General features: G+C 38.1%; 1 protein-coding gene and 2 pseudogenes across 4 annotated transcripts; 1 reads left to right on the forward strand and 2 right to left on the reverse strand.

Moving 5' to 3' along the window:
* The first annotated feature begins 609 nt into the window (after window positions 1-609).
* CFAP206 (cilia and flagella associated protein 206) lies at window positions 610-55,673 on the forward strand. Of its 4 annotated transcripts, none has more exons than XM_050788058.1 (13): window positions 610-728; window positions 2,416-2,528; window positions 3,173-3,256; window positions 6,390-6,480; window positions 8,624-8,812; window positions 9,618-9,776; window positions 11,179-11,387; window positions 19,138-19,257; window positions 20,398-20,596; window positions 22,803-22,943; window positions 26,564-26,757; window positions 52,230-52,373; window positions 55,239-55,673. In XM_050788058.1, exons 2-13 carry the CDS (start codon window positions 2,421-2,423, stop codon window positions 55,467-55,469), a joined length of 1,869 nt encoding a protein of 622 aa, XP_050644015.1. In that variant the 5' UTR covers window positions 610-728; window positions 2,416-2,420; the 3' UTR covers window positions 55,470-55,673. The 4 variants fall into 4 exon arrangements, with proteins under 4 accessions (XP_050644015.1, XP_050644014.1, XP_050644016.1 ...); XM_050788057.1 differs by having other exon boundaries at window positions 616-728; window positions 2,420-2,528; XM_050788059.1 differs by having other exon boundaries at window positions 697-765.
* Window positions 32,983-34,164, reverse strand: LOC126952234 (S-adenosylmethionine decarboxylase proenzyme-like; annotated as a pseudogene).
* Window positions 36,370-37,175, reverse strand: LOC126952929 (hsc70-interacting protein-like; annotated as a pseudogene).
* Window positions 55,674-56,464: the final 791 nt, after the last annotated feature.

Here is a 56,464-nt window from a genome sequence, read left to right on the forward strand (position 1 = left end):
ATATTCTGCATGTTTGTTTGCAGTTTGAGAAAAGTTACTGTTTAAAAATAAAACCTTGTTGTTTGATGCTCTCCTTCTAATGCGTATTTAATCCTTTTTCACACTTTCAGGTCTGAAGGTGGGCCTAACGACATTATCGTTAAGGGATAAAACTTCATTATTTTGACTCGGACACTAATGTGTTCTTATCATGTGCTTCTTGAATGAGTTTTCTCTTCGGGCATTTTGGAGCGTTCTGTTGCAGACTTCCTTTGAACAACGGGACATGAAATAAAACCTCGATACTTTTTACTTTTGTTTTTTAAATCTAGATACTTTTACAAGAACTCTATTTGTCCAGGATACAGCCCTTCCGTTTTCCCAGCCTCTCCAACTGGCTCCTCCCTCTCCCCGACCCCGCTTTCAAAGCCGCCCCATCGTTCCCACGCTAGCGAGTTAATGTCCTTATTTACGAGAACTTGTGTTTCACAGTCTTAACCACGGAGGTTAAGATGTCTCTGCCTGGAATTTCTTTGTTTTTAAAGTTTTTCCAGCCCATCTTTCGCGGAAAAGACCTCAAAGTGGGACCCAGCCCCGCCCCCACCTGGCCCCACCCCCTCTGGTCCGGAGCCTTCCATCTCCATGGTTACGCGGCGGTTGCTGCGAGAGCCCAACTGCCCCGACGGTCGCGGTGAGGGCCCCAGGACAGAAGCAGACAGACACGGCTCCTGCTGTCGATTCCGATCCAGGTCAGCCTACTCGGGGCTCCGCGCCCTTGACCCGGAGGTGTGTCCCGCCAGGCGGCGAGCGTGGGGCAGCTGGCGGAGCCCGGGCGGCTGGAGGACCGCGTCCTGCCTAGTCGAGACTTAGCTCTCAGTCTCGATCCTTTAGGCTGCGCCGCCGCTGAGCTGGAACAGCGGTCCATTCCCGCCGGAGGCGCCCAGGGCTGCAGGGCGGCCCTCTAGCCACTGCGCGGGCGCCTGAGGCCTTCCGCCTCTGTTCCACTCCACTGGCTACCCTAGAAGCCTGACCTCGGGAGACTTAGTAATTGGTGGGTGGATGCGGGGAAGGTGCTGAGCCGCGTCCCTAGCGACCCGGCACCGTTGCGCATGCGCACACAGACCCGGAGCGGGATAGACTCTCCCACAGACTGACACTCGCGCATGCGCTGCTTGCGATCCTGGAGTACTGATTCAAAGCTGTTTTAAGCGATTCCCTAATGCCGCAAACTGTTGTAACCACACAACAGATAGGACTAATTTAGTCCTCACGCCTCTGGAAAGAAGTGAAACAAGTGCCCAAGATCTCACAGCTAGACAGTGGTCGGGTCACGATGGAATCCAAGCAATCTGGTTTCACTGGACAAAATGCCTCGTGCTTCCGTACCCATCCATCGGAAAGCTAATAATGCTGAGGAGTTGGCTTTATCTACCTGATATTGCCTTTGTTATACTCTACATGCCAAGTTCCATTGTGCTCAGTTACTAATATTCAGGAAAATCAGAAAACTCGGTCAAAACCTGCCACTTTTTCCTTAGAGTAAATGGAATTAATAACCAGGAGTTCATTTTTTTTCCATGATGCATAACTCTTACGTTTTGGTTTTTGCTTTTGTGTTTTTTATCGAGAGTCTGAACTCCATTTTAGATGTGCGGAAAAGATTATTTTAATGATCTGAGCAAGAATTGTTTTCCAAGATTCTAGTACCATTACGAAAGATTATTTAGTGAATGTGGTTGAATAAGCATTTCCTCTTTCAAGCTGTACTCTTGGGTTTCTCATTAATTTTACCTTCTTCCCCTACAAATACTGCTTACCTTTTTTTTTTTTTTTTTTTGAGACGCAGTTTCGCTCTTGTTGCCCAGGCTGGAGTGCAATGGCGTGATCTCGGCTCACCGCAACCTCCGCCTCCCGGGTTCAAGCGATTCTCCTGCCTCAGCCTCCGGAGTAGCTGGGACTACAGGCGCCCGCCACCACGCCCGGCTAATTTTGTATTTTTAGTAGAGACGGGGTTTCTCCGTGTTGGTCAGGCTGGTCTCGAACTCCCGACCTCAGCTGATCCGCCTGCCTCGGCCTCCCAAAATGCTGGGATTACAGGCGTGAGCCATCGCGCCCAGCCTGCTTAGCCTTTTTTTTTTTTTTTTTAAATTAAGAATATCATGATAGGAATATATGTTAAGTGACCATAATTTAAATAATTGAAAATGTTAATTATCAGATGTTTCAATTATTTGAAATCCCAATCATTGTCTGTCTTCAATAAAGTCCTTCATTTTTAAAAATAATGAAAAACAGGAGAGGCCTAGATACTAATAAAAATACTAATAAGCTAATAGATGATATTATGACTCTTTACAAATACAATATTGGAGAAATCAGAAGAGAAAAAAATTTGCATAAACCCACGTTTTTAAAAACAATTGTTGTTTTATTTAGCCAGAATGCCTCCAACTCAGGCCGAAAGTGTTATAAGGAGTATTATACGAGAAATAGGACAAGAATGTGCAGCCCATGGAGAGATTGTTTCTGAAACTCTGATTGCTTTTATGGTAAGAAGAAATCTTTTTGTGATTATTACTTTATTAAGAGCTTTTTTAAGATGTGATGTCCATTTTCCCCTTTAAATTCTGTGAAGCTTTCATAGATGTTTTTCAGCTTAAACATAATGAGATCATCGGACAAGTTAGTGAAAACATTTTAAAAACGTTTATAGAGCATGTGAGTTGTAGATTTATAGAGACTGATTTAGAAGACCTTGATGAGTTTGGAAAACATAAATAATGTTCTCCTGTGTGGGAATTTTTTGGTGTGTATTTTTGTTTGCCGTTGTTAAAAATTACTCATTGCTATAGTTTCTCTGTTCTTGCTTTTGGTTAAGATAACAATACACAATAAAAATACAATAAAATATACCATAGTTTCCCAACTGAAAACCTAGCCATTGCTTTCAACTTATTTCCCCATATAACTTTTCTAGCACCCCATTCAAATTTGATGTTTGTCGCTTCTTTTCTTCAGCCTCTAACAAGGGTACTGATGAGTTCAGTAGTAAGAAAAATAGTTGAAAAACCAACCCCACTGTAATCAGGAGGTAGTTGTTTAAAAAATGGAAACACATTAAACTAATAATATGAAATAAAATTGCTTAATGGATTCTTTCCTACTTAATGGGCTTGTTCCTACTTTTTTCCAGGTGAAAGCTGTTGTCCTGGATCCAAGTAATGGCTTTAACATGGATAGAACCCTCATGAAAAGTGATGTGCAGAATCTTGTTAAGGTGATTACCCAACAGTCCTCAAATTTGCAATTACTTATTCTCAGTTGTAAACACAGTATTTGTGTTAGTCATTATTGCCTTCAGCTAAATGAAACAAAAGCCCACAAAATAGTACTACACATGAGGTATTTTTCTCATAACACAAAGTGTGGAGAGACATAGACCCTTCTTCCTGGCTTCCTGGGGCATGCCATCCTTGCAATATGGTCATCTGATGGTCAAAAGATAGCTACCCTACCTCTAGGTAGAAAGAAGGGGGGAAGGCAAAGGGCAAAATATGTGTGCCAGTTAGGTCTATCACCTTCTCTCCGGAAAATAATAATTTTCCCAGAATCCCTTCCATCTACTTACATTTATTGACCAGAATGATACTGTAAGTGACCTAGGGACATTCACTTCTTTTTTATTTTTTAGATGAATAAATCCCTGCCCCAACCCAAATTGAGGCTCTGTTAGTAAGGAAGGAAGGGCAGGGAAATTGGGCAGGTAGCAGCATCTGCTACAATATTTTAGTGAAACCTTGTTATTAATCTCTTACATTGCAAATATTAACTGGTTTGTCATGCACTGTGAAGTTAAATAGAACTAAATTAATTTGCATTTCTCTAATGCTGAGTGATGTTGAGCATTTTTTTCATGCTTGTTGGCCATTTGTATGTCTTCTTTTGAAAAATGTCTATTCATGGCCTTTGCCCACTTTATAATGGGGTTATTTGTTGTTGTCGAGTTGTTTGAGTTCCTCGTAGATCCTGAATATTAGTCCTTTGTCAGATGCATAGTTTGTACATATTTTCTCCCATTCTGCAGGTTTTCTTTTCACTCTGTTGATTATTCATTTTGATGTGTAGAAGCTTTTTAGTTTATTTAAATCCAATTTGTCTATTTCTGTTGCATTTGCTTTTAAGTAATGAATTCTTTGCATAGGCCAATGTCCAGCCCTAGGTTTTTTTCTGGTATTTTTATAGTTTCAGGTCTTACATTTAAGTCTTTAATCAATCTTGAGTTGTTAATTTTTGTATATGGTGAGACATTGGGATCGGTTTCATTCTTCTACATATGGTAATCCAATTTTCCCAGCACCATTTATTGAATAGGATGTCATTTCTCCAGTGTATGTTTCTGTTGACTTTGTCAAAGATCACCTGACTGCAGATATGTGGCTTTATGTCTGGATTTTCTATTCTGACAATGAGATACAATCTTACACCAGTTAGAATGTCTTTAAAAAGTCAAAACGTAACAGATAATTGGGGAGGATGCAGAGAAAAGATGGTATAAAACTTGTTCTTAGCAATAAGGGAAGTGATTATGACAGTCAGAAATGTTATTGGAAAGCTGTGGAAGAGAATCAAGGAAGGGCAGAAAATAAGTTGTTCTCCTTGTCAGGACCCAGGAAGACTTCTCCATTCCCCTCAAGCTCCAACTCAACTACGTTGGAAAGAATCAAGCCAATATACTTTTAATATGACAGGTACATAAACTAACAACGTATAATTCAAGTGACAATATTTTTCTCAACTAAAAATCATGTGGATGAGCTATTTTTTTAAAGTGTGCATTTTAAAACAGTACTTCTCTATGTGGAAGGATCCAGGTGCACAGGCTTCTGCAAAGACACAGTGTCCAGTCCTCAGTCTTGCATTCTCCCCTCCCTCCTCCCAGGAAAGCAGGGCTGGTGCTCAGGGAGACAGGTTGAGAGTGAGCTGCCAAGTGCCTGCCAGCTGCAGTATATTCAGCCTACAGGGTGAGCAGTGAAGGAAGTGGGGGAGGGAGGTGATGAGTAGAGATGAGAGAAGGAAAGAAAAACTGAGGTTGATATTCAATCTAAAGAGGCAAGGCAGAGAAGGGAAATGAGCCATCCATGTGGGGGCTCATGGGAGAAAACAGACCAGGAGAAGAAATAGCAAGGGTAGAACTAGTGAAATTTTGTGAAGAGAGGGGTGGTAGTTACAGCAGCTTTTAAATTTAAATTTAATTTAATTTAATTTTTTGAGATGGAGTCTCACTCTGTCTCCCAAGCTGGAGTGCAGTGGCATGATCTCGCCTCATTGCCATGTCCACCTCCCAGGTTCTCAGGCAATTCTCCTGTCTCAGCCTCCCGAGTAGCTGGGACTACAGGTGTGCGCCACCATGCCCAGCTAATTTTTGTATTTTTAGTAGAGACGGGGTTTCATCATGTTAACCAGGCTGGTCTCGAACTCCCGACCTCAGGTGATCTGCCCACCTCAGCCTCCCAAAGTGCTGGGATTACAGGTGTGAGCCACCGTGCTGGCTGCAGCAGCTTTTTATAAAATAAACTTAGCAGTGTTGTTCAAGGCACAAATAAATAGTAAGGAGGAAATCTAGAAGAGTTTTAGACTGGAATATAAGCTTTGTGGAACATTTACCCACATTTAGACTGCCCAAACTAACCAAAACATCAGGTTTCTTGCCTTCAACTAGACTACTAGCCACCTGGGCATGATAATTATTGGTTAACTCAAGGGAAATGACTTATTGCTTAACAAATGTTATTGGTAGTAAAGATATGGAATCAACCTAAGTGTCCATCAACAGATGATTGGATAAAGAAAATGTATATACACATACACACAATGGAATACTATGAGCCATAAAAAATGATGAAATCATGTCTTGTGGCAACATGGATGGAACTGGAGGCTACTATCTTAAGTGAAATAACTTAGAAACAGAAAGTAAAATACCACATGTTCTCACTTACAAGTGGGAGCTAAATAATACGTACACAGGGACATAGAGAGTGAAGCAGTAGACATTGGAGACTTGGGAGGGTGAGAGGGGAGTGAGGGATGAGAAATCACTTAATGGGTACAATGTCCACTATTCAGGTGTTAGCTACCCTAAAAGCCCAGGCTTCACCACTACACACAATATATCCATGTAACAAAATGACACTTGTACCCCCTAAATCTATAAAAATAAAAAAAGTTATTGGTTAAATAAACTATAAAGCCTGAAGTCTTCAAGGAGAAAAAATAATAATAAAAGGGGTTATTGGTGAATAAATATCAGGAACCACTGCTTTTCCCTTTATTTTTGAAAATAACTTTAGGAAATACTTACTTGTCTCAGAAACTATAACTAGAAGTATTCATGGGCTATTCTTTTCTAGCTTTGTATGACTCGGCTATTGGATACTAAAAATCCATCCCTGGACACTATTAAGATGCAAGTCTACTTTGATATGAATTATACAAATCGAGGTAACATATACTACCTATTTTTATACTTAAATTTCATATTGTATTTCAGCTAAGAAGGGCTTCATTTGGCTGACAATGAATTTAATTGTTTAATCAATTTAACAATTTAATTTTTGGCAATCTTTTGAAATGTTTTTCAACTTTGAGGACTATAACAATGTTAGAAATGCTAAATGAAAAAAAAGCCGTTGGCCTTTGTGAGGGTTAAAAGCGAATTCCAATTATTATGCTCATAATTATTGTTTCCAAGTCTGTTGTCGTTTAACCTTTATGGCACTAATACATAATAATTAGGAATTCAAACAACCAGCCCATTGAAGTTAAAAGTTTTTAATTTGTAGATTTCCCTGTTCCTGGTTTATGTTATTTTTTCATAATAATTACCTAAATTATATAACTATTCAAAAATGAAATGAATGATGGGGAGTTTAGAAAGCTTTTCAATATGTAACTTTTTTTTCTTTTCAGACAGAGTCTTGCTCTGTCACCCAGGCAGGAGTGTAGTGGCACGATCCACAGATCACTACAACCTCTGACTCCCGGGTTGAAGCAATTCTCCCACCTCAGCCTCCCGAGTAGCTGGGACTATAGGCGTGTGCCACCTTGCCCAGCTAATTTTTGTATTCTTAGTAGAGACGGGATTTTGCCATGCTGCCCAGGCTGGTGTTGAACTCCAGGCCTAAGCCTGGATTTCTGTCCGTACCTTGGACTCCCAAAGTGCTGGGATTATGAGTGTGAGCCACCACGCCCGGCTCATTATGTAAATAATTTAATGCATACATCAAACACAAGTTGGAAACAAAAGAAAAAGGAAAATGTAATTCTCTATGGACCGCCTCTGCCCCTGCTGTATAAAACAAATCTATTTCTCTATGGACTACCTCTACCTCTACTATATAGTACAATCATTATTAACAATTTGATGATTTTTCTCTTTATTAGTTTCAGTTATGCTACCTATGTAAAAGTATGTATCTTGCATTTTTGCTTAATAGGGAAATTTTAAAGCAATAAAATAGTCATAGAATTGATAAAATTTAACCTATACATTTTTACATTTGTTATTTAAACATATTTTTAATTTGCAAAGTTCTCAGTTGGTTTTGTGGCAAGAGTATAGGTATAAACTGTGTGTGGTGGATATGTTAATTATTGCCCTTGTAATAGTAATATGGGTTGTCTTACAGAGTCATTGCAAGAACTGTACTTGCAACAACTCAGTGAACAGAGTCCTGTCAAAGTTAAGCCTATCCCTCAGCATATCACAGGAGGAATGAGGAGGGATACAGTTCTCGATGCAACATCGTATTATCAATAATGCTTTTCAGAGGAAATTTATCTAGAACTGAAATAAAAATACACGTAACGGAAAGGAACATATATACTACATATATATTTCTGCTACTATATATGCTTATGTATAGTATACGACATGTGCTTACATATAGCATAAATATATAATATGTATATATTTATATTTTCATATAGTATTATATATATGTTGTAGAAATGGCCTTCTTTATTTTCTGCTTAATTGGGAGGTTTTAGCCTTTTCTGAAATTTACTGTTTAGTTTGGCTGTTTTTTTTTTTTTTTTTTTTTTTTTGAGACGGAGTCTCACTCTGTCGCCCAGGCTGGAGTGCAGTGGCCGGATCTCAGCTCACTGCAAGCTCCGCCTCCCGGGTTTACGCCATTCTCCTGCCTCAGCCTCCCGAGTAGCTGGGACTACAGGCGCCCGCCACCTCGCCCGGCTAGTTTTTTGTATTTTTTTTAGTAGAGACGGGGTTTCACCGTGTTAGCCAGGATGGTCTCGATCTCCTGACCTCGTGATCCACCCGTCTCGGCCTCCCAAAGTGCTGGGATTACAGGCTTGAGCCACCGCGCCCGGCCTAGTTTGGCTGTTTAAAGTCTTAGGTGTTTTGACAAAGTATTCCATTTAAGTCACTGTCATAAATCTTTCCTACTGGATTTTTGTCTTGAGGCTACTTGCTGGCCACTGTTTTTTATTTCATTACTACAGCTTAAGAAATTGCTTGTTTTCCTGAAGTAGAATTGCCATATCCAATCCCAGTTTTTCTCTAGTTCTTATGTAAGAAGAATTCTAAAAATCAAATATATAGAACATTGTTATTTGGCAATTTTAGTGGAATTTCTCGAAGAACATCACCGGGTCCTAGAGTCTAGATTAGGCTCTGTTACCAGAGAAATTACAGATAACAGAGCATGTGCTAAAGAAGAATTGGAAAGCCTGTACCGGAAGATTATCAGCTATGTGTTACTCCGCTCTGGCCTTGGATCCCCTACAGACATCAAGACTGTCAGAGAGGTAACAGGTAAAAAGTATAACCAATTTCCATTTCATAAGTAAAATATATGATCATTGTATTTTATAAAATATGTTAAATTAGAAGTGTTAAAAATTGAAGTTTCCTTTGTATCTGAAAAAAAAAACATCAGCACGAATGAGTTAAAATGTACCCAGTCTCCTTTTACACTGTGTGTCCGTTCTGAAACTCAAGTAGCACCTCTAGAAAGTGAAATATTGCTAATTTTCCTAGAGCTGCACATATCTAGGGACCTATTACACCTCATTAGAGAGACATTGATAATAGGATTGAGGGTACCAGGCTGATTGAGTAAATGGAAAAGCTGGAAAGGGATATTTCATATTGATGAAAAGAACTGAGTCTGTCATTTAAAATGGATGATGGAAAGGGGCACTATTTTATCCTTAGGAAATCTTTGCCCTCTTTCATCCTTTAAAATGAGGAACAGGAAAAATGTCTAGCTCTCCTATGGCCTTCCTGCATAATTATTTTAAAGCATCCATTTTTTGGCTCAGATTCCTAATTAGAAAGCTTGTTTTCATGCCCATTGCCAAAAAGTTACTGCTGGATGCGCTTAATTATTAAAAATGGACATGAGGCAATGGCATAACTTTCAGTAATCCAGCTTTGATGTGTGCTACATTTTATTATGTATTCTGTAACCAGGTATCAGTAATTTAAAGAATCATATAAGTAACTCAGACTCTTAACTTGCTACTAAAGAAAAAACCTTATTTAACTTCTGATATCTTTATTCTATCATTTTGTTTTCCTTTTTTTTTTTTTTTTTTTTTTTTCTGGTTTATTTTAGCTGCTCTACAGAGCATTTTTCCTCAGGCTGAGCTTGGGACGTTTCTAACTCTGTCTAAGAAGGACAAAGAACGCCAGCTGAAAGAACTCACCATGATTGTTACTGGAATTCGTTTATTTAACAGAGACTGTGGAAAAGGCGGAGAAGGCATTGATGATTGTAGGTATATCATTAGGTTAATGCTAAAGGTTATGTATGTTTAAAATTTAAGTTGCACAGTGAGGAAAATAATAAACAACACACCAGTGGCATTCTTAAATTTAAGATTTGCATTTTTTACTGTTTCCTGAAGAATAACTACTGTTTATAATGTATAGTGATTTTTACTTTTGCTGGGGCAAGACTTTACATTTTATGTACCATGAAGCTAGTAGGAGAAAGTGAATCAGTGAAAGCGACGAAGGGCCCTGCTCAAAGCTAACCTCCCTGTTCAGCGGGGCTTTGTGTTCATTACTGCAAGTCAGTAACCAAAAGGGAGTACAATTTAGTTATTTAAAAAATAAAAATCTTCCTGAAAACAGTTCCTGGTGCAGTTAATGGAATGAAAAGATCCACAAAGAGATATTTAAAATCTCTAAATTCGGGGGCATCTGCTTTGTGGTTATATACTTAATGCATTCTTTATAAGTTTGAAAGTACTTATGAAATATTTAATGAAGTATCTACCAGTAGAAGTAACTTCCTTATGAAATTTGGTACTCCTGTATGTCCACCGATAAGGTGTTAGTGTCTTTCACCAAATCACTAATCTAGAATAAAAGGGTAATTTTTTTCTAGTTTAAAACCTGTTCTAAAAAGTCAAATTTCCATTTTCATAAATGACCCTCCCTTGCTAGACTATTCTGTCATTTTTCACCATCCAGATGAGTTTCTTAACAAACATTCCTTTTTTTTTAAATAACTAGAAGATATACAAAAGGAAGGGTCAGTGGCTCTTCTGGAAGCACATGGTTAACAACACATAATACCAAACTCTGCCTATTCTCTAAACTCTTCTATATTTAGTGGCAAAAGCTGACCTACTATAACTGGGTTATTCTGATAATATCTTTTGTTTGAACTTGTTTGTTTTAGGTTTTTTTTTTTTTTTTTTTTTTTTTTTTTTTTTTTTTTTTTTTTTTTTTGAGATGGAGTTTCGCTCTTGTGTTCCAGATTGGAGTGCAATGGCGCGATCTCGGCTCACTGCAACTTCCCCCTCCCAGGTTCAAGTGATTCTCCTGTGCTGAAATTACAGGCGCGCGGCACCACACCCGGTTAATTTTTGTATTTTTAGTAGACACGGGGTTTCACCATGTTGGCCAGGATGGTCTCAATCTCTTGACCTCATGATCCGCCCGCCTCAGCCTCCCAAGGTGCTGGGATTACAGGCGTGAGCCACCGCCCCCAGCCTAGATTCTTTTCTTTATGTGGTGGGACCCATGAAACACATGCCTCATTATTACTAATTTGATTGGGGAAAAAACCCTAACTTAATGCTTAAAATGTGACTACTTTCTAGGCTTCTTCTCCTTAATTGTTTTTAGTCTCCTTTATGACTGCCTTTTTATACTCTTACAAACAGTGCCAGCTGTTCTCCATGTAGCAATCCCAGCCACCATGCAGCATATTGATTACCAGCTTGAGACTGCCCGGAGCCAGGTATACCGCTACACAGCCATCCTTGAGAAGGCAGCCAACGACCCACACATGAGAGCTGAACTTCAGCCATATATGTTAAAAGAAGCGCTCTATAATATACGACAATATGAGGTCTTCCTTCAGATCATTTTGGTGAGTTAAGTTCATAAGATATAGGTATCTTTTTCCGTATAACGCAATCTCTTTATATAAGGCCACATCAGGTAGAACCAGGTCACTAATTAAGGAGACAACCTCAATAACTGCTCGGTTTATATTGCTTTGGTAGGGTTAGGAATCAAAATAGAAATAGAAGAGTTGGGTTTTGATTTTAATGAAAATCTTTTGGTAGAAATTGAATTTGTATTTTTTCATTGGTACTTGATAATATGATTGTTAGCATACTGTAGTTAAACAATGGTGTGTAAGTAAGTAATACTATGTTTATTTTAGTTCAGAGCAAGTAGCTAACATTGTTTGGCAGGTGGTTGCCTTTCAAATAATGTTTGTGTAATTATTCGTTCTCACTGTAACTGGTAGAAAGGATTTTTTTTAAAGGTTTTTTGTAGGCCAGGCACAGTGGCTCATGTCTGCAATCTTGGCACTTTGGGAGGCAAAGGTGGGCAGATCGCTTGAGCCCAAGAGTTCAAAACCAGCCCGGCCAACATGGCAAAACGCTGTCTCTACAAAAAGTACGAAAATTAGCCAGGCACCGTGACATGTGCCTGTATTCTCAGCTGCTGAAGAGGCTGAGGTGGGAGGATCACTTGAGCCTGGGGGGCAGAGGTTGCAGTGAGGCCAAGATCACACCACTGCACTCTGGCATGGGTGACAGAGGGAGACCCTGACCCTGACTCAAAAAAACTTAAAAAAAAATATATATATATATAGAGTGGGGTCTTGCTATGTTGCCCAGGCTAGTCTCGAACATCTGGCCTCAAGCAATCCTCCTGCCTCGGCTTCCCAAAGTGCTGGGGTAACAGGCATAAGCCACCACACCTAGCCAGATAAGATTTTTATATCTGGTGTTTCTAGATCTAATGAACAAGCCACACAGTATCCCTAGAGAGTTGGAAAATATGGTAAAGTGGTGGTTATAAACTTTTTAAAAAGTAGCAGTGCCCTTTCTGTCAGATAGAAACTTACTCAGAATCTTACAAATATAAAACAGGTATCTACATAAAGGGATTGGAGGACCTTTTCACTAAGGGATATCCCCATGACACTCTAGGATTGTAAGGAAGACAGTCTGTTAATTACTGCATGATGCCAAGTTATGTTCCCACTCATCACCATTTACTTTTACACAACCTCTGTTTTCCAGTAACTATGAGATTCTCGGTTAATGGAACTGTCTTTTGTATGAGTGAATGCTAATTTCTTGAGGGGTAGAATAGGATGTATTCTGACCACCTCTTCTTTTTAACTTGTATTTTAATGACTTGGTACTACTATTGGATGCACTTGGTCTGTCCTCTCTCCTTACCTAGCTGTCCGGATGACATGACTTCATTCAGACTAGGGGTTGTCCTCACAACTAGCCTATCTAATTGTCTTCAGAAGGAGGATCCTAGCTGGGAGGCTGAGGTTAGAGAACTGCTTGAGGCCAGGAATTCAAGACCAGCCTGGGCAACATTACGAGACCCTGTCTCTACAAAAAATAAAATTAGCCAAGCGTAGTACTAATGGTACTAATTTATAATCCCAGCTACTCAGGAGGCTGAAGTAGGAAAATTGCTTGAGCCTAGGAGTTTGAGGATACAGTAAGCTTTGGCTATGCCACTGTGCTCCAGCTTGGGTAGCCAAGGAAGACCCCATCTCTAAAAAGAATAAATATATAAATAATAATAAAAACCAAGTCACTCTCTTGGGGTAGATATTTCCCTTTACATTACCTTGTGGCTATCAGCCTTATGTTAACTAGTCAGCTACTAAAGGGATTTTGTAATCAATTTATTTTGAAGTGCATGTGAGTCCACAGGAGTAGAACTTTGCATTCACATTTGTCACCTGCATTCAAAGGCGATACTATAAGAAAGAACCTTGGGAAACTGTCACACAACTGTAAGGATGTTGCAGAAGATGTCATTCATTATATAGAATCTTCTCATAGCTTTCAATCATGAATCCACCAACTGTCTTAAATTCTCATTGGCGTTCTACTTCTCACAGCTAGAGAGGGACAGTGAGTAAAGTGTAGAAGTGATGAGTGTGGGCTTTGCAACCAGACTACATGCATTCTAATCATGACTTTGCCAATTACTAAATCTGTGTCCCTAAGGAAGCTGCTTAACTTCCCTGTGCCTTGGTTTCCATATATGTAAAATGGGGTTATTCATAGTCTTCACCATGTAAATAAGGCAGCATAGCGCCTGGTGCAAAGGCTCAATAAAGTGATGATGGTGTTGTTTATGATTATCATCATCATCGTTAGAGTGTTAGCTGAACAGCTGTAATTTCATTTGTCTAGTGGAACAGCTGAAGAGCTTTTATTTTTCCATACAGTATCTCATTTCCAAGCTCCTTGCTGCTCATGTTGGTGAAAAAGTTAATTTTCTTATCCAAGTGCTCTTTATGGCCATTTTGTGCTGACTTTAGTCAGGATCAGGATGAGTTTTCTTAACTTTCTGATTCTTTGCTCAAAGAGTCTTTTTTGTTTTGTTTTTAAACTATTCAATCCTTCCCTATCAGTCTTAGTGACAATTAAGGTTGATTATTATGAAATGGATATTGGTTTAATCAGTATTATCTCTAGATTATAAACTGCATCAATTTAAAATTAGCCAAGATTTTTCCTATATTAAAATCTATGAATATTCTTTTTAAAGTCACATTATTTGAACAGATACTACTTAAAAATTTTAAAGTAGCAATATTGATTTTTAAAAATTCTCTCCTCAAAGTTTCAGTTTATGTGAACATTTAAAAAATCCAATATGGGCCGAGTGCGGTGGCTCATGCCTGTAATCCCAGCACTTTGGGAGGCTGAGGCAGGCGGATCACCTGAGATCAGAAGTTCAAGACCAGCCTGGCCAACATGGTGAAACCCCATATCTACTAAAAATAAAAAAATTAGCTGGGCATGTTTGTGGGTGCCTGTAATCCCAGCTACTCAGGAGGCTGAGGCAGGAGAATCGCTTGAACCCAGGAGACAGAGGTTGCAGTGAGCCAAGATTGTGCCACTGCATTCCAGTCTGGGTGACAGAGTGAGACTCTGTCTCAAACAAACAAACAAAAAAAAAAAAATATATATATATATAGCCTGTGTAAGATAGTGAATTATTTTGTTTTGATCAGGCCTTTATCTGCTGCAGTGAACACACGGAAATATTCTAGAAAAGAAAAGGAAGTGATGATCATAGTTTTGCTGACTTAACTGAGAGAATAAAATTCCATCCTCTATGGGCTTTTAAAGGGCAAGGCAGACACCAAAGAGAGAAAGCTGCATGATATTGTGCAAGTAAGAGTTGCATTTGACAGCATATTTGTTAAAACCTGTAAGTCAAGATTTTTGTAGAGTTCTTTCCCCGCAAGCTATTTTTGCAGGGCCCATCCACAGACACACAACACAGGGCTTCTTGATTGTCCTTGATAAAGCAAGTAAAAAAATCAGGTGGAATTTGTGCTTGTTTTATTATATTTTATTTCTGTTGTAATAAGAACATTAAACATCAGAAATTCCATTCTAATTTCTGCTTCTATAAGTTTGACTAGACTTGTTGAAAATTGTCCATGGAAGAAAGTATGAGGAACATATAAAAACTGTTTAAAAGGTAGGGGGAAGCGGAAGAAGACAAAGAAACATGCTGGGATCACATGCTTTTGCCAAACATTTGAATGTTATGATGTTTTTTTTAAGTGATAGCATTTTTAGAGGACTAATATTATAATTAAAAACTCTAGATGGGCTGGGTGTGGTGGCTCGCAGGAGGCCGAGGCGGGTGGATCACCTGAGGTCAGGAGTTCGAGACCAGCCTGGCTAACATGGTGAAACCCCATTTCTACTAAAAATACAAAAAATTAGCCAGGCATAGTGGTGGGAACCTGTAATCCCAGCTACTGGGGAGGCTGAGGCAGGAGAATCGCTTGAATCGGGGAGGCAGAGGTTGCAGTAAGCCAGATCGCACCATTGCACTCCAGGTTGGACAACAAGAGTGAAACTCCATTTCAAAAAAAAAAGGTCCGGGTGCAGTGGCTCACGCCTGTAATCCCAGCACTTTGGGAGGCTGAGGCGGGTTGATCACGAGGTCAGGAGTTCAAGAGCAGCCCGGTCAAGATGGTGAAACCCCATCTCTACTAAAAATACAAAAAATTAGCCAGGTGCGGTGGCAGGCGCCTGTAATCCCAGCTACTTGGGAGCCTGAGGCAGGAGAATCGCTTGAACTCGGAGAGCGAAGGCTGCAGTGAGCGGAGATTGTGCCACTGCACTTCAGCCTGGGCGACAGAGTGAGACTCTGTCTCAAAAAAACAAAAACAAAAACAAAAACAAAAACAAAAAAACTCTGGATGATTGTGAATAAATTCTTTTTAGTAAAATGTAAATTATTTCTAGGATATTATTAGAAAAAAGCAAGAAGCTCTGTGTGCCTACTCTGAATGAATCCTGCAAATACAGCTTGGGGGAGGGGTCTACAGTATTTTTTTTTTTCTTTTTGAGGCAGGGTCTCGCTCTGTCACCCAGGCTGGAGTGCAATGGCGCTATCTCCGCTCACTGCAAGCTCCGCCTCCCGGGTTCACGCCATTCTCCTGCCTCAGCCTCCCGAGTAGCTGGGATTACAGGCGCCCGCCACCACGCCTGGCTAATTTTTTGTATTTTTAGTAGAGATGGGGTTTCACCGTGTTAGCCAGGAAGGTCTCTTATCTCTTGACCTCGTGCCCCCCTTGGCCTCCCAAAGTTCTGGGATTACAGGCGTGAGCCACCGCCCCCCCGCCCAGCCGTAGAATCTTTTCAATTGTAGGTTTTAATAAGTATAGCATGTCAAATGCCACTTTTACTTTGGAGAACGTATGCAAATGTATTCCTGTTTCTTGTTGCTGTTGCACAAATCTTAAAAGACTTTAAAGACTGCATTTTCATACTGATTCCTAAAACAAAACTTAACAAGCAAGGGGAAAAAAACTCTATGAGGGTAGACAAGAGACCTATTCGATGTGTATGGAAGAATAAAGCAGGAGGAGGAGTAATGCTTAAACAGCAGTATGGGTAAAATTAAAACAGGATACATATTACATTTATGAATAAAAATTTGTTAGTTGTAATACAATGATAATAGCTGATGTTACTCATGAAGTAATTATTTTTGTCATTTAAAAGAGTCTAGAAAGCATTTAATTAGGTTACATATAGATGTCTAAGAATGCAAATGTACTTTTTTCTCTTCAAATAGATGTCATTCTTTTATGTTATACTGATAAACCCACACCACAACCATTTCTGGTGACATCTGGGGCAACACGGTATAATGGTTAAGAGCTGGGCTGTGGGCTCAGATGGTTTGGGATCCACCATGATGCTACCCCTTATTAGCTGCATCTACCTAGACAATTTACTTACCTTACTATTCTTTGATTTTCTCACTTGTATTTATCCTTTTTCGTATTTGTAAGTATTTAATGTGGTGCTTAGCACATAGTAAGAATAAATATAATTCTTTCTTTCTTTTTTTTTTGGGGGGGGGGGACGGAGTCTCGCTCTGTTGCCCAGGCTGGAGTACAGTGGCTCAATCTTGGCTCACTGCAACTTCTGCCTCCTAAGTTCAAGCTCTTCTCCCGCCTCAGCCTCCCGAGTAGCTGGGACTATAGGCACGTGCCACTACGCCCAGCTAATTTTTTGTATTTTTGGTAGAGATGGGGTTTCACCGTGTTAGCCAGGATGGTCTCCATCTCCTGACCTCATAATACACCCGCCTCAGCATCCCAAAGTGCTGGGATTACAGGTGTGAGCCACCATGCCCGGCCAAATATAATTATTTCAAATTCAGCATTTAGCAACTTTTTTTCAGACCATGATTGTTGTATCAAATATATTGTTTTTCTTTCAATGTGGTAACTTTTAAGATTTTCTGCATTCTTCAATGTGATTTTTTTCGTTTAATTTTTCATACTTTATTCCTTGTGTCAATAGATTAAGAAAGTAAACGTTTCCCAAGTGTTGATTTATAATGTTTGTGTCACACAAAAAGTTCAGTTTCACAAAGAGTAACATTCAGTGATCTATTTGAATGTAATTTTAATCCTTATTTTAAACTAAGGGCTTTACAATAAGCTAAATACACACAAACCTGTATATCCTGAACTGCAAAAGCAGTTTCCATAGCCATATATATTTTAATCAAGTACCCATTTCCACAATGAACAAGTACTTACAAATATGTTAATATAATACTATCTCAAATGCTTATCCTGTCATCAACTTTTAAAACTATTCTTGCTACTGAAAGCATTTATTCTGAGAAGATTTAATCTGATGTGGGAACATGAGTTCTCCTAAAACTTAACAGACAGTATTTTATAAGCCTCAGAAGGTTTTAAATCAAAAATGCCTTCCAACATTCACATGAAACTTTTAGTTTCTTGAAAAATAATCACTCTTGTTATATGAAGAAAAGAATATTAAGACAAATTATCGTTTAAGACAGATAAAAATTCTTACAAAGAACCGTATTTTTCTATATCATATCCTTAGAAGGATCACAAGCCAGTTCACTACCTTTAATAAGCTTTCAGTTTACTGTTGTCTAAAAACTTAAGGATATATGAAGCATTTCTTAGTTATCATAAAGTCAAAGATGTCTTTTAGATCTTGCATAATAAATAGCTACAGTATAGCTTACAATGGCACAAATATAGCTAACATATAAATACTACTTCATCCTTTAGATAGTCAAAAGTCAGAAAGAAATAAATGGTTTACAAGGTACTTTAACTTATTATGTGTGATCATTGAAACCCAACAAGTATTTCAAGTATGCTTATTATATAAAGACAGGTGATTAAAGGCTCAAAGATCACCCTAAAATTGAAGGCATGAAAATAAAAGCTAAAAACTTTGTGTTTTTCCATCTTTCATTTACATGGCTTGATATCTATCAGGACCTTACTATAGAAAATATACAGTTAATGTATGTACTTCCCCCAGATGATAATGAAGTTTCAGAAAGTACAAAAGGTGTCAAGATCCATAGTTTGCTTCATCAAATGGTTTTCAGTTCATTTCAGGTCTGCATTCATAGTAATCAAGTCTTTAACCCTAGCAAACTTCCTTGGGTCCCTTCAAATCAAGAAAACAATATTGTAAACTTGTACTCAACCTTGTCTTCCAATTCACAGTGCCTTGTGAGTCATTTCAATGATGAACTCTATGACAGGGTCTTCAAGAATATCCCCTGACTCAGTACAAGGATTCTGGTCATCCCCTAAACCATATGTCATACATCACGGGTGAGATCTCTCTAGCTTGCCAATCTGCAGTGCCCTGCTGGCTCACTCCTAACAGGTTTTTCTCAATGTGATTTTATTAAATCTTGTTATCAACATAATTTTCAGAGGAACTCCTAATTAGTTTTATCATTGAGGAATAGGAAAATAACAGCTATACAAAAACGGATACTTGAGGATCCATTTCTCAAGAATGCAATTATACTTAAATCTAAGAATACCTGGATACATTTAAGAAAAATTATATCCATTGTATTTCAAAAGATTCATCCAACTCACAAATATCTTGGAAGCCCCATACATATGCTGATACTGTTCTAGGTGTTGAGGATCTCACGGAGAAGAGACTTCCTGCTGTCATTCAGCCTACTTTCAGAAGATGTGGGGAGCAGGTATGGTCTGAGACACATATGATTTTTATACTAGAATTATAAAAATATTAATGCAAATTATATTGTTTTCACAGTCAGATATAATTACTGGTGCTCAAGAAGTGGAAATGATGACAAAACAGTTAGGAGCCCATCTGGAACAACTAAAAATGACCATAAAATCAAAGACAGCAGTCCCAACATCACAAGTCTTTGTAAGTATTTGTCATAAACTTTGACCTTAAGGTGAATTTCCTTTTGAGCCCTATAATATTGGATCACAAGTCATTATAATTATATTTAATTTCTAAAAATATAATGTTTTATATAAGTTGATCCTGTTCTTTATGGTTACTTTGCCATAATAGTAAATTATAAGTTCGATGAGAGAATTCCCCTACATAAGCAACTGCTACTAAAGGAACTGCAACTGTATAGTATGATAACCATATCAGTATTGGCTGTGACAACAGAAATAATCATAGTACTGTGGTTGAAAATGTATTCATAGTAGCTGGTCAGAAATTGCCTCCAGTACAGACATGATGTAACTCGTGACCTTTCTGAAAAGACAGATAATAATCACTTTGTTTACCAGGCCTGCACTTAAATATTGATTTTCTGATTATCTGCACCATTTTATGGACAAACCTGGCAAACCTTATCTGGATAAGGAGGTATAAAATGTATGTGCAGTATTTTATTTATTTATTTATTTATTTATTTATTTATTTATTTATTTGAGACAGAGTCTCGCTTTGTCGCCCAGGCTGGAGTGCAGTGCAGATCTTGGCTCACTGCAAGCTCCGCCTCCTGGGTTCACGCCATTCTCCTGCCTCAGCCTCCCAAGTAGCTGGGGTTACAGGTGCCCACCACCATGCCCGGCTAATTTTTGTATTTTTAGTAGAGATGGGGTTTTGCCATGTTGGCCAGGCTGGTTTGAACGCCTGACCTCAGGTGATCTGCCCACCTTGGCCTCCCAAAATGCTGGGATTACAAGCGTGAGCTACTGTGCGTGGCCCTCTTTTTTTTTCTTAAGACATTTTTCCCTTGGTTTTTTGAGATGAAGAGTCCATAAATCTTTCTTAGGTGATCACATATGTTTGGCTTTTTAAAGTAAACTAACTTTATAATAATCATACTAAAATAAAATGCTTTGAAATAAAATGCAAATTTATTTTCTCATAATTTATGAGTTAAATTTCTATCTAAAGTCTACTGTCTAAGTTCGTAAGACTTTTGCTTAGGGAGAATTAACTTCTTTACAAATGACAATTGTATTTATCTTAAAGAGTACAGTGATTTATAATTTTATTACACAGTTGCATTTTGAATTTTTTTTTTCTCTGCCTCAGCCTATCTTCATTGCACTTTCTACTCTGTGGACCAGCTTGCAAGATGAAACTATTGTGGTTGGTGTCCTCAGTAATTTATTCACTCACATTCAGCCGTTCCTGGGTGCTCACGAACTTTACTTTCCTGAGAGAGCAATGCAACGTCATCTTAATGGAGCGACTGTGAAAACTGATGTGTGTAGAATGAAAGAGCACATGGGTAATGAAAATCATCCATTATTTCCTCTTCTTTTTAAAATTACCTCTAGAATAAAGTCACTCTTTTGTTCTAAAAATTTCATACCTTTCTGATAAAGCATTAAACATTTTTCTTGATTATAAAGTACTAATGAGGGCCGGGTGTGGTGGCTCATGCCTGTAATCCCAGCACTTTGGGGGGCTGAGGCGGGTGGATCACCTGAGGCCAGGAGTTCGAAACCAACCTGGCCAACATGGCAAAACTCCGTCTCTATTAAAAATACAAAAATTAGCCGGGCATGGTGGCGGGTGCTTGTAATCCCAGCTACCCGGGAGGCTGAGGCACAAGAATCGCTTGAACCCAGTGGGGCAGAGGTTGCAGTGAGCCAAGATTGTGCCATTGCACTCCAGCCTGGGTAACAGAGTGAGGCTCCATCTCAGGAAAAAAAAAAAAAAAAAAAAGCACTCATGTTCATGAGAGGAGGTGTGGAAAACAGAAAAAATGTAAACTGAATAACTTACTATCCAGCAATAACCATTCCTAGTGTTATCGTTCATGTTTTGGTTAACAATCATTTTTTGTGCAGATGTGTTTCTATTGCAGTCCTAGTAATTTTATTATTGATTTGTTGGAGAAAAGAATATTAATCCTTGCTATTTTGTTGCAAATAAAGCTCCATTTCTTTAGAATGTTATTTGTTACATATCTACCTCAGATTCAAGTTGAGAATTTACAAACCAATAAATGTTATCCCTGTAAAATTAATTGAGCTTATTTAGGTCCTTTAGAAGATGCATTGATTCTTACAGAAAAACAATCTTTATCAATAAACTTTTAACCATTTTAGACCCTTCTATCTTAGCTAAAGACAAGTTAACATTTATGAGGAATGCCAAAAAAGAGCCTGGGACTTGAGATGCTGATGTTGCATAAAAAGAGAGTTTTTTCAGAAAATAAAATTAATAATTTACGAATTTTCTTTTCAAATTCTACTTTTTAAAGATGAAAAATAAAAATATAGCAGTGATTTCTTAAACTATTAGAATGCATAAAAACTGAAAACTAAATCAGAAACTAAAAAATATCCTTTCAGTTCGAGTTTTTTATTACTCATTTCATTTCATTAAAGCAGCATATCTAAGCAAATATTAAATGAAATTGAAAAGTTAAAGTAGCTTCAACAGTGGATATTAAGCTAACCATATTGGCAAGACTGTTTACCTGCAGCTTCTTAGATTTAGATGTGTCATTTTCTACCATACGTCAGAACTTTTTATTCACTACAACACTATTAAATTACTGCTCCAGTGAATTGGTCAAGCCAGTGTTCTAAAAGAATTTCATTTACACCTTCCACATACTGTCATTGTTAGAGGCTTTCAGGCATATCAGGAAAAAAGAGAGAGGATTTATTTTCTATAAATTATGTATTTACTTTTAGTGGTAGCCACAAGATCATTTGTGGTACCTGCTTTTTGGGTTTAGAACCAGGCATAGAAGTGTACATGGGATTGTGAAAGCTAAGAAACTTCGGAACAATGTTTTATAAATACGTGGTATTATTTGTGTAAAAATTTATTCAGTTTGCTTATCAAATGTAAATAGGTAAGCTAACCAACAGTAGGAAGAATTTTTAAAACTACAAAGAACAAAAATTACACACCTTGTTATCAAAATCAGTTAACATTTTCTTGACTGTCTTTGCTCAGAACCTTCTCTGTTGTTTCAAGAAGCAACAGTCCTAGTTTATAAGCGTCATATTAAACATATGTTGCCACCTAGCATGTTATTAAGAACAACGCTATATTGAATGAGGTCAATGTATCTCTGGGTCACATAGCAGCCAGTCTATTCTGCTCAACTCCTTGGGTTATTTACTCTTCAGCAGCAGGAAGCACCACACACTTTCGGAAGTGCCCCAGTCAGCTTTTCTCTCAGCAGCAGAGCATGCTTGTCAGAAATGGCCTCTCCTTTCTGTTCTTCATTCTGGAGCAAAGTCCTACCTCCAAGTTTGCCCCAGAAACTTTACATGTCACTGAGGTCATTTGTACTTCTTTGCTTCAATAGACTTCCTCATAAATCTGGTTTTGTGAATATCAAGTTTTTGCCCATCGGGAAAAGTACAAAGCAATAAAAAGGTAATGTTTAGAATGAGCTCCTGCTGATTTATTTTGGAAATTTAACCTTCTCACTGAATTAAAACTTTTCTTGTTCTCCTTCATTTCAGAAGATAGAGTAAATGTGGCAGATTTCAGAAAACTAGAATGGCTTTTCCCAGAAACAACAGCAAATTTTGATAAACTATTAATTCAATATCGGGGATTTTGTGCTTACACGTTTGCTGCAACAGATGGTCTTCTCCTTCCAGGTATATCATTGGAAATGAGACTGCTCTCCTTTCCCCAATTTTTTCTTTATATGGAGTTCTGTCATTGTCACTTGAATATTCACTTTAAAAACTTTATGGACTCTAATGGTGAACTAACGAAGGATCTACAAAGATGATCCAGACAAAGTCTTCATTTTGGAGGTGCTCTGGTAGACTGACATAAGTAAGAAATTATAAGTGATTAGTAATAGAAAGTGTATATGTGTTATGAAATATGGATGCTGTAGTACCATTGAAAGGGGATGACTCATATGGCCAATGAAGAATTCTAGAAATGTTACACGACATTGACTGGATGCAGTGGCTCATGCCTGTAATCCCAGCACTTTGGGAGGCCAAGGCGGGTGGATCACTTGAGGTCAGGGGTTGGAGACCAGCCTGGCCAACATGGTGAAACCCTGTCTTTACTAAAAATGCAAAAATTAGCCAGGCATGGTGGTACATGCCTGTAGTCCTAGCTACTTGGGAGGCTGAGGCAGGAGAGTCACTTGAACTCGGGAGGCAGAGATTGCAGTGAGCAGAGATCACTCCACTGCACTTCAGCTGGGCAACAAAGTGAGACTTCCTTTCAAAAACATAACAAAACAAAAGAAATGTTACACAACATTACTAAAAATACATCATCTTCCAAAGTAATTACTGAAAGAGCAACACTTATTTGACTGACATGTTTGTTTAAAAATATTCTTTGTTACTTTACAGTTATATTTCACTGGCATAGATCAGGATTTCTCTGTTAGACCCATAAGGAAATGGCTAATATCAAGTAAAATTTCTCTATGATGTATATATTATTAGAGCTTCTCCAAAATAAAGAATAAATCAGAGATAGAGATGAAATAAATTACTATCCAAAAAGTGCTGTGTGAATTGTGAATAAGAAAAAGCCTGCCAGGGCTAGAATGAAAACTGTGACAAGATTGTGTCTTAATTTACTTTACACCATTAACCTTATTTTTCTTCTTTCTCCTTTTTTTTTCTTTATTTCTTTTGTTACATTTCAAAATTGGGTATTTTTTCGTTAAAAATAACTATTGGGATTGTGTGTATACAGGCTAGAGAGAGCACACAATTGGCTCATTTAAAAAATGTTATTACATTTTTGATAATGGGAATAACAAAATATTTACTGTGGGAAATTGAGAGTAATATTCTGAGGCCCAATGAGGGTCACTGGTACTGGGGAGAAAACAATCAAGAGCCTTGCAGAGGTAAAATGCAATGGAATGTAGATAGTTTCCTTTTCTTTCTCCTCCCTCCCTCTCTCCCTCCCCCACCTCCCTCCTCCTCTCCATTCCTTCCTTCCTTCCCTGTTTCACACAAATAAGAAAGGAAAGGAGAAACATGGATGTGGCATGATGGCAGAGGAAGCATGATGTGGTTGGAAAAGCTATGGGCTAGGGTTCAGAAGAGCCTGGTCTGTGTCCTTAGTGAACTAGGTAACATTTATGAAATCTCACACCTTCTGTGAACTTCAGTTTCCCCTCAGGAAAATGAAAAGGATCAACCAGGAGGTCTGTATGGTCCCTTCCAGGGTCTCCCAGCTATAAGTCTAAGAAGAAAGAGGGCAAAGTAGAGAAGTAGAAGAGCTTGTGGGGCCATGAGTTTCAGATTCCTCTCTGAATAAGTGAATTCTGACTATTTCTGCTTGCTACATTATTTCTACTTCATTATTTTCTGGGCAGCAGCAACCTGCATTACCTCAGATGAATTCTGTAGAACTTCCCTTCTTCCATTCAGGAGTGGAGACCACATGACTTAAATCCCAGGGTAACACTGGTGCTTAGCAGTCAGGGTCCTTTTCTGATGACTTCATTGCCTACCACACCTTCCCTCGTTTGCTCCATTCCAGTGGCTCTGGCTTTCTTGCTGCTATTGAACAGTCGAAGCCCACTTTCACCTCAGAGCCTTTGCACTCTACTTGGGAAGCTCTGCCTTCCAGGTTGCTACTTGCCTTGCTGCCTCATTTTATTCAGTCTTCCCTAATCACTCAATTTAAAATATCACTTGCACACGTCTTCCTTTTACTATGTGTTTAACCTCCTTTATTACTTTTTTCATGTAGCACTTGTCACTCTGTGGCCTATGATATATTTGTGATTTTTTGAGAGCAGGGAATCTGTTATCTTCTACAGGCTTGGCACCATTTATTTGCTGGATAAATGAAAGAATAAATGAATAAGACAGTTACTCTTTCTAATACAACTTCCACAAACTATGTGGATATTTAATTATCTATAGTCTATGTAGTATCTTTTTACAGTGAAAAATATTTGCTAATATGCAAATTTGCATTTTGGAAAAGATGTCCCATGTTTGTAGTTCTTACTGGGTTATTTTAAACATAGACCTTGCAGTAGTTAGTTGAAGTAGCTTTGAAAAATCTGCCAGATGAGTAAGTGGCTTTTCATAAAAGATTTTTAAAATTATTATATCTGAATAGTGGAAAGTATTTTTACATAAAATACAGTTTAAAATCATACTTTAACATAAAAATATAATTAGTATGGATTTCACGTATCATTTAAAAATGTATAAATTAAAATGCTAATTATAACATCTTAGCAAAAAAAGCATAAGTGATATGTTAAAAATGGAGTGGAAGGGGCTGAGCGTGGTGGCTCATGCCTGTAATCTCAGCACTTTGGGAGGCCGAGGCAGGTGGATCACCTGAGGTCAGGAGTTCAAGACAATTTGTTGAAACCCCATCTCTATTAAAAATACAAAAATTAGCCGGGTATGGTGGTGCACACCTGTAATCCCGGCTACTCAAGAAGCTGAGACAGGAGAATTGCTTGAACCCGGGAGGCAGAGGTTGCAGTGAGCTGAGATCATGCCACTGGACTCTGGCCTGGGTGACAGAGCAAGACTTTGTTTCAAAAAAAAAAAAAAAAAAGTGGAAGGGCCAGGAGTGGTGGCTCATGTCAGTAATCCCAGCACTTTGGTAGGCCAAGGGGAGCAGATCGCTTGAGTCTAGGAGTTTGAGACCAGCCTGGGTGACGTGAAACCCCATCTCTCCAAAAACGGGTTAGCTAGGTGGGGTGGCAAATGTCTGTAGTCCCAGCTACCTGGGAGGGTAAGGCAGGAGGATCCCTCGAGCCTGGGATGTTGATGCTGTAGTGAGCTAAGATTGTGCCACTGCACTCCAGCCAGGATGATAAGAGTGGGACACAGTGTAAAAAAAAATGGAGGAATGGCTCTATGGTATGTTACAAACACAGAGTAACAATATTTCTTTTCTTTTTTCTTTTTCTTGAGACAGAGTCTCGCTCTGTCACTCAGGCTGGAGTGCAATGGCACGATCTCAGCTCACTGCAACCTCCGCCTCTCAGGTTCAAGCTATTCTCCTGCCTCAGCCTCCTGAGTAGCTGGGATTACAGGCGCACACCACCACGCCCATCTAATTTTTGTATTTTTAGTAGAGATGGGGTTTCACCTTGTTGGTCAGGCTGGTCTTGAACTCCTGACCTCAGGTGGTCTGCCTGCTTTGGCCTCCCAAAGTGCTGGAATTACAGGTGTGAGCCACCGTGCCTGGCCAGAATAACAATATTTCATAAGTGATCAAGACATTTCATGTTTAATTCTTTTTTTATTTTCAGGAAATCCAGCAATTGGAATTTTAAAATATAAAGAAAAATATTACACATTCAATAGTAAAGATGCTGCATATTCATTTGCAGAAAATCCTGAACATTATATTGATATAGTTAGAGAAAAGGCCAAAAAAAATACAGAGTTAATTCAGCTATTGGAACTTCATCAACAGTTTGAAACACTGATTCCATATTCTCAGGTAAGCAGGGTTAATATTTTATGAATTTATGACATTTGAAAATATAGTTAATTAAAAAGTTGTATTTTGTTGTAGAATGCTTCCCAAGTCCAGGCAGAGAGAGAGAGAGTCAGCTGAGGGTCTTTACAGGTTGTCTGAAAGGGATTCACATCTGAAGATGAAAACTAATGGAATAAATAAAGAATAATGAAAACAGGATATGGAGTCAAATTGATGAATTAGGAAATGGGGAAATCTGAATGCAAAGGACTTCATTGACTTGTAAATAATTGAAGCTGCAGTATATTTCTGTATCTAACATTGGAGGAGCTCAACACAGATAACATGGATAGTAACTTATACTCAGAGCTGCAAAACAATTTAACAGGTTTAAACTGTAGTAGTCTGAAAGGCCACAAAATGGATCTCGCGGTGGGTTTCTTGTATGTCTGTGTCTATTGATTAATTCATTCATCTTATTTAGTAAGCCACTTATTGTGTGTTGGTAATTATTCTTGGCATAAGGGATTTCATTAAACAAAACAGATAAAAATCTCTACCAGTTTGGAACTCACATTTGAATGCTATATATTCTCACACTCTTCCTCTTTGTCTCTCATTTTCATTGTTCATCTCTTTTTATGTTCTTTTTAGAGACAAAGTCTCACTCTGTCACCCAGGATGGAGAGCAGTGGCACAATCATAGCTCACTGTAGCCTTCATCTCCTGGGTTCAAGGGATCCTCTTGCCTCAGTCTCCCAAGAAGTGGGACTACAGGCAAGTGCCACCATGCCTGGCTAATTTTTTAAGAAAACTTTTTTTGTAGAGATAGGGTCTTGCCATGTTGCCCAGGCTGGTCTCAAACTTGTGGCTTCAAGTTATCCTCCTGCCTTGGCAACCCAAAGTATTGGGATTATAGGCATGAGCCACCATGCCCAGCCTGTTGTTCATCTCTTAAGTGGTCTTTCTGTCTCTCCTCTCTCTTGTTGAGTTCCTCTCTTTTAAACTCACTAAAAGGAAAACATTTTGAAATACATGGTTTAAAATGTCTATTGTTTGCTTTTTTTTTTTTGACCAAGTCTTGCTCTGTTGCCCAGGCTGGAGTGCAGTGGCGTGATCTTGGCTCACTGCAACTTCCACCTCCCAGATTCAAGCAATTCTCCTGTCTTAACCTTCCGAGTATCTGGGACTACAGGCGGACGGCACCACGCCTGGCTAATTTTTTGTATTTTTAGTAGAGATGGAGTTTCACCATGTTGGCCAGGCTGGTCCCAAACTCCTGATCTCAGGTGATCCACCCACCTTGGCCTCCCAAAGTGCTGGGATTACAGGTGTGAGCCACCACGCCCGGACTCGTTTGCTATTTTTTGTCAACATTTTAACTATGAAGCAGGTGGGCTTTGTGCCACTGACCTGGCCAGCAGAGATCCAAGCAGTAATTTGGGAGAGGACTGTTGGGCTGGTGACAGTGGAGCACAGAGGATGGTCTGAACACTTGGGCAGGAAGATCAGAAACAAGCTAAGGACTTTGAGGCGGGTGGGGGGAAGTATGGCAGTCAGGACCATGGACAGCTCAGTTGGTGCTGTTATTCTGACATCGTGATGTGCTGTGTTCTGACATTGGGTTATTCTGACATTGTGATGACATCGTTGATGTAGCACTCCAGCTCCCCTTTCCAATGAAGCGATTCTGCAGAGCCTTCTAGGTTCCTCCTGTTGTGATGAGAAATTGGTCTTGTCTACAGTGTCTTTCTGTATGTGAGCCAAATAGTAGGTAGGCCTACAATTTTTATTTCCACTAAAAGGTTAGTTACTCTGAAAATGTACCAATTTAACTTCATTATAAGGCTTGTCAGTTACCCATAATCCTGCGAGGACTTGTTAATACCTCAGTTTGTAATATTTGCCAATTTGATGAATTTAAAATGGTACTTATTATTGTTTCTTTTTTTTTTTTTTCCTGAGATGGACTCTTGCTCTGTTGCCCAGGCTGGAGAGCAGTGGCGCGATATCAGCTCACTGCAAGCCCCGCCTCCCTGGTTCAAGCAATTCTCTGCCTCAGCCTCCTGAATAGTTGGGATTACAGGCGTCCACCACCACGCCTGGCTAATTTTTGTATTTTTAGCAGAGACGGGGTTTCACCATCTTGGCCCGGCTAGTCTTGAACTCCTGACCTCATGATCCACCCACCTCGGCCTCCCAAAGTGCTGGGATTACAGGCATGAGCCACCGCGCTGGGCCCTTATTACTGTTTTATTGTGCATTTTTCTAATAGTGAAGTTTAGCATTTCTTCTTCTTATTTATCTGTTCAGGTTTCCCCTTCTGTGCATTGCCTATTTATAACTTTTGCCAGTTTTTTTTTTTTTTCCATTCGCTCTTTCTGTTTTTAAGTTGTTGATTGGCAGTTCCTTTCTATTCTAAATATTAATCTTTTCTAAGTTATAGAAGTTGCAAATGTCTTTCCCAGCCTGACACCTCTCTGTTAACTTTGTAAGTCAAATCCTTCATTGAAGACACATCTTTAATTTTAATGTAGTCATATCTAATAATTTTTTCCTTTAAAGATAGTACTTTTTTAAAATCTTATTTTAGAAATTCTTCTCTGTCCTAAGATTATTCTTTTACATTTTATTTTTATTTTATTTTTATTTTTTTGAGACAGAGGCTCACTCTGTAGCCCAGGCTGGAGTGCAGTGGCATGAACATAGCTCACTACAGCGTTGACCTTCTGGGTTCAAGCAATCCTCTTGCCTTGGGCTTTTGTGTAGCTGAGACCACAGGCATGCACCACCATGCCTGGATAATTTTTTTTTTTTTTTTTTTTTTTTTTTTTAGTTTTTCTAGAGACGGTGCCTCACTTTGTTGCTCAGGCTGGTCTTGAACTCCTAGGCTCAAGCAGTCCTCTTGCCTCAGCCTCCCAAAGTGCTGGGATTACACGCATGAGCCACCACATCCAGCCCATTTTCTTCTTTTTAAATTGTCAATCTAAATAACAGATACTCTCTAAAAGAAAATGATATTTGTTCAGGACAAGGCACTGCAATGGGAATACACTTACCATAGTAAACTATATGTGTATTCAGAGAGGTAAAGAAAGACAAAGTCTGTTAAGGGAAAAGTTAGGAGGATTACATAATTGTTGAAGATAATTATCCTGGCCAGGCGTGGTGGCTTAAGCCTGTAATCCCAGCACTTTGGGAGGCTGAGGTGGGTGGATTATAAGGTCAGGAGTTCGAGACCATCCTGGTCAACATGGTGAAACCCTGTCTCTACTAAAAATATGAAAATTAGCTGGGCGTCGTGGCGCGTGCCTGTATTCCCAGCTACTTGGGAGACTGAGGCAGGAGAATTGCTTGAACCAGAGAGTCGGAGGTTGCAGCGAGCTGAGATCGCACCACTCCACTCCAGCCTGGCAACAGAGCGAGACTCTGTCTCACAAAAAAAAAATAATAATAATAATTATCCTTGGCTTGGTTGGACAGGCAGTTGCTGGGCAGATGTCATCACAGAAATATTTTTTCTGTGTAAGGTTGTGGTGACCTTTGTGCAGGATTGTGTTTTTTGGAGAGTCTTTTTGATAATTTTAAAAAGGGATTTGCCATGGGAGCCCTTTCTTCCTGGCCGTCCCTGGTTCTGTTTGTCAGAGTTTTTAACACAAGTGACACCATTTTGATTCTGACAACTTTCACACAATTTATTTTTTACATTGAGATCTTTAGTCTATTTGGAGATAATAAAGGATTCTAATGTTATTTTTCTTCATGTAGTAAGCCAGTTTTCCTAATACGATTTACTAAATAATGTAAGTGTATTTCCCACAAAATATGATGCACCTCTATTGCATTAACAACTTTCATATGAAATAGGTTTATTTCTAGGCTTTCTATTCCATTGCATTGGTCTATTTATCTCTATCCTAATGCCACACTGCTTTAATTACTATTGCTTTGTAACATATTTTATTATCTGATAAGGAAGCTCTCTTCTTTGCCTTTTAGTTTTCAAAATTTTCCATGTAAGTTTCTTAATGAATTTGCTAAGTTTTCCCAAAAAATCTTACTGGAATTTTAACTGGAATTGCATTAAACTAATGAAATAATTTGTGGGGGAATTTATATATTTATTGTACTGAATTGTCCCCTCAATAAAAATACCATTTTCATAGTGTTTTTTTCCTATAGTAGTTTCATTAATTATGCCTTCATAAAACTTGATGGATTTAGTTATATTTTATTCTCTACTTATTTCTAAAATAGTAGTTGAATTTTTGCCATTCATGTATGTATTCCTAAATAATATATATCTGTGAAACGACTTCATTTTGCCCAATTTTCTGTTAGTTGATTTCTCTTTATTTTAGTGATTTGCAGGAAGTGTTTTTTTCAAAATTATATTTTGGATATGAATTCTTTGTTAAATATATGTTTTGAAGATATGTTTTCTCAGTTTGTGGCTTATGTTTTCATTCTTTTTGTGGTATCTCTTGATGAACAAGTCTTCCATTTTAATGTGTAATGTGTCATTTTTTCTTCATGTCTTGTTTAAGAAGTTCTTATGTATTCTGAGATCACAAAAATATTCTTACCTTTTTTTTTAAAAAAGAAATGTATTTTGTCTATTATGTAGAGCCTTTAGTTCACTTGGATTTTATTTTTGTTTGTGGTGGGAGGTAAAGAACCAATTTTATTATTTTCCCATTTGTAGTGAAATTGTCGTAGACCATTTGTTTAATAGTCTCTCCTTTCCTCACTGATCTACAGTGTCTTATCAATAACCACAGGCTTATTTTTGCACTCTCTATTATGTTCAGTTACTCAATTTTTTAAAAATTCCTGTATTGATGTCTTCAATAGCTTTGTAAGTTTTGATATCTGGTAGAGTAAATTTTCACATTCTTTCTTCTCTGAAAAGTCTTGTCTGTTCTAGACTTTTTACTTTTATAAATTTGAGAAGTACATAATGAAATTCCGTTAAAAACCCTTGAAGGAATTCTGATTGAAATTGCCTTGTATATGTAGGTTAGTAAGAGAAGAATGGACATTTTTACAACATTGAGTCTCCCTGTCCAAAGCATCAATGTAGTTTTGTAATATTTCCTATCAAAGAATTGCACATTTTTTGGTTAGATTTATTTGTAGGGACTTCATATTTTTTGTTGCTATTTTAAATGCTGTTGATGCTTAGGATTGAATTTTAGTTCATTATTGCTTATATTATGGAAATACAGTTTATTTCTGCATATTGATTTTATATTCAGCAACCTTAATAAACTCCCTTACTAATTCTAATAATTGATATTTGACAGTCTATTGCTATTTAGAGTCTGTTAGTTGTTTTTTTTTTAACGTGGGCCATCACAATATATGCAAATAATAATTCTTTCCCCTAGACTTTGTATTTTTTTAACGCTATATTGCTTTATTACAGGAGGTGAGTGTTGTTGTGGGGAGTGGGGGGCATCCTGGTGAGGAAATAAATCAGAGGACTGCAAATGCAGGGAGCGATAATGTTAAAATCGTAATATGCAAAATGAATAATTGCAATCATTTTCTTAAGACTCAACTCATAGATGGAAAATTTTAATTGCTATTGCAGAAAGCATCTGTATGAAGTAGAAAGTGGTTTTGATAACATAAGTAGAGAATATCTAGAAAATAGAGGTAAATTGGATGTAAAATTCTGGCAGCAATGTAATGTCCCCAGTGGTAAGGCTGAGGCCAGCGCCTAATGAGGATGACAGTTCTGTGGGGAATTTTGGGTGGTACTTGGAGAAATATTACACTATGCATAAACCAAGCTGAACTGCTTTCACAAGTGTTACAAAGTTTCATATAGTAAAAGGTTTGTTTGTTTTTTCTACAAGCACTCCATTTTCACAGCAAGAGTGTACTGAATACTTAAACAAGGAAGAGCGTATACATGGAAGATATAGTATGTAGCTCTTTGATATACTAATGCATAAAATTCAAAATGATTAAACTATAGCACATGTGGGGCTTTTTTTTTCTTTTTTTTTGAGACAGAGTCTTGCTCTGTCGCCTAGGCTGGAGTGCAGTGGCACGATCTCGGCTCACTGCAAGCTCCGCCTCCCGGGTTCACACCATCCTCCTGCCTCAGCCTCCAGAGAAGCTGGGACTACAGGTGCCCGCCACCACGCCCAGCTAATTTATTTGTATTTTTAGTAGAGACAGGGTTTCACCGTGTTAGCTAGGATGGTCTCGATCTCCTGACCTCGTGATCAACCCTCCTGGGCCTCCCAAAGTGCTGGGATTACAGGCGTGAGCCACTGTGCCCGGCCCATGTGGGACTTTTTACAATGACAAGGTGGTGGTTACAGAAAGCATGGCCCTAGGGTATCAGTCTCTAGAAAGCAACCACTACCCTTCTATGAGTGTTTTCATTTTGCATTTTTTCTTCATTTTTCTTAATCAGCTCTGCTGTTGGCTGCTTCTTAGCAAAACCGCTAAGAACAAAATTGTAATCATTGAACATAGTACTCTGGCAATCAGGACATTTAAAACCTTCCATATTCTAGGGGCAAAGAAAGTAGTGTGTGACATTTAAAACTATGATTTACAAGCAAGGTAGCACAAATTTTCCTGCATGAAAGACTTCCACAACTTTCCCAGCCAGGTCATCATAAAAGGTCTGACTTAAGGTTGTTTTGAAGCTAACATAAAAAAATTATGTTTCTGGAGTGATGTGAATAGTCTGGTAAATTCCATCTGATTTCATTCCATTGATTGAATACCCACAAGGATTTAACAGTGTGGCAGAACCTAGTATTAGGTCACTATTTCCACTCTCATGAGTGACATCCTTTGTAGTGATGCCATCTTTCATGTAGGACTGATTCATAACTGCTTGGTCAAGCTCACTATCAAAATTTCCAGGGTTTAATCTGTTTGCTTGCCAGATTCTCTGGGAAATCCAGAGTATGTACAAGTACCAACAGTCAGAATTCACACATTCCATACAATATGCTATTCCACTTGGGAAAATTATATTAAGAAACTGTTTCTTCCTGGAAATTCTGGTGTGGGCACACTTGGTGAGAAGGCTTCATGAAATTTCAGGCAAATAAGAGAAGCTTTTCATTGAGCCAAATCCGCTGTAATCCCTAGCAGGCTTCAACAGGGGAACCAGTGCTTTCAGCAAAAGTTGGTCCCATATGTCTTCCAAATAAAACGTCTCTTGGAGATAAACTACTGTCACTGCTGCTGCTACTGTCACTGAGTACATAAGCTTCCTGATTGTCAGTTTTTGTCACACTTATGATGGAACATTGCAGATCCTTCCAAAATATGTCACCCTCAGATCTTGGAGTGGTAAAAAGATTTCCAGATTTTTGGTTTGCATGGGGTTGCTGCCAGGAGAACCTCCAGCAGCTTCTAGGTCCCATTGAAAAACCGTGCAACTTCCGTCATCGTGAGACTAGAGAACAATCAACAACCACAGTAAATCAACTAAATGAAATACTTTTTTATTCTGCTGCTGCTGCTGCAAATTGTTCAGGATGTGTTACATTCCGCTTCCTTTTTTGCTATAATTTTATATTGATATTTTTTAAGGATTAAAAACTCTTCCTGGCTTTTTCTTTCTTTCTTTTTTTGGTAAGTAAAAGTTGGACTTCAGACTGAAAATAGAGGCAGATACAATTCAGTCTCCTGTAGTCTGTTGTTTCACCATTAGAGAGTACAGTGAGCACTAGCTAATGTTGCAGTCTGTACTGTGGAGGACTGTAGATGTCATTATACTCTACTTTTGTCTTATCTTACTACATTGACAAGCAACTCTAGTATAGTATTAAATAGAGGTAGCGAAATTGGGTAGCTTTGTCTTCTTATCCCCCCAAATAATTTTCTGATATTTCATAATTGCAGTGCTTATTGTAGCTTTTTGTGGATTTCGTTTTCTTAAGGATTTCCTCTCTAATCTCATTTGCTGAGTTTTTTATATGAATAATTATTGAATTGTATCAAATACTGTTTCTGCATCTTTTGAGATGAGCGATTGGCCTTTATCCTTTAATCTGCTAATGTGGTGAATTATATTATTTCTAAAATTAAGCCAACTTTGCATTCCTGGGATCAATCCAACTTGGTATGGTTTATTTATTTAAAAAATACATTCTTGAATTCAGCTTTTTAATTTTTCTTTGGCAGTTTTACATTTATATTCCTCAGTGCAATTAACCTATGCATTTCCTTTCTTTTACTGTCCATTGTTTTGATGTGAAAGTTATACATGTCTTATAAATGAGTATGAATGTTTTACATTTTCTTTTCTCTGAAATAATTTATGTATAATTGGAATTATCTGGTAATGTATGCTGATAAAGTTCTCTGGGCTTCTTTGGTTGGAAACATTATAACTATGCTAAATTAAACTATAAGTTTAACTACTTCTGTGATTACAGGAATTTTTTCCAGGTAGTTTATTTCTTTTGTATCAGATTGAATAAGTTGTATTTTTCTAGGAATTTATTCAAATCATCTAAGTTTTTAAACTTATTCTCATGAAGATTTCACAATATCCTTTTATTATTTGCTTAATCTCTAAATTATCTTATGGTCTCTTTTAAACTCCAGATATTGTTTATTTCAGCTTTCTCTTTTTATTTTGATCAATCTTGCCAGAGCACTAGTTTCTCAGTCTTTTTAAAGAATCAGCATTTGACTTTATTGACCCTATTTCATGACTGCTTTCATTTTATATTTTCTTCTCTGATCTTTATTATTTTCCTTTATCTAGTTCATTTATTTTATTCTATTTGTTTTTTAGCTTTTAAAGATAGATGCTTAGCTCATTAGTTTTTAGCCTTTCTTTTTAACTTAATGCAATACATTTCCTTTTTACTATACTATGAGAGTTGTATGTCACTTAAGTTTTTAAAAAATAATTACAACCTTTATTTTAGATTCAGGGGGCACATGTGCATGTTTGTTACATGGGTTTATTATAAGCATGAAGCCGAGGTTTGGGGTATGATTGATCTTGTCACCCAGGTAGTGAGCATAGCTCCCAACAGTTTTTCCGCCCTTGCCCTCCTCTCTCCCTCCCCACTCTAGTAGCCCCCAGTATCTATTGTTGCCATCTTGATGTCCATGAGTGTCCAGTGTTTAGCTCCCACTTTTGAGTGAGAACATATGGTATTTGGTTTTCTGTTCCTGCATTAATTTGCTCAGGATAATGGCCTCCAGCTACATCCATGTTTCTGCAGCATACTTTTAAACATAGTTATTTTCATCATAGTTCAGTTCTGAATATTTTCTAATTCTCTTTAGCATTTCTTCTTTAGACTACAGGCTGTTTATGTTTGTTAGTTTACTCACAAAGAGTTTCCATTTTACATTGCAAAGCTATTATTAATATCTAATTTTTAAAAAGAATCCAAGAGACTTTTAAAATTTGTTTAAAATATTTTTAAGGTTTAAAAAGTGTTTAACGTTTGTAATTCCTAGTAGGAAAACATTATCTGAATGCATACCCTAATGGCAAACCACTGTAAAATGCTTCAGCTGCATTTGGGGTAGAGGGGTAGGGATTATCCTCAAAGCACCCCAGCTCTCTTGATGAGAAAGTCAGAGGTAGAGTGGTTTGTATATTGCAACATCCATTAGATGGTCCAGGTTGCGCTTCCTTCACCAAGGGCTTTTTTTTTTTTTTATCAGATGGGTATTATGCCTGACCTCCAAATTTGGCTGACAATTTACTAATGAGATTTGTAACCTTTCCATTCATACCGGTATTTTGACATACTTGCTGGGTTCTAGGCCACATCCTAGAGGGCCACCATAACTTCTGGACCCGCATGGCTGCAAGAACCTCTGGATCACTAAGAATGTCATTGAGTCCAGGCATTCCTGCCATTCCAGGCATTCCTCCGTGAATATTACCAGGGCTTTCCACAGGAAAGCCAGCTGGGAAAGAGAGCCTACTGAGTTCCTGATCCCTCTGGGCTCTCTCATGCTCTTTTTGAGCCTTTTAAACTATTTTTTCTTTGATCTCTCACTCTTTATGATTTTGCTCATACTTTCTCTGATGTTCTGCAATTTTCTAGGACCTAGGTTGAACTTTCAGCATTGTGCCAGCATCTTCATAATCCAATTTACAGACAAGGGGCAACATCACGGGCCGCTTCTCCCCAGTGGCCCAGAAGTCTGTGTGCGAAAACCACTTGTAAGGCTTGCCACTTGTAAGGCTGGGCTGAATCAGGATTTATTTCTATGGCTCTGTTACAGTATCAGATGGCAGCATTTGGCTTCTGTAATTTGTTGAAGACACTGGCTCTCATTAGCATACAGAATGGTCAAGAGTTTCAGCTTGAAGGCATCTGTGAATAAGTCAATGCCTTTTTGTGGTTCACCATCATTTAGGGCTTCAATGGCAGCCACTTTCTTATCATTTGCCTGATCCATCATCTGTTATCTCTGCATTTTCATCTCCCTTTTCTTTTTTGTTTTTAAAATTTATTATTACTTTTAAAATTTTAAGTTCCAGGATACATGTGCAGGACATGCAGGTTTATTACAGAGGTAAATGAGTGCTGTGGTGGTTTGCTGCCCCTGTCAACCCATCACCTAGGTGTTAAGCCCAGCATGCATTAGCTATTTTTCCTGATGCTCTCCCTCTCCCTGCCCCTCCAACAAGCCCCGCTGTGTGTTGTTCCCCCTCTGTGTCCATGTTTTCTCATTGTTCAGCTCCCACTTATAAGTGAGAACACGCAGTGTTTGGTTTTCTGTTCCTGCGTTAGTTTGTTGAGGATAATGTCTTCCAGCTCCATCCATGTCCCTGCAAAAGTCATGATCTCATTCCTTTTTATAGCTGCATATTATTCCATGGTGTATATGTACCACATTTTCTTTATGCAGTCAACCATTGATGGGCACTTAGGTTGATTCCATGTCTTTGCTATTGTGAATAGTGCTGCAGTGAACATACACATGCATGTGTATGTTCTTTATAATAGAATAATTTATATTCCTTTGGGTATATACTGAGTAATGGGAGTGCTGGGTCAAAAGGTATTTCTGGTTCTTAAGTCTTTGAGGAATCACCACACTGTCTTCCACAATGGTTGAACTAATTTACACTCCCACTAACAGTGTAAAAGCATTGCTATTTCTCCGCAGCCTCACCAGCATCTGTTGTTTCTTCACTTTTTAATAATCGCCATTCTGACAGGCATGAGATGGTATCTCATTGTGGTTTTGATTTGCATTTCTTTAATGATCAATGATGTTGAGCTTTTTTTCATATGTTTGTTGGTTGCATGAATGTTTTCTTTTGATAAGTGTCTGTTCATGTCCTTTGCCCACTTTTTAATGGGGTTGTTTGTTTTTTTCTTGCAAATTTAAGTTCCTTATAGATTCTGGATATCAGACCTTTATCAGATGGATAGATTGTAAAACTTTTCTCCCATTCTGTGGCCTGTCTGTTCACTCTGATGATAGTTTCTTTTGCTGTGCAGAAGCTCTTTAGTTAGATCCCATTCATCAGTTTTTGCTTCTGTTGCTGTTGCTTTTGACATTTTTGTCATTTAATCTTTGCCTGTGTCTATGTCCTGAATGGTATTGCCTAGATTTTCCTTTAGGGTTTTTATAGTTTTATAGTTTTGGGTTTTACATTTAAGTTTTTAATTCATCTTGAGTTAATTTTTGTATAAGGTGTAAGGAAGGGGTCTAGTTTCAATTTTCTGCATATGGCTAGCCAGTTCTTCCAGCACCATTTATTAAATAGGGCATCCTTTCCCCATTGGTTGTCAAAGATCACATGGTTGTAGATGTGCAGTTTTATTACTGAGTTCTCTATTCTGTTCCATCAGTCTATGTGTCTGTTTTTGTACCAGTACTATGCTGTTTTGGTTGCTGCAGGTTGCAGTATAGTTTGAAGTTGGGTAGCATGATGCCTCCAGCTCTGTTCTTTTTGCTTAGGATTGTCTTGACTATATGGGCTCTTTTTTGGCTCCATATGAATTCTAAAGTAGTTTTTTCTAATATGTGAAGTATGTCAATGGTAGTTTAATGGGAATACCATTGAATGTATAAGTTACTTTGAGCAATATGGCCATTTTCACAATATTGATTCTTCCTATTCATGAGAATGGAATGTTTTTCCATTCGTTTGTGTCTTCTCTGATTTCCTTGAGCAGTGGTTTATAGTTCTCCTTGAAGAGGTCCTTCACTTCCCTTGCTAGCTGTATTTCTAGGTATTTTATTCTCTTTGTGGCAATTGTGAATGGAAGTTCATATCATGATTTGGCTTTCTGCTTGTCTATTGTTGGTCTATAGGAATGCTTGTGATTTTTGCAAATTGATTTTGTATCCTGAGACTTTGCTGAAGTTGCTTATCACCTTAAGACGCTTTTGGGCTAAGACAGTCGGGTTTTCTAGATAGAGGATCATGTCTTCTGGAAACAGACAGTTTTACTTCCTCTTTTCCTATCTGAATATCCTTTATTTTTTTCTCTTGCCTGACAGAACTTCCAATACTATGTTGAATAGGAGTGGTGAGAGAGGGCATCCTTGTCTTGTGCCGGTTTTCAAGGGGAATGCTCCCAGCTTTTGCCCATTCAGTATATTGGCTGTGGGTTTGTCATAAATGACACTTATTATTTTGAGGTATGTTCTATCAATACCTAGTTTATTGAGAGTTTTTAACATGAAGAGATGTTGAATTCTACGGAATGCCTTTTCTGTGTCTGTTGAGATAATCATGTGGTTTTTGTCTTTTGTTCTGTTTATGTGATGAATTACATTTATTGATTTACGTATATTGAACCAGCCTTGAATCCCGGGGATGAAGCCAACCTGATCATGGTGGATAAGCTTTTTGATGAGCTGCTGGATTCAGTTTGCATCAGGATTGCATTGAGGATTTTTGCATCAATGTTCATCAGGGATATTGGCCTGTAGTTTTTGTTGTTGTTGTTGTTGTATCTCTGCCAGGTTTTGGTATCAGGATGATACTAGCCTCAAAAAATGAGTTAGGGAGGAGTCCTTCCTTTTCCGTTGTTTGGAAGAATATCAAAAGAAATGGTACCAGTTTCTCCTTGTACCTCTGGTAGAATTCAGCTGGAAATCTGTCTGGTACTGGGCTTTTTTTGGTTGGTAGGCTATTTATTACTGCCTCTATTTCAGAACTCGTTATTAGTCTATTCAGGGATCCAACTTCTTCCTGATTCAGTCTTGGGAGGGTGTATGTGTCTAGGAATTTATCCATTTCTTCTAGATTTTCTTTTTTATTATTATTATACTTTAAGTTCTGGGATACATGTGCAGAACGTGCAGGTTTGTTAAATAGGTATACACATGCCATGGTGGTTTGTTGCACCTATCAACCTGTTATCTAAATTAGGTGTTTCTCCTAATGCTATCCCTCCCCTAGTCCCCCAACCCCCGACAGGCCCCAGCATGTGATGTTCCCCTCCCTGTGTCCATATGTTCTCATTGTTCAATGCCCACTTATGAGTGAGAACATGCGATGTTTGGTTTTGTGTGATCATAGCCCACTGCAGCCTCAAACTTCTGTTTCAAGCAATCCTCCTGCCTTGGCCTCCCAATTAGCTGGGACTATAGCCACATGCCACTGGACCTGGTTTTAGAATCTCTTTTTAACTTGAGTTTTCATGTGCCCTTAATTTTTAAAATTTTTTATTGATACATAAAAAATGTATATATTTGTGGGGTACATGTAATATTTTGATACATGTATATAATGTATAATGATCAAATCAGGGTAACTGGCATATCCATCACCTCAAATGTTTACTACTTCTTTGTGTTGGGAACATTCAGAATCCTCTCCTCTAGCTATTTTGAAATATAAAATACATTTTTGTTAACTATAGTTGCCCTACTGTGCCCTAGAATACTAGAACTTATTCCTCCTTTCTAACTGTAATTTTGTCCCTATCCACTGCCCTTCCCAGCCTCTAGTAACCACTATTCTCCTCCCTACTTATATGGGCATGATCTATGGGATCAACCCTTTTAGCTCCTACATGAGTGAAACATGGTATTTGTCTTTCTGTGTCTTGCTTACTTCATTTAACATAATGTCCTCCAGTTCAATCCATGTTGCTGTAAATGACAGGATTTCATTCTTTTTTATGGTTGAATGATATTCTATTGTGTAAATATACCACATTTTCTTTATCTGTTCTCCTGTTGGTGGACACTTAGGTTGTTTCCATATCTTGACTATTGTGAGTAGTGCTGTGATAAACATAGGAGTGCAGATATCTCTTTGAGATACTAATTTCCTTTCCTTTGGATATATGCCCAGTAGCGGGATTACTGGATCATATGGTATTTCTATTTTTAGTTTTTTTGAGGAGCCTTCATACTGTTTTCCATAATGACTTGCATTCCCATCAAACTTGCATTCCCATCAAAAGTGTATGAGTTCCCTTTCTCGGGCCGGGCGCGGTGACTCACGCCTGTAATCCCAGCACTTTGGGAGGCCGAGGTGGGTGGATTATGAGGTCAGGAGATTGAGACCATCCTGGCTAACATGGTGAAACCCTGTCTCTGCTAAAAAATACAAAAAATTAGCCAGGCATGGTGGCAGGCGCCTGTAGTCCCAGCTACTTGGGAAGCTGAGGTAGGAGAATGGCATGAACCCAGGAGGCGGAGCTTGCAGTGAGCGGAGATTGTGCCACTGCACTCCAGCGTGGGAGACAGTGAGACTCTGTCTCACACACACACACACACACACACACAAAAAGTTCCCTTTCTCTACATCCTCACCAGCATTTGTTGTTTTTTGTCTTTTTTATAATAGGCATTTTAACTGGGATGAGATGATAGCTGATTATGCATTTCCCTGATTATTAGTGACATTGAGCATTTCTTATATACCTTTGGCCATTTATATGTTTTATTCTAAGAAATGTCTCTTCAGATCATTTGCCCTTTTTAAAATTGGATTATTTGTTGTTTTTGTTTTGTTTTTGCTGAGCTGAGTTCCTTGTAAGTTCTGGATATTAATTCCTGAATGGATAGTTTGCAAATGTTTTCTCCCATTCTGTAGGTTGTCTCTTTCCTCTATTGATTGTTTCTTTTGCTGTGCAGAAGCTTTTTAGTTTGATATAATCCCATTTCTCTATTTTTGCTTTGGTTGCCTGGGCTTTTGAGGTCTTATCCAAAAGATCTTTGCCCAGACCAATGCCCTGAAGCATTCTCCTCTTTTCTTCCAGTAATTTCATAATTTTAGTTCTTACATTTAAGTCTTCATTTTGAGTTGATTTTTACATAAGGTGAGAGATAGAGGTCTAGTTTCATTCTTCTGCATATGGATATCCAGTTTTCCAAGCACCATTTATTGAGGAGACTGTCCTTTCTCCAGTGTGTGCTTTTGGCACCTTTGTAGAAAAATCAGTTGGCTGTAAATGTGTGGATTTATTTCTGAGTTCTGTATTCTAGTCTATTGGTCTCTGTGTTTTTATGCCAATACCATGCTCTTTTGGTTACTATAGCTTTGTAGCATATTTTGAAGTCAGGTAGTGTGATATCTCCAGATTTGTTCTCTTTGCTCAGGATTGTTTGGCTAATCTGGGTCTTTTGTGGTTCCACATGAATTTTAGGATTATTTTTCTATTTCTTGAAGAATGTCATTGGTATTATGATAGGGATTGTGCTGAATTTGTGGATTGCTTTGGGTAGTATCATGTGATTTTTTAATGTACCATTTCTTTATAAATGTGTGTATATATTTCCTTTGAATAAAAAATGAAAATGTGTGTGTGTGTGTGTGTGTGCGCGCGCACGCGTGTGTGTGTGTGTGTGTGTGTAATTTTGGAGCTATGATATAGCCACTTACCATAAAAAGTCTCAAAGCTACTTATGGCAAAAAAAAAAAAAAAAAAGGTATGTTTCACCCTTCAAATTACCACCAGATTGAGAGGCAGAGCAAGATGGCAGAATAGAACCCTCCAGTGATCATCCCCCGACAGGAACATCAAATTGAACAAGTATCTACATAAGAAAGCACCTTCATAAAAGAACTAAAAATCAGGAGAGCAATCGCAGTACCTTTTGTAAACATCATATCAAGGAAAGAGGTACTGAAGAGGGTAGGAAAGACAGTCTTTAATTGCCTATACTACCCTTCCCTCATGCCCCAGTAGCGGCCACGTGACACAGAGAGAGAATCTGTGTTCTTGGTGGAGGGAGAGTAAAGTGATTGTTGGGACTTTGCATTGGAATTCAGTGCTGCCCTGTCACAGCATAAAGCAGTACAGGGTAGAATTCAGCCAGTGCCCATGGCAGGAGCATTCAGACTAGCCCTAGCCAGAAGGGAATTGTCCATCTCAGCAGTTGGAACCTGAGTTCTGGCTAGCCCCAGTATCATGGGCTATAGTGTACTAGGGTCCTGATAAACTTGAAAGACAGTCTAGGCCACACTGACTACAGTTCCTGGGCAAGTCCTGGTGCCATGCTGGGCTCAGAGCCAATGGACTTGGGTGCATGTGACCCAGTGAGACACCAGCTGCAGTAGACAAGGGAGTGCTTGCATTACCCCTTTCCCAACTCTAGACAGTGCTGCTTGGAGTTCTGGGAGGAAAGGGAAGAGTACAGAGGACTTTGTCTTGCAATTTGGATACCAGCTTAGCCACAGTAAAATAAAGCTCCAAGCAGAGTCCTGAAGCCCCCATTCCAGGCCATAGTTTGTGGATGACATTTCTAGACCCACCCTGGGCCAGAAGGTAACCCATTGCCCTGAAGGCAAGGACCCAGTTTTGGCAGAATTCACCACCTGCTGACCAAAGAGCCCTTGGGTTTTGAATAAATATCAATAGTAGCCAGGCAGCACTCACCATGGGCCTTGGGCAAGACCCAGTACATGCTGGCTTCAGTGTGATCCACCACATTCATCGCTGTGGTGGCCACAAGGAGAGACTCTTTCTGTTTGAGGAAAGGAGAGGGATAGTAAAAACAACTTTATCTTGCAACTTGGATACCAGCTCAGTCACAGTATAATAAAGTGCAAAGCAAACTCCTAAAGTTCCTGTTTCTGGGCCTTAGCTCCTGAAGGGCATTTCTAGATCTGTCCTGGGCCAGTAAGAAATCCACTTCCCTGAAAGGGGAGGCCCAGTCCTGGCAGGACCTATCACTTGCTGACTAAAGAGCCCTTGAGCCTTGAATAAACATCAGCAGTCGCCAGAAAATAGTTGCCACAGTACCGAAACCCAGTACTGTGCTGGCTTCAGGTGTGACCCAGCACAGCCCCAGTGGTGGTGTCCAAGGGGGTGCTTGCATCACCTCTCCTCCCACTCCATTTGGCACAACATGGAGAGAGAGATTTTGTTTGCTTGGGAGAAAGTAAGGGAGGAGAAAAAGAGCCTCTGCCTAGTAATCCAGGGAATTCTCCCAATCTTACCCAAGACCACCAAGGCAGTACCTCTATGGGTCTGCAACAGTCATAGTGTTACTGGGCTTGGGGTGCCCCCTAATATACATATGGCTGCAATGACCAAAGACATAGATCACAACACTCAATTCCCTTTGAATACTTGGAAAGCCTTCTCAAGAAGGACAGGTACAAACAAGCCCAGATTGCTAAGATTAGAATAAATACCTAACTTGTCAATACCCAGACATTGACAAACATCCAGAAGCATCAAGACCATCCAGGAAAACGTGACCTCACCAAGCAAACTAAATAAGGCACCAGGGACCATTTCTGGAGTGACAGAGATATGTGGCCTTTCAGACAGAATTCAAAATAGCTGTTTTGAGGAAGCTCAGTGAAATCCAAGATAATGCAGAGAAGGAATTGAGAATCCCATCAGATAAATTTAACAAAGAGATTGAAATAATTAAAACCAGGAAGTTCTGGATCTGAAAAATCTGACAAATCAAAGAATGTATCAAAGTCTCTCAATAAATACTTGACCAAGCAGAAGAAACAATTGGTGAGCTCGAAGACAGGCTATTTGAAAATACATAGTCAGAGGAGTCAAAAGAAGAAAGAATAAAAAATAATACGGCACATTTACAGGATCTAAAAAATAGCCTCAAAAGGACAAATCCAAGAGTTATTGACCAGCGGGGTGCGGTGGCTCAAGCCTGTAATCCCAGCACTTCGGGAGGCCGAGACGGGCGGATCACGAGGTCAGGAGATCGAGACCATCCTGGCTAACACGGTGAAACCCTGCCTCTACTAAAAAATACAAAAAACTAGCTGGGCGAGGTGGCGGGCACCTGTAGTCCCAGCTACTCGGGAGGCTGAGGCAGGAGAATGGCGTAAACCCGGGAGGCGGAGCTTGCAGTGAGCTGAGATCCGGCCACTGCACTCCAGCCTGGGCAGCAGAGCGAGACTCCGTCTCAAAAAAAAAAAAAAAAAAAAAAAAAAGAGTTATTGACCATGAGGAGGTAGAGAAGAGATAGGGGTAGAAAGTTTATTCAAAGAGGTATTAACAAATAATTTCCCAAACATAGAGAAAAATATCAAAATTCAAGTATAAGAAGGTTATAAAATGCCAAGCAGATTTAACCCAAATACTACCTCAAGAAATTTAATAATCAGACTCCTAAAGGTCAGGGATAAAGGATCCTAAAAACAGCAAGAGAAAAGAAAGAAATAACATATACAGGAGCTCCAATACATCTGGCAGCAGATTTCTCTGTGGAAACTTTACAGGCCAGGAGAGAATGGCATGACATACTTAAAGTGCTGAAGGAAAAAAACAAAACAAAACAAAACAAAACAAAACAACTTTTATCCTAGAATAGTATATGTCTGGTGAAAATATCCTTCAAACATGAAAGAGAAATAAAGACTTTCTCAGACAAATGAAAGATGAAGGATTTCATCACCACCAGACCTGTTCTACAAGAAAAGTTAAAGGGAGTTCTTCAATCTGAAAGAAAAGGATGTTAACAAGCAATAACAAATCATCTGAAGGCATAAAACTCATTAATAGTAAGTACACAGACAAATACAAAATGTTATAACGCTGTCATTGTGGGGTGTAAACTATTTATATCTCGAGTAGGAAGACTAAAAGAATAACCTATCAAAAATAATAACTACAACAACTTTTAAAGACATAGATAGTATAATAAGATTTAAATAGAAACAACAAAAAGTTAAGTGGCGGTGGGGGGGGGGTGGGGTTTTTATCAGTTTTTTCTTTGCTTGTTTTTGCAATCAGAGTTAAGTTGTCATCAGTTTAAAATAATGGGTTATAAGATGTTACTTGCAAGCCTCTTGGTAACTTTGAATTTTAAAACGTACAATAGATACGCAAAAATGTAAAGTAGGAAATTGAAACATACCACCAAAGAAACCCACTTTCACAAAACAGAAGACAGGAAGGAAGGAAGAAAGAGAAGGCCACAAAACAACCAGAAAACAAATCACAAAATGGCAATAATAAACCCTTATTTATCAATAATAACACTGAATTAAATAGACTAAACGACTCTCCAGTCAAAAGACAGAGTAGCTGAATGGATTTAAAAAAACAAAACCCAATGATCTGTTGCCTACAAGAAGCACACTTCACCTATAAAGACAAACATAGACTGAAAATAAAGGGATGAAAAAAGTTATTCCATGCAAATGAAAACCAAAAAACAGCAGGATTGGCCATACTTGTATCAGACAAAATAGATTTTAAGACAACAACTATAAAAAGACACAGGGAAGGTCATTATATGATAAATGTATCAATTCAGCAAGAGGATGTAATAGTTATTAATATATATGCACCCAACACTGGAGTATCCAGACATATGAAACAAATATTAGAACTAAAGAGAGAAATAGATGCCAATACAATAATAGCTGGAGACTTCAACATCCCACTTCAGCATTGGATATATCTTCCAGACAGAAAACCAGCAAAGAAACAAGACTTAATCTGCACTGTAGACCAAATTGACCAAATACAGAACATTTTGTCCAAAGGCGACAGAATACATATTCTTCTTCTTAGCACAAGGATCAGTCTCAAGGATAAGACAAAATACAAAATAATTTTTGTATTTTTGTAGAGACTGGGTTTTGCAATGTTGGCCAGGCTGGACTCGAACTCCTGACCTCAAGTCATCCACCCACTTCGGCCTCCCAAAGTGCTGGGATTACAGGTGTGAGCCATCACACCCAGACTGGAACTTTGGAAACCATATAAACACATAGAAATTAAGCAAGACACTCCTTAATGACCAATGGATCAGTGAAGGAATTAAGGAAATTAAATTTCTTGAAACAATGAAAGTGGAAACACAAAAGCAGTACTAAGAGAGAAGCTTATAGCAATAACCATCTACATGAAAACAGTAGAAAGATATCAAATAAAAAACCCAAGCATGCATCTTAAAAAACTGGAAAAGCAAGAGCAAACCACACCCAAAATTAGTAGATGAAAAGAAATAATAAAGATCAGAGCAGAAATAAATGAAATTGAAATGAAAAAAATATAAAAGATCAATAAAATGAAAAGGTACTTTTTAAAAAAAGATAAAATAGACAAATTGTTAGCCAATAGTTACACTTTAGCCAGGCTAGGAAAACATGAGAGAAGACCCAAAGAAAATCAAAGATAAAAAAGGAGACATTACAACTGATATCACAAAAATTCAAAGGACCATTAGAGGCTACTATGAGCAACTACATGCCAATAAATTGGAAAACTCAGAAGAAATAAATTCATAGACACATCAAACCTACCAAGATTGAACCATGAAGAAATACAAAACCTGAATAGATGAATAACAAGTAAGGAGATGAAACCCTTAATAAAAGGTCTCCCAGCAAAGAGAAGCCAGGGACCCAGTGGCTTCACTGCTGAATTCTACCAAACATTTAAAGAAGAATGAATATCAGTCCTTCTCAAACTCTTTCAAAAAGTAGAGGAAGAGGGAATACTTCCAAACTCATTCTACAAGGCAAGTATTATGCTGATACCAAAACCAGGCAAAGACACATCAAAAAAAGAAAACTGCAGGTCAGTATTGCTGATGAACATTGATGTGAAATCCTTAACAAAATACTAACAAACTGAATTCAACAACACATTAAAAAGATCTTTCATTATGACCAAGTGGGATTCATCCCATAGATGCAAGGATAGTTCAACATATGCAAATCAATGTGATACATCATGTCAGCAGAATGAAGACAAAAACCATATGACCATTTTAATTGATGCTGAAAAAGCATTTGATAAAATTCAACATCATTCTATGATTTAAAAACCTCAAAAAAAAACTGGGCATAGAAGGAATATACCTCAACACAATAAAAGCCATATACGGCAGACCCACAGGTAGTATACTGAACGGGGAAAAATGAAAGCCTTTCCTCTGAGATCTGGAACAAGACAAATATGTCCACTTTAAACACTGTTATTCAACATAGTACTAGAATTCCTAGCTAGAGCAATCAGACAATGGAAAGAAATGAAGACATCCACCTTGGAAAGGAAGAAGTCAAATTATGCTTGTTTGCAGATGATATGATCTTACATTTGGAAAAACCTTAAGACTCCACCAAAAAACTAATACAACTGATAAACAAATACAGTAAAGTTGCAGAATACAAAATCAACATACAAAAATTAGTAGCATCTCTGTATGCCAACAGCAAAGAATCTGAAAAAAGTCAAGAAAGTAATCCCATTTTCAATAGCCACAAATAAAATTAAATACCTAGGAATAAACTTAACCAAAGAAGTGAAAGATCTCTATGAAGATAACTATGAAACATTGAAGAAAGAAACTGAAGTTGGCTGAACGTGGTGGCTCACGCTTGTAATCCCAGCACTTTGGGAGGCTGAGGTGGGCGGATCATGAGGTCAGGGGATCGAAACCATCCTGGTTAACACAGTGAAATCCCATCTCTACTAAAAATACAAAAAAATTAGCCAGGCATGGTGGCGGGCACCTGTAGTCCCAGCTACTCGGGAGGCTGAGGCAGAAGAATGGTGTGAACTTGGGAGGCGGGGCTTGCAGTGAGCCGAGATGGCGCCACTGCACTCCAGCTTGGGTGACAGAGTGAGACTCCGTCTCAAAAACAAACAAACAAACAAACAAAAAACAGAAAAGAAAGAAAAAAGAAATTGAAGAGGACACAAAGCAACATATTAATTGATTGGAAAAATTAATATTGTTAAAATGTTCATATTACTCAAGCATCTACAGATTCAATGCAATCCCTATCAAAATACCAATGACATAAATAGAAAAAATAACCTTACAACTTATATGGAATCACAAAAGACCCAACTTATATGGAACCACAAAAGACCCTGAATAGCCAAGCCATCCTAAGTAAAAAGAACAAAACTGGAGAAATCACATTACCTAATCTCAAATTATACTACAGAGCTATAGTAAGCAAAATAGCATGGTACTGGCATAAAAACAAGACACAGACCAATGGAACAGAATAGATAACCTAGAAATAAATCCATACATGTACTGTGAACTCATTTTAAATAAAGGTGCCAAGAATATATATTGGAGAAAGGACAGTCTCTTCAACAAATGTTGCTGGGAAAACTGGATATCCATGTGCAGAAGAATGAAACTAGACCCTGTCTCTTGCCATATACAAGAATCAAATCAAAGTGGATTAAAGACTTAAATCTGAGACTTCAAACTATGAAACTATTAATACTACAAGAAAACATTGGGGAAACTCTCCAGGACATTGGACTGGGCAAAGATTTTTTGGGTAATTCCCCACCAGCACAGACAACCAAAGCAAAAATGGACAAATGTGATCACATCAAGTTAAAAAACTTCTGCACAGCGAAGGAAACAACAAAGTGAAGAGACAACTCACAGAATGGGAGAAAATATTTGCAAACTATCCATCTGATAAGGGACTAATAACCAGAATATATAAGGAGCTCAAACAACTCAATTAGGAAGGAATCTAGTAATCCAACTGAAAAATAGGCAAAAGATCTGGATAGACATTTCTCAAAAGAAGATATACAAATGGCAAATAGATATATGAAAAGGTGCTCAACATCACTGATCATCAGGGAAATGCAAATCAAAACCATAATGAGATATCATCCCATCCCAGTTAAAATGGCTTATATCAAAAAGACAGGCAATAACGAATGCTGGTGAGGATATGGAGAAAGGGAACCCTAGTACACTGTTGGTGGGAATGTAAATTAGTAAGCCACCATGGAGAACAGTATAGAAGTTCCTAAAAAAACCTAAATATAGAAATACCATATGATCCTGCAATCCCACTGCTAGATGTATATCCAAAAGAAAGGAAATCAGTATATCAAAGAGGTATCTGCACTCCCATATTTATTACAGCACTATCCACAGTAGCCAAGATTTGGAAGCAACCCATGTATCCATCAAAGACAACTGGATAATCACCTGATGTGATTATTACACATTGTGTGCCTGTATCAAAATATCTCATGTACCTGATAATTATGTACACCTACTATGTACCCATAAAAATTAAAAAATATTACCAAATTAAGTTTGCCAAGTCAGTAGTTCTCAAATTTGTTCAAATTGTAGAGTTCCTGGAGCTGGTAATTCATTTTGATGAGTATTATAATTGTTGCTATCTTAAGTTTAACACATGTAATTTTTTGCTTAATTAGATGTTATACAAAATTCTAATTTAGAACAAATGATTGCAGGAGCCAACTACTTTGAAAAATTATGAGGGGAAAATTTACAATAGAAAATTTTAATAATTTTTCTGCAAATTAGAAAATGCCTTTCATTTTACTCTGAATTCAAAATTCTTCTGTTTTTTGTCTGTAAGATGAAATCCAAATTTGGGGGACTGGTGTTTGGGGCATACATGTCTTTTTATCCTTCTATTTCTACTAATTCCCTCCATGACCTCTCTGGCAGAAAAACTGTGAGATACATACTGGTCTTAAACTTGTTCTATATGGCCTAGTCTTCTATTTGTTAAAAGATAGTTTTCAAAAATGGGTAAAATTGTTGTCATGCAGATATGAAACTGAACATGTGTTAAGAGTAATCTATTCATTAATCAATGAGGGGACCAGGTAGATGTTATAACCAGTTCAAAAGAGAACCCTAAGAACAGACACATTTATAGATCAGGAATATTCAAATGAATGTGTAAATGGAGGCAACACTGATTTTTCCACGTGGGGAAAGGGAGTCAGCTGAACTTCTACAGACAGGATAGACTGCGTGTCTACAGAAATTATTTAGTCTTGCTATCACTCATTTATAACTTACAGAGTTGTAAGATAGCCCAAGGACAGTGAAAGCATAGAATCAGATGACTGAAAAGGTATGTTGTATGTGGATAATGCATAGTTTTCCACTAAAGCATAATTTTTTCCTATACACTTGGTCTTGTTTTTTCCTGTCTTTCTGGATATTTAATTCCCAGCTGACCTTTAATATCTGCAGAAATGAGTTTTCTCCCTGTCTTTTTCACGTAGTCCTTACTGTCTAATTATTTACTTGCCATTTACTTGTATGGTACAGTATTGTTAACTATCTTTTTAGCATTTTTTAAATCTACTTAACTATATCATAAGATAATTTTATAGTCAGAAATTATATCAAATGTTAGACACTCAGTGATTATCTGTTGTTTGGAAAGAATATCTTCTCCCTCCTTTTTACTGTGACCTAAGTTCCTTAAACCTCTACCACTCCCTCCAACAACGTCAACAATGTCATGTTCAGCACTATTATGTCTTGTGTAGCCTGGAATTAGTGAATTCTTAATATTGGATTCCCCAGAAGAAAATCAGTATATTCAACTAAAAACAAAGCAAAAACCTTGGTTGACAACCTGCTATGTAGGCATAGCTTGAGTTCAACATATGTCTTAAAGAGGTTTTGATAGTCTAAATAGGTGTGATTTTTACCTAATGTTTAATAGCTATTTTCCATTTCTATCCACTTTCAACAGGTATTTACTTATGTTATCAGTTGTGCAAAGTGGGGAGGGATATTTGACTTGGGAATGAGGGAAGTTTTCTGCTTCCAAAATACACGTCCTACAGAAAACCAAACACCGCATGTTCTCATTTATAAGTGGGAGCTAAAAATTGGGTATGCATGGACATAAAGGTGGGACCAGTAGACACTGGAGACTGCAACAGTAGAAAAAGTGGGAGGGGGGCATAGGCTGAAAAATGAACTATTGGGTACTGAGCTCACTGCCTGGGTGATGGGTTCAATCCTACCACAAATCTCAGCATCGTGTGATATACCGTTGTAACAAACCTGCACATGTGCCCCCCTGAATCTAAAATGAAAGTTAAAAATAAATACCCCCTACATAAACAAAATCATGAAGCCGTAATTCCCAGAAAAACAATTATATTCAGCTCATTAATTATGTGCTTATTTTCTTTATTGGTATTTACAAGTATATTCCATGTCCAAAAATTCTTGTTTTTTAAGTGTTTTGTCAGTTTTAGCTAAATATTTTAGTTATCGGTAAATAATGTTTATTTTTTCCAAGCACTAATTACAAAACTCCACTTCTTTAGATGAGAGATGCTGACAAACATTATATAAAACCAATTACAAAATGTGAAAGTAGCACACAGACGGATACACACATACTGCCACCAACAATTGTGAGATCATATGAGTGGAATGAATGGGAATTAAGAAGAAAAGCTATAAAATTGGTTTGTAACAATATTTTCTAAAATTATATGTTGGGGAATTTTAATCTGTTGTTAAAGAGTTGGTAAATTATTTATATAAAATAACGAGTTTTATACAGTGTTCTTTGCTAACAAAAATATAATTTATAATTTGCTAGGTTTACATTATAAGATTGTCTTCTAATTTTAAGCATATGTAGAACAATGGTAATTTATCTATCTATCTATCTATCTATCTATCTATCTATCTATCTATCTATCTATCTATCTGTCATCAGTTTTAAAACTTGGTGCTAGTATTTAAAGCACTCCCAACTTCCTTTAATCACTTAAGGTATACCATTCTTTTTTTTTTTGTTTTTTGGACCTTTTCTATTAAAGCATAGATATTTTCCTCTGAACAACGTATTATCTCCAGACCCTGAGCACTCTCATCCTTCTGATTCTCAGTCACCTTAATTACAATATACCTACCCTTAAAGCCTGTCTTCGAAACTCTCATCCCTGTCCAATTCAGTGAAATTCCCCCCACCAACCCCTCTTTATAGTATCTTGTCATTTTAAACAACGAATATTTATAGTATGGAAAAAATAAAATCTTTTATGTCTGTAGCCCCTTTTTAGTATATTTTATCCATCTCTTTAACTGAAATCAGGTGTGGAAATAAAATGCCTACCCAAATGTGAACAAAGGGAGGCTATTTATTTAGAGCTTGCTATAGCAAGGGAGTCAGACACTGTCACTTGTTTGGTAGACTGAAAGCATGCAGAGGAGTAGGAAAGCTTTATAGTCAGAAAAGGGGGAAGCCTTTAGGTGTTCTCTGATTGTAGGTTGTTAACATGAGAAAACTGGAGGCAGGCTAACTAGAAGCAGGGCATTTTATGTGATTGGTTTGGTGAGCATATCTAGGTTTCTCTGGTTGGTCCTGAGTTGGGGGAGAAGGATCCAAAACATGGAGAAGCTGGCTAAGTCCTCAACATTCTGGGTCAATTGCTACAGCTACAGAGGTTGAGACTGGCTTCCCCGACTGGTCGATACAGAGGCTGCAAGTTAAGGAGTTCTATTGTCACATATGGTCTAGCCTTTGTCCATTTGTATATTCAGTCTCTCACAGGCTTCCCATTGACCACATTATTTCCTTTGCTACTCACTCTGGTGGCAGCTTTTCAGTTTCCTGGCTTGAGGAAGGATCAGTTTCCCTATATATCTTCCAGATCATTGTTCCATTAGTATTCCTTCTTATCAGTTACTCTTCTGTAGTTCAAGAAATGCCCAATCCCCATATTATTTTCTATTATCTACTAAACTCACTTGAGTTCATCAGACTTATTAGGTAACATATATATCCCACTACTTTGTTCTTCATGGGCTAATTGTCTAGCAAGTGATATTGTTACATTAAAAATATTTCAGTACCTCCTTGTAAGTGGTGTAACAGAAATGAAATGAAAATTCTACTAAATTAACATAGGTGATATTTTAGGTTGCTTTTGAGATACAAATAGGCAAAGAGGAGGAGGGAAATGATGGCTGGATAGGATATGAGAGATAGAGGTGGCAACATAGGTATGGACTGGAAATGTTAAGAGAATGGGGTATTCAGGGGTCTGAACTTCACACTGACTGAGCCCTCTCTTCCCATTCCTCAATCTCCACTTAATTCTGACTCTCACCTTGGGCCTTATTATTCCCTAGAACTGTATTATATTGAATGCCAGCTCCCCAAGTGTCACCTACCCAACCTGTGGATAAGACAAAGCTGAGTTTACTGCTTATAGCCATAAGGGAAAACACCACCTCAACAGTGCTTTGGCAGTGTCTCAGAAGAGGAACTGCAAAGTCAGAATTTATTGAGAATTTGAAGTTTGCTAAGGCAGGTCTTCCAATGACTGAGGCGGACTGGGGGTAGGATGGAGGTTTGAATCGGATTGGGTAAGGATCATGAAAAAGCAGTCCAGCATTGGTGGGAAGAGCAAGAAGATTTTTTGAGGCAAGGGATGCAGACTCTTAGGACTGAAACTGTGTGCCGATGCTTACTACTGAAGAGTTGACACATCTTTGAGGTAGTACTGAAATGAGCAATCAAGTTATTTGCTTAGGCAAGAGTCTCTTGGAATGGTAAAATTATGCTAATGAAGACAGTGGAATAGTAAAGTCTTATTAATGTGGACAATAACCTGGGTGTTGGGGAGTAGTTTCGGTTCTCAGTCATCTGCAGTATCTCAAACTCTGAAAATGTTTCCTCTAATTCCAGGTGTCTCCTTCTTCACTCACATGCTATAATGCCTTCTAAGGTTTTTCTTGGCCTTTACTATAACCGCAGCAACCTTATTCTTCTTTTTATAAGCTCCTCCTTGCTTCCCAGCCTGAGTAATCTGTTTAACCTCACATTTACTAGTAATCTATAAAGGGAGTAAGCAAAATGTAGAATACTGTAAAATACAAATGGAAAGCATCAGACTCTTTTATGTTAAAAATCTAGGGTGAAGCCCATTTTTAAAAGATAATACTGTATATAAATCTTAAATTTTTGTCAAAAAAAATATAGTGGAAAAATCCAAGTTATAAGAATCTCAAAGTATAATAATGAAGGAATTAGATTATATTAACAAATAACTGGTTGAGTTCACTGTAATTTTGAATCTGTATGTTTTTTGAGGTCAATTTTCAACATTTTACATATTTTTCTACTTCTTGGTAAGGGATATTTAATTTTCTGTTATGTTCTAGATTTTCCAGTGTTTTATAGAAAAAATGCTATGTTATGGAATTAATTTCTTGTGGATTGAAGACAAAAATAGGCAGATATTAACTGGTATCTGATAATATTTCAGGTTATTTGTTCTTTAGAGAAATGTTAATTCCTGTATTCTCTTTCTCTTTAGGCTAATTTGCACCAGAAAGTTACTCACTCAGTACAAACTGATCTCAGTCACTTGAGAAGAGAAAATTGTTCCCAGGTGTACCCTCCAAAGGACACTAGCACCCAGTCCATGAGGGAAGACAGCACTGGGGTGCCCAGGCCTCAGATTTACCTGGCTGGTCTTCGTGGAGGAAAGAGTGAAATCACCGATGAGGTCAAGGTGAATTTAACTAGAGCTGTGGATGAAACCTAATTAGAAACAACGTTTTAAAGTAGATGCTACTCAATTATGAACACTAGCAAGTACTTAAAGGTATATTAACATCTATAAAAATTAATTTTGTGGGGTGGCACATTCATTGGTTGTATGTTTATTGGGTTCCCACATTTTATCAAACTGTTTTCTGTAATACAGTTTTCATTCTGTTGAAAAATAAAACTGTCCATTTATCTTTTATTTGTTAGAAAAAGTTTGTCAGCATTAAGATTGAAATTATAACATTTAGATAGAAATATATTATAAGATTATTACTGGAATAGAAGTCTATTTCTAAACCATATTTAGTGTTAAACATTACAAACTTAAAACCTAATCAATATTTTCAGCTTTATTAGCTATTAAATGTTACCATAGATTAAACTGATACGTAACAAAACCTTACTAATTTGGAACAATTGGAGCAAAGGTCCACGTGATGTTTTTTTCTCTTTCTTTCTTTTTTTTTTTTTTTTGAGACAGGACCTTGCTCTGTCACCTAGGCTGGAATGCAGTGATATAATCACAGCTCACCACAGCCTCAACTTCCTGAGCTAAAGCAGTCCTACCTCAGCCTCCTGAGTAGCTGGGACCACAGGCGTGTGTTACCACACCTGACTAATTTTCAAAACAATTTTCTGTTGAGACAGAGTTTCACCATATTGCCCTGGCAGGTCTCGAACTCCTGGGCTCAAGCGATCCTTTCACCTCGGCCTCCCAACGTGCTGGGATTATAGGCATGAGCCACCATGCCCACCTCACAGGATGTTTTTCAAAATCTAGAAATTTGACATAAAATCTGTATTTCTGACCCTTCCAAAAAAGAAGAAATCAGAATATCTGCTAATGCTTGGCCAGCATTCCTGCAAGTAGTAGCTTTGCCCATTCACAAGGCAGGTACTTTCAATCCTCCACTGTCTAATCTAGTTCCTGCTGCCTTATGGGCCTCCCACATCACTGCTTTGCCTTATTTGCCTGACTGCGTAGGCAGT

This window comes from Macaca thibetana, chromosome 4 (genome assembly GCF_024542745.1).
Source record: "Macaca thibetana thibetana isolate TM-01 chromosome 4, ASM2454274v1, whole genome shotgun sequence".
Taxonomy (NCBI): domain Eukaryota; kingdom Metazoa; phylum Chordata; class Mammalia; order Primates; family Cercopithecidae; genus Macaca; species Macaca thibetana.

Bases quoted from the DNA above. Each gene is read 5' to 3' on its own strand.
- CFAP206 (XM_050788057.1), top strand. From the start codon at position 622: ATGGTTACGCGGCGGTTGCTGCGAGAGCCCAACTGCCCCGACGGTCGC. The intron at 20,597-22,802 runs GTAATGAAAATC...CCTTCATTTCAG, and splicing joins TAGAATGAAAGAGCACATGG to AAGATAGAGTAAATGTGGCA. The intron at 26,758-52,229 runs GTAAGCAGGGTT...CCACTTCTTTAG, and splicing joins CACTGATTCCATATTCTCAG to ATGAGAGATGCTGACAAACA.